Source organism: Patella vulgata, chromosome 7, assembly GCF_932274485.2.
Source record: "Patella vulgata chromosome 7, xgPatVulg1.2, whole genome shotgun sequence".
NCBI classification, from domain to species: Eukaryota; Metazoa; Mollusca; class Gastropoda; family Patellidae; genus Patella; species Patella vulgata.
Window position 1 is genome coordinate 3,298,565 of NC_065885.2, and position 66,988 is coordinate 3,365,552.

General features: G+C 37.7%; 2 protein-coding genes across 3 annotated transcripts; both read left to right on the top strand.

The window, feature by feature from the left end:
• The first annotated feature begins 265 nt into the window (after positions 1-265).
• On the top strand, positions 266-10,270 carry LOC126827417 (enhancer of split mgamma protein). Of its 2 annotated transcripts, XR_007682688.2 has the most exons (5): positions 266-437; positions 1,918-2,013; positions 6,522-6,609; positions 7,162-8,502; positions 8,533-10,270. XR_007682688.2 is itself a non-coding variant. In XM_050556731.2 (4 exons), exons 1-4 carry the CDS (start codon positions 369-371, stop codon positions 7,812-7,814), a joined length of 906 nt encoding a protein of 301 aa, XP_050412688.1. In that variant the 5' UTR covers positions 266-368; the 3' UTR covers positions 7,815-10,270. The 2 variants fall into 2 exon arrangements, 1 of the variants encoding a protein (XP_050412688.1); XM_050556731.2 differs by having other exon boundaries at positions 7,162-10,270.
• A 53,521-nt stretch (positions 10,271-63,791) lies between these two features.
• LOC126827416 (transcription factor HES-4-A) lies at positions 63,792-65,726 on the top strand. Its single transcript, XM_050556729.1, has 3 exons — positions 63,792-63,943; positions 64,368-64,463; positions 64,812-65,726. The coding sequence occupies exons 1-3, from the start codon at positions 63,896-63,898 to the stop codon at positions 65,583-65,585; spliced, it is 918 nt and encodes a 305-aa protein (XP_050412686.1). The 5' UTR covers positions 63,792-63,895; the 3' UTR covers positions 65,586-65,726.
• Positions 65,727-66,988: the final 1,262 nt, after the last annotated feature.

Below are 66,988 nucleotides of genomic sequence, written 5' to 3' on the forward strand. Positions count from 1 at the left end.
GCTGGCCATCTTCATTACCACGTACAGAAATTACAGGGCGGGAAATTCCCACACACAAAATGTAAAAGAATCGCTAGATTTGTCGCGTGCGAACAGTTTATCTCGCAAATTTCACCTTGATTGACAGTCGCAATCCATCGTTATTGACATAGTAACGCGAATCGACCAATGATGAGTCGTTTAGGTGATAATAATCCGCCTCTTAAGCCTTGATTGACAGGTTGTTTCTGGCTTTCAGCGTGGGAAATATACAACTATGTCCTGTGATATTGAAGCTTAGTATAAAGTGGTTTTACACGTACAACATTCCTATACATTTCCTTGTCTATTTTGCTCCAAGTTTGTCCATCATTTCCAAGGACGCCTGAATGTGTTCATCAGAAATGAGCGACACACAGAAAGAGGAGAAACGTCCGATGTCTTCCTCAAATCGTAGGGTAAGTAATATGTATTACTATGTCCGTGTATTTGTCCTGTGGATGTATAAAATCAAATATCACTTATATATATATATGCATGTCTTAAAAAAAATGATAAATCCTAAAAATAAAACTATGAATGACAATTCATTAAAACATACTAAAAGACGAAGAACGCAAATCGTAAAATATTTAATGTTATATACATGTCTTTGAAAATGGTAGAAAAATCATACTATTAATGGCATGTCCAGGTGTTCTTTGCGATAAAAGTGATCAATGACATGACCTATTTTAAAAAAAATAAACGAAGAAAGATATATTGAAAAAATGATAAACCATTTTAATTCTATCTCACTGACAAAAACGAGAAAAAGGGGATTATCTAGATATAAATGCAAGTTTATTAGTCATAGAGAAACGAAATGTGGTAATACAATTTGACAGAAAATCCGTACAATTAGCACAGTAAACAAATAATATTCTACACATTTGTACATAAAATGAATTTAACAGTTGTTCAAGTTAGGGTCAATGACACCTGTTGCATATGAGATACGGTAAAGAGCGTCGCCTTGACTATTGCCGCTATTAAGTCATGCATAAACCCAATAGCAGCTAATATGTAACAATCAGTTCTATTGTATGTCGGCTCGTAAAAATGTTTCAACTTTTATTTCGGTGTGTATGTATGTATGTATGTTTAATTAAACAAATTATTAAAGAGGCTTAAATTTGTTTAAACTGTTAACGTATTTTTATTCAAGGTGTCTCCAGGGAAAAGTTTTTTTTTCTAATTTAAATATGATGTTATAAATTGAGAAATTAAATATGACATAAATGATATTTCCTATTCAATTGAACAATAATCAAAAAAGTTAGAAATATTTTGATTGTCACATATTTTTATTCGAGGAAAAGTTTGTGATGTTATATATTTTTTATTTATATATGCACATAACCTTGTAAGGTTTTTTTATGCGGTAAAGTTTCCTCTTCTTCTATACATTGAGCAAATATATATATATGACATTAAAATATTGCATATTCAATTAATTATTTATATTACGGAAATGAATGTCTACAATTTTACAATAATTAGATCTTGATGACTGTCATTGAGTACGAAACAAGGAGTAGGATCGCCTGTCCACAGACAGACTCCTACGCACAAGCGAATTCTTGAAATAAAATTCAACGATATGGTAGTCCCGAAATTACCTAGTTTGTGTCGCGTGGACTTTAAACCACATTTCACCCCACATGTTGTTACTTAATCCTGTGCACTTAGGTTTTTTTTTTAAAAAATGATAAATGTAAATATTAACCTACCTTCACGTGAATAAATTACAGTTTGAACCTTTAATTAGTGTACCTGGAATAAATTACAATTTAAACCATTAATTGGTGTACCTTGAATAAATTACAGTTCAAACCAATAATTGGTGTACCTTGAATATTAATTGAGGTCATAAAATAAAAACTATTATATTTGCAGAGTAACAAGCCTTTAATGGAGAAACGCCGTCGTGCTCGTATTAATGAATGTTTAGTAGAATTAAAGGCGTTGGTTTTACAAGCCCTGAAAAAAGATGTAAGTATTATAAAGTATGCACGTCACGACAATATAATTAACATTAATGGCTCATTGCAATTAATGTCAAAATGGTGTTTTTTGTATCTGGTGATTTTTATACCAAATTATTTTTGCGATTAGCATTTTATTGTAATTTTTCGCCCCATTTCAATTCGTAGCGTAATTGAATATAACATGCAACGTTTTATTGCTTATTCAAAAACAGTTTTAAATTTTAAACATTAAACAGGTTTTCATGTTAAAGCACCACAGAAATGAAATCAAATGTAATGGGGTTTAACGTCCTACTGTTCTGCTCCGACTGGGCTAATGAAGACGACGGAAAAGTACCATAGTAGTATTATTAATTTATAGAAAAAAACTTTTAGAGAGAGAGAGAGAGGGGGGGGGGCGTAACGTCCACTCGACACAAACTAGGTCATTTCGGGACTAACATATGGTTCAATTTTATTTCAATAATTCGCTTGCGCATAGGTGTCTTTAGCAGTGGGGGGGGGACAACCCCACAACCCCCCTTCCCAACCTTTACATGGAGTTAAACATATTATGGCCATCTACAATTGTATTATAGCAGCTACAGACTTACAGAATCTTATAAACATCCAGATTTCTTAAATACATCGTTTGAAAACTCTAATTCTAAATTAGCTGGCTACCAAACTAACGTTTGTTTACGGGAAGTGACGTTATAGATTGATAAACAATGGGTGTTATTTAACAATTTTTGCAAGCGCCATTTCGGACTTTAAACTGTCAGCACTCCAAAATTAATATACCTATCTAACAATTATTATCAATAAAAACCGATGACAAATAATTCTGGCTTGTTGTCGCTTTAAACAGTATATAATTCGATAAGATGCTATAAATGTCGATTGTCGTATAAAGAATATGTTCTTGTATCTCAAATTTGTTTTCCCAATGTGTTTTATTATGGGAAACAACATATGGGGTATCAATTTTACAGGAGGATAGGACAATTTATACAAGAGATTGTATAGGCATTACGTGATGATGCCAGTCACACGTCTGACGAACACATGGCACCAGAAAAGTCATCTCTCGGTTGAGAATTCAACACGATAATGGGCGGTATCCTTCTCCAGATTGACATATCGAAGAGGAATAATATTGTTCAAGACAATCAAACACACATACATAAACAATCAGATTTCTCTACAACAACTTATTATGTAAAAATATTAAAGTTTTATACATGCTCATGTGGGTTATTACGTGGTACATGTGCGAATGGTATTTTATACCCACCAATAATAGGAGAACTCGGGAAAAAGTCATGCAAAGCTTTATGTTACTGTTTGTATTGCATCTGAGTTTTATTACCCTCTGTAATTTAACTACATAACATAACTCGAGAATTATCCGCTAGTTTATTTATTGACAACCATATTTCATTCACATGTAAAATTTAACACTCGGGATTACGAAATACCACATGTAACAATTCTGGTCTGAAAGAGAGAGAGAGAGAGAGAGAGAGAGAGAGAGAGAGAGAAGAGCGAGAGAGAGAGATGGGGTTTAACTTCAATCTACACAAACTAGGCCATTTCGGGACTAACATATGATCCAATTTTATTTCAATAATTCGCTTGCGCGTAGAGGTCTTTAGCAGTGGGAGGAAGCCGGAGGACCCGGAGAAAGCCCATGAGGTTGGACAGGCGACCCTACTCCTTGTCACGTACAACCAGGGACTCGAAACCACACCGCTTGACTCAATGACAAACCTTATCATACAACCCCCCAAGATTTTGATAAAGAGCTGGCATTTCTAGCTATACCAGTTAAAAAAATAGACAACCATAATTGAATATATTGACAATTTCAGTCAAATTATTATATTCTGAGCGTAGTTTAATATCACGGTCATCCGTATATACAGTTGATATTATGGGCTTGTCATATGAATATGTACCTAATTAGTAATATACAGAACACTTAAAGTCCCCCAAAAAGAACTTTAACGAATGAATAAAAAAAACCACAGCTAACTGTAAAATATGTTTCAACATGGTTTCCCACGATATATAAGTATGTTGGAACATCTGGACTTATCTAATTGGGTTGTAACTTTTTTGTCTCCACTTGTACTTCTTGATGGGAAATAAGTTAGTGACGTAGGTAACAATCACCTTACTATTTTAATAGTAAAAAGATCGAGCGAGATACATAAGAAGTTTATCCTAATTAATGGGTTTCATTACACAGCGCTCAATTATACCTTTAGCCCATAGAGTGCCTTCCCACGATTTTAAACTAGAAAGTGGCGTAGTCAACAATCGCCTTACAATTAAAAGATCGAGATAGTACTAAAATGTTTTTTTATTGACGAATATGATTAAACATTGTTCCATTATACCTTTCTTCAATAGAATTGCTTCCACCAGAAATTGACAATACTGAAAACATCTTTCTAACCTTTACTGGTCTCTATGCATCTTGTACCATTTCGTTTAGAGGAACACATTTTTAATGTCAGCCAGTACTTGCAATTGTCAAGTAACGAAATCGTTATGCCCGGGAGCGTAGATCTATTTTTTGTTTGTTTCTTCCTTTTAAAAACAAAAACAATTTTTGATGTCTGAAATATGTGTAGGATAAGCGCGATCGATTAATGAAACCGATCGGCGATCAGAAACACCAGATTCTCCGATGAACCTATTGTGTGTCGTTACTTATGCAGTAACAAAATCGAAACGCCTTAATTGAAACCAAATTTTATAAAACAAACCACTTGTTGATCTCCGAATACGTGCAGGTTATGCGCGATTAATACAACTCGTTCGTCTATACATTACAATTCATGGCAATGTTCCACGTATTTCGGTGATTATATCCGCATTAGTAATTTAAGGTGTTGTCAAGGACGAACCTTATTAAAGATTATGCTTGTTAAATAGGAGGCTTTATGCGATTTGAAAAACTCCCACGAAAATAACGCCCTCTGGCGGTATAACGACCGAGAAATCACCTCCCTAAATAATATTTGCTTAATGATAATAATTTAAGACTAAGCCGTTTAGTAAAGCACGACAAGGGGTGAGCACTCTTCATTAATTTATTATAATAAACAAAACAATACGCCATTACATAACACCCTCGTCGTCAGTTAAACTAATTGGCCCTTCCCCAGAAGTGAGTTGAGTTTGTTTATTTTTCCATGCTATTTCCCACGCTGACGGATCACATGATGTTGATAAGAAGGCTATAGCGGCGCGCGCGAGGCACAGTGCCGAAGGCTTTGTCAATAAATTACACCATCATGTAAACTATACCATTTGTTTTCCGTCTCAACGCGGTGATCATCCTTTTTGACTTTTTTCCATTTGTTTATTTTGGGATTGCGAGGGTATTTCGTAAACTTGAACTTATTAAGCGTGTATTATTACAGCGTGGAACAATACGAGCCAGCAGCTTTTCTTTTGTTTGTGGTTTTTAAAGATGCCTGTGAACCACTTGTTGCTTCACACTCAATGATTTGATCATATTTCCTTTATCGGAGGAATGTACTGCCAGCAAGTTATCTCCCTTTGTGTTTGAAACGTATCGATTGTGCAGATGTAGACTGATGTAAGGACGGCCTGGGAACAAAACACCAACAGTAAACAATGAAATACTTTAAAGAGTTCCAACTTTCTTTCAAACCCCAATCTCCGGGTATTTGTATATGGGTGTTGTACTGTGTGTGAATATAGGGCGTTTCGGCCACACACCTGTTTAAAACCTAACTAATTCGTCCGATTAATACCAGTTAGTACCTCTGTGGCCGAAACGTCCGCGCACACTGAGTGTAGTAGTATTGAGCAAATATTGAAACTGAGAGAGAGAGAGAGAGAGAGAGAGAGAGTGAGAGAGAGAGAGATGGGATTTAACATCCACTTGACACAAACTAAGTCATTTCGGGAGTAACATAAGGTTCAATTTTATTTCAATAATTCGCTTGCGAGTAGAGGTCTTTAGCACTGGGAGGAAACCGGAGGACCCACAGAAAACCCACGAGGTTGGACAGGCGACCCTACTCCTTTTCACGTACAACCGGGGAATCGAAATCACGCCAGTTGACTCAATGATACAGCACGCACGCGGTAACCATTCGGTCATCCGCCCCCCCCCCCCCTCCCGGGACTTATGAAGACGGACATACGCCATCCAGTGTCCCATATGAGGGACATTTTGCTCTGACACCAATTGCATTCCAACTGTCAAATGGTTCTTTTACGTGCACGCCAATGTGGACACGGGACGGCGGTTCTTCGTCCAATCCGAACAACTAGACGATGTTCTTGTCAGACTCTCCGTCTAGCATCACTGACAAGGAGGGAACCACGCCGGATTATAAGTCCGAGGAACGTTCACGGCCAACTCGGTATCAATCACGGGACGGCCAGGTTAGCGAGACAGCGCCTTAATCACTGCGCCACCACAGCTCCCTATTGTTGTAACAAATATTTTATCGTGTATGGTATATATATTTTGTATATTTTCAGAGTACCCAATATTCGAAATTAGAGAAAGCGGATATTTTAGAAATGACGGTGAAACATCTCAAGTTACTACAAAGACAACAAATGGCAGGTAAGATATACGTACATTTCATCTCCAGTACGGACACTTTCAGAATATACAAATAAAATGAAATGAATTTAGGTTTAACGACCCTACACCGACTGGGCTAATGAAGACGGGCATACGTCATACAGTGTGCTATGAGAGGGAAATGTTACCAAGACAACGGAGCTACGGTCTACTATTATACCAAATTCCAAAAACCATGGGTTCTTTTACGAGCACACAAATGTGTACACGGGACCTCGGTTTTTCGTCCCATGCGAACGACTAGACAGCTGTCCATGTCAGACCCTCCTTTCCGCATCACTGACAAGGGGAAACCACGTCGGAAATTCCCGATGAACTTTCTCGGCCAATGCAGGGATCGAACACGCGACCTCCTGGCTAGCGAGCCAGCGTCTTACCCACTTAGCCACATATCAATCATAAGTCAAATATATCGATTTTAAGTCAAATATATCGATTATAAGTCATATATATCGATTATAAGTCTGTATTTTAAACTTGACATGATTTCATTATTCATAATTTCACGCAGTTTCCATTTTGTATTTTCAGTTGCCATGACGTCAGATCCGTTTGTGGTTAGCAAGTATCGTGCTGGATTTAATGAATGTGCTGCCGAGGTGGCTAGATATCTTGATGGCGTCCAAGGTGCAAATCACGAGGTCAAAGGTCGTGTTCTTAATCATCTAGCTAATTGTATCAGTCAACTTCCGCCTCCACAAGCGGCACAACTCTTGCCATCGCATATACAGGCCTTGCAAATGCAGTCAGCCAATCAAATGTCGTCGTCTGGGTTAGCCTTGAATTCTATTGGCTCATACAACACTATGTGGAACCTTGTGCAAAACGGATTACCTAGTCAAACCCATATTCCTACACCGGTATATCAGATTCCTCCGACAGCGAAAGTAGAACCCCTACGTCAGTCTGAATCAAAGTCTCCGAAACTAAGAGAACCATTGAAAGATGTTAAAATGGAAAGTAAACAAGAGGTCATGGACATAAAACGAATCATGAACGAAGCACCTTCAAGTTTCCGAATGCCGGAACGAAGTAGTCCCAAACAAGCTACAGAGGCGATCTCCATTTCCATAAAAACAGAGCGAGAACCAACATTTGGTCCACCTGTTCCAAAATTGGACAATAACATGAACATTTTAGAGGCACCGAATTTGGACAATGACAACATGTGGCGTCCATGGTAACGGGTGACTTGTTTTAGATTTTAAAGATGTCTGTGCAGGCTATGACAAACTGTTGTGAAAATGAAGCCAAGTTTTAAATTAAATAGAATGTGTTATGGAGCGGATTCCTTGTTATAAAATTATTTTTGTATTGAATGTTAACTATGCAGTGTTTCGGACTAGGCAGTCCGCTTAGTTCTTGGGGACCAACTTTGGATTATTGTGTTTACTGAGGAATTGACATTGACCTATATATGACGTCACTTATATGACGTCACTAGTGTGATAAGCATTTCATTCTACACATTCCCTACATGTGTAAAAAATCATTTTGTATATTCGATATTTTTTATCATAAAATTCGAATGATTTAACTTTAAGTTTGAAAACAGTTGCAAATTACGTAGTAAACCTTCTATGCATTCATGACTTGCAAATGTATGTGAAAAATGTTCTTCCGTTTTGTATATTCGCATTCTTGTTAAATTCTAACTATATAGAAAGGATAAGATTGTAAGGTTACATGAAAATTACACCTTGACAGGATGCTTTAAAGATACATTGGGGTTTAACGTCCATTCGACAAAAACTAAGTCATTTCGGGACTAACATACGGTTCAATTCTATTTCTATAATTCGCTTGCGCGTAATGGTCTTTAGCAGTGGGAGGAAACCGGAGGATCCGGAGAAAATCCACGAGGTTGGACAGGTGACCCAGCTCCTTGCCACGTACAAGCAGGGAATTAAAACCACGACACTTGACTGTATGACAGACCTTCTGATCCAACGCGCACGCGTTAACCATTCGTCCCACGCCCCGGTTGGTGCAGAAAATTAGGATGGCTTTGATATTAAGTGGATTAGCCTATGCCCGCCATATATACGTTGAACGATGATATGACGGCATCCACTAATATAACAATAACGGTCAGCTCTTTATCTAAATGTAACATAATGCATCTTTAATTGCTCAACCAATGTATCTATACATTTCTTTCTCTTTCTTCGGATGGGACGAAAAATCCGAGACACACGTATGTACTCGTTGGCATGTACGTAAAGAAACTTTGACATTTGTAAGTCGATGAATATTTGACAGAAAAACCCATGCTTGAACCCATGTTTGAACATAATTTCAACTGCATGGATGGTCTGTCTTCTTAGGTCTGTTGGTCCATAAAAGAAGGATGTAAAACTCCATTACATTTCATTTCTGTTTATCATTGATATGATAGTGAAATGATATTAAATTGACATGAACAAACCGGGAATATGTGGTGTGCTATGAGGGGAATTTTGCTCAGGTAGCGCGATAGGTGTCACTCTTATTTCGTATTCCAACTGTCGACCGAGCTCGGTTTTCCACCCCATCCGAAGGACGAAACACAGTTTCTTGCCAGGCTCTCCGTCCTCCACTACTGACAAGGGGAAACCACGCTAGACAATTTCCGAGGTACTTTTTCGTCCAATATATATGATAGTACATACAATATGTTGACTAGAATTGCATGTCGAATGAAGTGCCTTATTATTATTATTATTATTTACAAAATTTAATCATACAGACTATTTATATTTTGATATGAAAAAAGTTTACATCTAACGCATCAGTATATTATATACCACAGAATCCTCAAACGAAAGTTGTGCCGACAGGCCTGGAAATAACGGTTTTAGATGTACCCGACAAAATGGCAGGCGCTAATGAAATAGTACCTGACATTTTTAAATTAGTGCCGGACATGTATTAATAATATCAAAAAAAAGACAAATCAGTGCCGGACAAAATGACAGACACCAGAGGTTTTGTGCCTGACAAAGCCTGAATCTGTGTCTGACATTGTCTGTGACAGGTGCCGTATTTCCAGGCTTGTCTGCCGAATGCTATCACCGAGCTCTTTAAGTCAATTTTCTATCACGATTATTATGTAAGGCCAGACAAATTTGATTTTCTGTTTTTCGATAACACCGAGGAAGAAAAATGTCCTTCTTATTTCTTCAACTAAAAGTACATGATTGTGCTGTTCAAAAGGTTTTAGTTTAGTGAGGGATAAGCCAATGAAACGGTCTGTAACTGCAACTTCTTCATGTGCCATGCACGGAACTGTGGGTAAGCCACTAGAAACGTCAACGCTGATGCCATAGGGTTGAAAGCCGCTTGTACGACCCCTGACACAACCTTCGAGTACAACTTGTCAGATCTGCATGTAGTAGTGTAGTGTAGGCCATCGAAAGTATAAAAAAAAACTAAACGAAATATAGATCTGTATTTTAATCAGATTAGAAAAACAGAAAATCAAATTGGTTTGTCCTTATGAGTATTTTGAATGAAAATCAAACTGTTTTGACCTTATGAATATTTTGAACTGTTTTTAGTGTACATAGTTTATGACATATTCGCCATTGTTAAGTGCTTAAAACGATTAAATTTGTTGACCTTATGAATTATTTGTTGGGAATAAATATTTTGAAATATTTGACTAATTTGTTGCTAATATTTTCGTGATTCACTGGTGACCACAGCTCATGTGTGTATTACGTGCTGCTGTGTGAAAGGTTGCAGGGATTGTGTGGACTTTAGAGCGGATATATTTATATTAACTGTTGGATTAGCCAGGGCGAAAACATTGAAATGAAATGGGGTTTAATGTCCTACTGTTCTGCTCCGACTGGGCTAATGAAGACGGGTATACAGTGTGCCATGAGAAATTTAGCCCGCCAATGTGTACGCGGGACCTCGGTTTTTCGTGCCATCTGAACTACTATACGTTGTGCATTGCCATGCCCTCCGTCTCACATCACTGATAAGGGGTAACCGCGACGGAAAATCCCCAATGAACATTCTCGGCGAACGCAGGGATCAAACACTGACCCACCAGGTTAAGCCTAGCCTTCAACCCGCAAGAAACCGGGAAAAAATAAAACTTCTCAACGGCCAATCTACGATCTTCTACAGTACCCAAAATCGCAAGGGTCGCGTAAATGACACGTAAATCTCACGCCCACCCCCACCCCCTCCCCCGTAGACAGTCCGTAGTAACACGTACAGCTGGTTGTGGGCATTAGCGAGGTAACGTCCCACCCACTGAGCCACCGACAAGGAAAGATATATATGTTATAAATATGTATTCCACATATTGTCGGTCCTTGTCAGGGATTCAGCGCCCAAACTTAAAAGGGGGGTGAGGGGACATATGCCCGGGGGTGACCCTTCTTGGGGGCGGCAAATTATCTGACTGCAGACGAGAAATATTCAAAGTGGGACTCAGCATTTTACTTGACGTTGCTTCCTCTAAACCTGTGTAAACCAGTTCATATTTCAGTAAATAGAGAGGGTATAATTAGGATTTTTCCAAGATATATTATATGGTTTTACGATCAGATGGAGAAGAGTTGATGTGGAAATAAACATACAAATTTTACATATAAGTTAATTTAATAAATAGTTATTTAAATAAAGTGTTAAATGCGGGGGAGGGGAGGGGGCGTCACTGAAACTTTTGTGAGGACCCTGCAGGGATTAGTACGACACCGAGTTTCTAACCTTAGACCGACTTTGATTATTTTACAGTTCGTGTGATGAGGTAGCCCCGACTAGGTTACTAGACGCAACCCTACAATTTAATTATGAGATAGAGAGAGAGAGAGAGAGAGAGAGATAGAGAAAGAGAGAGAGAGAGAGAGAAATGGGGGGCGGTAATGTCCAACTAGGTCATTTCGGGACTAATATTTAGTTCAATTTTATTTCAATAATTCGCTTGTGCGTAGGGATCTTTATTAGCAGTGGGAGGAAACCGGAGGACCCAGAGAAAGCCCACCAGGTTGGACAGGCGACCCTACTCCTTGTCACGTACAACCAGAGGATCAAAACAATGCCAGACCTTACGATTCAACGCGCACGCGCTAACCATTCGGCCATCCCACCTCCTGCTTAACTATGCCACCCAGTTTCAACACAGAGGAATCGGCATGTGTCATTTAGTTCTAAAAACGAAAACGTGAATAACGCAGTTTTAATCTTTTTTCTTTTTTTTAGTCCAGCAGTGTAGAACCTTAAGAAATAGTCAATTTGTTTGGGCGCAAATGATTGTATTTGGTCGTGATGCGCGCGGGCCGGATTTAACCTAGGGGATATAATGAAGAATTGGGAAATCTGTGAAGAAACTCAAATATCAAAATCTAGACTGAATGGCTGACCGCAAGACGAAACGGTTCAATTGTAATTATCGACGCCTTTTGTTGCTCGGCGACTTAATGACGCGTGTCACAGGCCTCGGTCGCGTTTTGCGTGACCAGTCTTTTGTAAGTGGTGATATATGCTAGAAGAAAGTGGGCATTATGAAAGATAATACCCAGTGCACGTGTGGTTATTATACGTCCTCTATACAGGTATTATCTAGGTATATATTTTAATATGATACCTATTATTCTCCTATTCGAGACATATTGTTAAAACATCGTTATTCATTCTTCCATTCATGACATAATATGCAGAGTCAATATCTCCTGGGTTTCTTTTTCTGTAAAATATCAAACATCACGATCTAATGGCGTCTACAGCATTGTTTATCCACGTCATCTTTAATCTTCCTCAATCGATTTTAATACCCATGAGTTTTAGTCTACACTCCCTGATGCATTTTAATGTCAATAGGTCAATTTTATAAATCTGCCATGTCTTGCGTAGGATTAAAGATGGATTATGCACTTAATCTGCCTACTGCAGACCCTTGTTCTTCTTTCAAATATTATATAGATTGTTGTTTAGACATTAATTCACACGATAAGCCTATAATCAACTCTCTAAATCATCCGGTGGTCCAGATTTAAAAGGATTTGAACACAAGACAGATTTTAAAAAATAACGATAAATGGATAATCGAAGCTTCTTAGTATCGGTTGTCCAGTGCCGCTGCTACGATAATAAAAGACGTACGCTACATCGTCAAACAGCCATGCAGAATCAAGTATTTTGAATGAAATTGTCAATGCATTAATTTTTTTAACTATTATAGCACCGGGGGAGGGGGGTATGGCCGATTGGTTAACACGTGCGCGCTGTATCATGAGGTCTGTCATTGAGTCAACTGCCGTGGTTTTAATTCCCGGGTTTTATGTGACAAGGAGTAGGGTCGCCTGTCCAACCTCGAGGGTTTTGCAGGACTGAGGGCCTGACAAGAACAGCTGTCTAGTCGTTCGAATGGGACACAAAACCGAGGTACCGTGTACATATTGGCGTACACGTTAAAGAACCCTTGGCAGTTGGAATTCGATGTAAGAGTAGGCCGTAGCGCCTATGTCTGAGCAAAATGTCCCCCATTGCACATTGTATGGCGTATTACCAGTCGGAGCAGAACAGTAGGACGTTAAATCCCATTTCATTTCATTTATTTAAACCTCTGCTTCGTTTATGGTTAGATGAGGTTATAGGTTATTAGATAGGAGTCAGGGGGTGTGAATATGAGAGAGAGAGAGAAATGGGGTTTAACGTCCACTCGACACAAACTGGGTCATTTCGGGACCAACATATGGTTTAATTTTATTTCAATAATTCGCTTGCGCGTAGGGGTCTTTAGCAGTGGGAGGAAACAGGAGGACCCGGAGAAAACCCACGAGGTTGGACAGGCGACCCTACTCCTTGTCACGTACAACCACGCCAGTTGACTCAATGACAGGCTTTATGATACAGCACGCACGTGCTAACCATTCGGCCACCCAACCCCCCAGGTATGAATATGAAGAGGTTTGGTGACTCATGGGGCCAACCACTTGATATTATAACCCCAAGACTAAAGTGCCGAGAAACTTGTCTGCGACATCACACATGGTGAAAGCGGACATTAGACAAAGTGTTGTGCAATTCAAATTAAAGATACATTAAGGGAGAGTAGATAAAGAGCTGGCAGTTCCTACTATAATACTATAATACTAGATGATGTAAAGGGAAATTTCAGTAAAATTGCTACACTCGGTATCGGGATATTAGCGATTGAATTTTAGACCTAGCCTCGATCATCATTACTAAAGTCGGTACGATAAAAAAAAACTAAAAAAAACATTGTCTCGTTTATCAATTTTTGGATTAAAACATCAATGAGCGTTGAGCAGCAAATCTGATTCAAATCCAGTGAAAATCCGACACATAAGATGGCATCGAGAGTTGGTTATAGCCTTTTCATGTTAATAAATGTCTAATTAATAGTTTAAATAACATTTCCGGCTTAAAGAAATACCTTGCAATAGGCAGATTTAGCTCATGGATAAATGTATGTTTAAAAACAATTAAAGATACATTATGTAAGATTTAGATAAAGAACTAGCCATTCTTGCTATAATAGTTCGAAAGTAGATCATGTAAAATGAATAATTTGAAAATTTCATTCAAATTACTTTATTGCAAGCCAAGATATTAGCCTTTGAAGGTTTGACAGACGTGTGCAATAATTTCAACCACCGTACTGGTTGATCGAAGCTAAGTCTCGGTCCTCCATATTTGATTAAATCAAAGTATCGCTGAACCATTCTAATCTATTTAATATCGGAGAAATCTGATGCCACCGAGAGTTGATTAAGGCCTGGATCAGTTAATTAATGTCTAATAAATACTTTAGAAAACATTTCAGACCTAAAGAAAGACCTGCAATAGGCAGATTTAGCTCTTGCATAATGCATGTTTAAACAAAGTGTTTCGTGCAATTCAGATTAATATTTTTAAAAGTATAAATTGGATATTACATGCCTTAAAGTGTTTTCTAGATGAAAGAGTGCATTGAGGGGAAACAATTATAATGTAGGATAACTCCGTACTCCTCGCAATGTTTCGTTTGTATAGAGCTAATCCCACTAAACACTTCTTTAATGGAAGCAAATTTATGTTCCAAATTATGACTGGCCAATGGTCCGATTAACAACCAATAGCTAACTGCGTAACAATTGGATCATATATGTTTACATAACGTTACATAACGATTTTGTTATGCCCAATTAACCAGTACATAGCAGAATATTGCAGAAAAACTAATTGCGTGACAAACGAGGCTATCAGCACAAATACAATGTTCTACAATACTGTATGGAGACGAATAATACTTTCACCGTTTTTAATACCTTAAATCACTGTCCAAAGTTTTTGGGAAGACCCCAGATTAAACGTAAGGCTGTCATGTTGCTGTACTTGGGATAGATTTGATTGAACGGGAAGAATACACATACTCTCTCAAAAGCTCAAGTATCAGAAGCCAATCCAGCAATGGGCAGAGAGGGATTTCTCGGACCATTGCTTCAGGAATATGGAATAACTCAAGCTTATTAAACCGGATCAATCCACTGTAACCGATAGCATGAAATCATATGGAAATTATTACAATTAAATGACCCATAGTCTGGTCCCCTGGTCCTCAAAATTCAACTGTAAAGTTTATACCAATGTTTCATTTATTATACGTCACTTCCGATTTTACGCACGAGTGGCACGACTCGCCATCACCAACGAACCGCTACATTAAAACCGCCCCTTAGTCTGAAAACGGCCATTTTTAATATTGAATCTACCATGATGAATAGAAATCCACATATTTCCCATTACAATAATAAATGGTCGATTTAAGATCACGGATCATATTCTTTGCTATAACATGACAGTACCACCCCTGGCTTTTCATTTATCATTGTCCCCCAAAAAATAGAAAATAATTTCGAGATCAGTTATTTTGTGATTTTTTATGGCTCATTAGTGGAGACATTTCTGAAGATTATTTGACCTTTGAGATGAAAGGAACCGACGTGTTATCTACCTTGTTTTTCTTTCAATAAAAGTCTAGATTACGGATTAATTTCTTGTATTGGTCAAATTAGTAACACTCATTGTGAATTCCATGACTAACTTCATGTTCACTCAACCAATTTGAGCCGATTTTTTGCTATGTGGGGTGACGGAAAATGGAAACATTGTTACCCGGTCAAGCTTTCCATAACACGTTTTTTAACTAAAGAGCGCATACTGATCAACAGTGGATATTCGCTCGTCCGCTACAATCACATAGGGATGACATCGGTGCGGCTTAATGAGCCCCCAATATTAACGTTTTCCTTCTGCAAATTAAATTCTAGAACATTTCTTTTAAGCATTAGAAAAATAAATAAAGGTGTTCGAGATATATGTAGGTAAAAAATATTTCCTATTTAGTGTAAATGTGTATGTAAAACGAGTAAAAGGCACCATTCTGTCCGACTTTCGTAAGACCTCTGAGAAACAAATTATAAAGAGCGTTGCTCCTGTTAACCACTCGGGATGGGGGGGGGGGCTCAGCCAGTGCAGCTAAATCTATTTGTTAAGGCCAGCTCAATTTTTGTTAAGGTCGCTGAGATCTAAATAAGGTGATTGTTGGCGAGATTGTGGGTTAGGGTTTGGGTAAGCATTAGAGCTAGGTCCAAGGTTAGGGTTAAGGTTGTTTACAATAGGTTTCAATTTCCCGCTTGTCCATCCTCGTGGGTTCTCTCTGAGTCCTTCGGTATACTGCCATAGCTAAACCAACCTACACTCCAATGTAGAATATGTTGCTATAAAAGCATGGACTTAATATCATAAGGTCCGTGATAACATTAAACCATTTGTTAGTCCCGAATCGACCTAGTTTCTGTCTAGGTGGCTCAGTGGGTGAGGGACTAGCTTAATAACAAGGTGGTCCGGGGCTCGATCCCGGTGTTGCCACGTATTTTCCTTTGTCAAGGGTGTGTACACTTTGGCGTGCACGTAAACGAACCCTACACATTTGCAATTTAATTGCTCTTCGGGCACCAACCTCGTGGGTTTTCTCCGGGGCCTCCGGTTTTCTCCCACTGCTAAAGACCCCTACGCGCATGCGAATTATGTAAATAAAATTAAACCATATGTTAGTCCCGAAATGACCTATTTTGTGTCGAGTGGACGTTAAACCCCATTTCTCTCTCTCTCTCTCTCTCTCTCTCTCTCTCGCTCTCCGGGCAAATTGTCCCTAATAACACACTGTATGGCGTAAGCCCATTTTCATTAGCCCAGTTCGGAGCAGAACAGTAGGACGTTAAACCCCATTTCATTTCATTCTTTGTTTGTCTCAATAAATTTTAAACTGATTTACCGCCACTAAATTTTAGAATTCATTAGAAATTTAATACCCTTAGATTAATGTGTCGTCTGTCCAACTTCGTGGATTTTCTCCGGGTCCTCCGGTTTCCTCCCACTGCTAAAGACCCCTACGCGCAAGCGAATTGTTGGAATAAAATTGAACCATATTATGTTAGTCCCGAAATGACACAGTCTACAGCCTCGTGCCCTATTTATATACACCGAGGACAATGTTCTATAGGATTGTAATTATAATAGGTGTTGTAACACATATCACACCTGCCCTTCCATGTTTCTTAAACATGATAAAAGTAAACAAAATGTTTATGACCTATTTACCTGTTTGCACCTGTATGCACACCTGTAGCGTTTTATAAAAAGATCTGATGTGATATAACTAGTTCTAATTTTAACTGTTTTTTGGAAATCCCCAAGCGAAACATTACTCATATCATCTGTGGTATATTTAAACAATAACAAGTTTATAAGTATCAAAATACTTCACACAACGTACAATTTTTTATGGATACACAATTACTGAGTTTAATATTAAGCGACGTTTCGACGAAACGTTGCTTAGTATTAAACTCAGTAATTGTGTATCCATAAAATTGTACCCTGTGTTAATATGTTTAATTACCAAATGCCAATCAAAGAAGCTATTAAAATACTTATAAGTTGTCGAATTCTGTTGCTTCTGGGCTATTGTACTGTTGATTGACTGTACTCCCTACAGTATAATGGAAATAATAGCAAATTAAAGTAACACAATTGTTGTTAATTTATAAAAAAAAAAGAACCACATCCCGTGTTCGTTGGTCACTAGAATTAGACGTTCGTTCATGGCTGCAACTTGATGAAGAACAATGAAAACCACTAGGGTTGTGTCATACGGACACTTGTCCTTCTAAAGACCAACTTGTTAATTTCTTTAATTAATGGAAACATTATATGTAGATTTTTAGAGAAGGGACTAACGGGGGATGCAACGTTTTACATTTCTACACCAACCGGTGAGTATTTCAGTAGGTGAAGATAAAATACAATTTTTTTTTATAATGTTAGATTGTTAGATATAGCTGAGCTACGAAATGGTATTTTATAATGTTGGATATTTAGGCATAGCTAAAGTAAGAAATGTTTGGGGGGGGGGGGTTAATTTTAGATATAGACTTGTTACTTGAACTAAGAAATGTGATCACATAACTCCTGTTTTATATAATTTACACTGGTTACCTGTTAAAAATATCGAATTGATTTTAAGATTTTAATACTTGCTTTTATATGTTTAAATAATTTAGCCCCTGTTTACCTATCAGATCTTTTAGAACTTTATACACCTTGTCGATAAATTACTTTTAAAGTCCCATGCTGTTCAACTAGTCTCTTTTAGTTATCAAGCACCTGTTTTATGGAATAATCTACCATTTAGTTTAAGATGTTGTACATCTCTGTATTCTTTTAAAAGACAACTTAAAACACATTTATTTAACAAACGTTTAACTGACTCTATATTATTCAACTTTCAATGTGTCCACTTTGTACAGTGCCCTTGGACAAATGATGTGAAAAGGTGCACTATAAATATGCTGTAATAATAATAATAATAATACGAAATGGTAGTTTTATTTTAGAAATTATTTTGGTATACTTAAAGTAAGAAAAAGTTTTTTTACTCGAAAAAACAATTCAAAGGATGGCAGCACCAAGTGTTGTAGTTGTTGTTGATGGATTGTTGTTTTAGTATAATTTATACCTTCGATCAATTGTTTACTATTACTTATATATCTACACAATTGACACTACAAGACAAATCTTGTACTTTTTCTGATCTGTTCAGCTTAAGGGTGTTTTATATGAAACTCACGCACGACACGAACAGTCATAGTTATCTCAATAATCAATCAATACCGTGATCGCCGACTTAAGATCCAGAATTACTCCACCGGGTGGGAACGTCACCAGATCGAAAGATCAAAGACATCAATATAGATATGATATACCTATAAACCTTCCAATGCCTCTCCCTCAGGCCACTTTAACCAACCCAATAACATCTTTATTGTCTTTCACTCACGAAGAAATTGACGAAGAAGACCGAAGGTGATGACTCCATTACGGCCTAGGGATGGATGTTCGGGGTTAAACCTTAAGGCTGATATTGGTGACCGTATTTTTTTTGTTTGTCTATTGTTGATTTATGGTAGTAATAAATATATTTGATCTTAATTTGGTGTAAAATAACCTTCTAATCGACGTGATATCTTTATTTTCATACCCGGATCAGTTTCATTAAATTCCTTTGATGGGGTTTTGTATCGTACATTTCCACGCGAAATAATGGTCTTATTGAAACTTGCATATTTTGGATGGATTAGCTATTACAGCTACCCTTCGATTGATATTCGTGTAATTACATTTTTTTAAGCGACTGCGGATTAATCATATACTTCAGTTTGTTTTTAAGTTAGTAATGTGTGTCTATAGTTTGACAGGATATAGACCATGGCATGGGACAACACATAGTCCTTCGGATGGGAAAAAACCCACGAGTTTGGACAGACGATCCTACTCCTTGTTACGTACAACCGGGGAATCGAAACCCCACCAGTTGACTCAATGACAGACCTACCTTATGCGCAAGCGAGTTATTGAAATAAAATTGAACCACCACCACCCCCGACTTTTTGTTAAGATCTATAAGTTCAACCTTTAGCGAACCCACAAACATACACACGTTTTTGTTTTTGTTATTTTTTTTTGGGGGGGGGGGGTATCTACTTTTACTGTATCTACTTTAATCTATATCTTGTTTTAACCGTTTTCCTCGCACAAGAATGTGAAAAGCAACAAGATTAAAAATCACGAAAAATCAGCTCGAATATAATTTGTAAACATGATCAGATTTAAATTTTATTTCTTCCTCGTAATAACCAGCATGTATACCAGGTTTTTATAACATCATCGGCGGAAAACAATACTTTTGTAGTTGTTTTTTTATATTTTAACGTCCGCTTCCACCTGGAGTGATACTTATATACCCTGCTTATAATAGCGGGAAAAAAACGCCAGTCATTGCGGCTTACTGTGGAAATCCGGATAAAATCATCATCATAAAACGAAGTATTTAACTGAACTGTGTATAAAAACAGTAGTAAAAGGACGGATATTCTGGAGTTTTTAAGTACAGACAGGGTGGTTTGTGTGTAAACGTGTCGAGAGAATTTATCTTTATTAAATAACACCCATTGTTAAATGTCTACGTTTCTAAAATACTTGATTAATACTCGAATTGAATGGCGTCATTAACTAATTCGTAGCTCTAAGGCTGAAACATTTTTGTAATTCTAATTTTATTTATTATTAGGCTATGGCGTGGTCTTAATTAGTACATTCTATAACTATGTACAGCTCCCCTACCGATACGAGATTATCTTCAAATCCCCGCTCTTTAAAAATAGAAATAAAATGATATGGGGTTTAACGTCCTACTTTTCTTCACCAACTTGTCTAATGACGATGAGCGCATTTTGCCCTGGCAGCGGCGTTTCTGTCGATTTCCATATGCCAAAGGTTCTCTTAAGTGTACGCCATACTATTCTGCCATTCAACCCCTCCCCCCACTTTAGGTCATGACGTTTTGGACACCGGCTGGAAATCATGTCCATCATCATCTGTTTGATTGGAAATAAACAAAATATTAGTAGACAATACTGCCAATCTAGTGCAGTGCTGAAAAATATCCAGATAAATATTTTATATTCGCAAAAGTAACCTGGAAGATTGAAATATTTTTAGGATTAAGGGGAGAGCTGACTGAGCGGTATAGCCAGGGGGAACAATATCAAAGAGTGTGTGTGTGTGTGTGTGGTTTCCCTTTGTCAGTGGTGCAGGACGGAGGGCCTGGCAATGACAGCTGTCTAGTTGTTCGGATGAAACGAAAAATCGAGATCCATGTACACATTGGCGTGCACATGAAAAATCCCTTGGCAGTTGGAATTCGATATAAGAATCCCTTGTCCGTGCCAAATTTCCCTCATAGCACATTGTATGACGTATGCCCGTCTAGCTTCGTTATATAGTTTGTTTATATTTTAAGCATATAATTTTATAACTTTATGATATTATTTATTATGTTGTATATGTTTGTATCAAATAAGTCGACTGGCGTGGTTTCGAATCCCCGGTTGTACGTGACAAGGAGTAGGGTCGCCTGACCAACCTCGTGGGTTTTCTCCGGGTCCTCCGGTTTCCTCCCACTGCTAAAGACCCCTACGCGCAAGAGAATTATGTAAATAAAATCAAACCATATGTTAGTCCCGAAATGACCTAGTTTGTGTCGAGTGGACGTTAAACCCCATCTCTCTCTCTCTCTCTCTCTCTCTCTCTCTCTCTCTCTCTTTGTATCAAATAAATCTATCCATCTATCCATACTGACATATAAAATGCATGTGAATTTTATGGACCCTTTTCACTGATACAAGGGTCCCAGTGACATTTTCAGCCAGTCATCACATGCAATCTTGATCCGGTCCTGATAATGACGTATACATAAGTAATATGATCCATATTTTATTCAACATTAGATTGCTTGTCACGATTTACTTAGCTGTAATTGTAGATGGACTAATTTTATAGAAGTTCTCAAAGACAACGTAACAAACTCTTCAACAAATGTATTGTTCAGCAATTTATTTTAAGGGCAATTGTGATACCCGATACATTTCTTCACTATATACATAATAAAGGCCGACCCAAGTCGATTTGTATGGTCATCCCTTTGCGAAACTGGATATGAAATTCAATTTTGTTGACTAAAAGTCTCTTACATAATATGGCCGCGGCTTGTATGGAAATCCCGAACTTTTTACACGGTAAGATACAACTGTATCGCCTTGCAAGTTTGTTGCTTCGCGGATTAACTGTAAGCTCTGATACTGATAGCAACAGGTGCCCTTAGTGACGTCATAATCTCTAATGTCGATAACGTACGGCGTTACGTCACTATGGTGGTCCTAACGATCGTGTGCCATAGTGTGCGTTACGACAATCCACGTAACGCCATGATGAAAACCAACACACGGTTAAATTGAACAGGAATTAAAGTTATTAAAAGGACCTCCCACTAATAACCCCCATCAAAGATTTACCTATCAACACGGATGGGAAACGCATATCCAACCTTTGATAAGCTTCTATCTCTTCAACATTCGACAATCCCTCGTACGCAACAAATCGACAAGTTTTATCAGTGAAGGGGTTTGGGAACAACACTTAGAGCAATATGATGTCAATGAGATCAAAATGTGTCTCTGCGTGGGTTCTAGAATTCTCGCTGTGGGTGGAGGTGCAGTTTTATCAGAGGGGTTGAAGTTTTAGCTTCAAGCTAACTGGGATCCGTACGTCAAAGATGGGCCTATTTTACAGTTTAAGGATTGTGTCGTCCATCTGGTGGTCGAATGGTCTAACGTTTGCGCTTTAGATTATAAGGTCTGGTATTACATCAAGTAGTGTAGTTTCGTTTCCCAGCTTGTACCGGACAATGAGTTGGGTCGCCTGTATAACCCCGTGGGTTGCTCCAGGTGCTCATGTCCCTCCCCCAACACACTGCTAAAGACCCCTACGCGAAAAAAAAATTTGGAATAAAATTGAACCATAGATTAAACATGCATTAAGCAAGAGCTAAATCTGCCTATTGCAGGTCTTTCTTTAGACTTGAAATGTTATCTAAATGATTAATTTGACAATAATTAACTTATCCAGACCATAATCAACTCTCGATGTCATAGCTAGCCTGCAATATATACTGGATTAGGATCCGATTTGCTAAATTCTCGATTCAGAGTGGATCAATTTTACTGAAATTTTACGCAAATTCTTTTTACATTATCTACTTTTTAACTATTATAGTGAGAACTGCTAGCTCTTTATCTAATCTCCCATAATGTATCTTTAATATCGAAATAACATAGTTTGTGTCAAGTGGATGTTAAATCCTCCCCCCCTCCCTCCCTCCCTCCCACTCTCTCTCTCTCTCTCTCTATTATAAGGTCTGTCATTGAGTCAAATGGCGTGGTTTCGATTCCTCGGTTGTACGTGACAAGGAGTACTCTCTCTCTCTCTCTCTCTCTCTCTCTAATGATCTGTGTATTTTCAGCGCTGTTGTATGGATCGTTCGAGATAGTATTGAATGTTAGGTTTGAAACCCCATCTTGCCAACAGAAATATGAACTATATGTCGTAGAATGAGTTTTTGTCATGTCCTACAAATATTGAAATAGACGTAATCATATTATCTTAAGACATTACAAGGGGTCAAAGAGGCCGAACATTACGTCACTCATATTAGATTTCCCACTGGTGTTATTATAAAACTGACCAGTATTATGGCGTAAATACTGGGTGTGATCAGAATGTTTATATAATGTTTCAACAAGCATGCGCAACAATTCATACTGTAGCAAGTTCCGTCTTATTAAATCCACTCATCTCAACTATGTGTCTTTGAACCGCCCACAATGATTGATGAACACGTGCACCAATAAAACACCCATTTTGTATTTTTTTATATTTTTATTCCCTTCAATTTGGCTTGCGTATAAAGCTATATTTTATTATAAAGTTCCCAAAAAGAAAAACATGCATCGCCATTAATACGGGTTGAACCACTATGTCAATAGTTCTGTATCACAATTAATATGGGTGGATTGCTCAACCCTGGGGAACACCTTTGTCAAACATTCTGAAATGAAATAATTCACAGTGGCATGAAGTTTACATCGCAAAGGAAACCCTTTGTCAATAATTCTAAAATATAGTAGTTTACGATAAAATTCTCAGTAACATTAAAGATACATTATGTAAGATTTAGATAAGGAGCTAGCCATTCTTGTTATAATATTTTGACAATAGATCATGTAAAATGAATAATTTGAAAATTTCATTCAAATTACTATATTACGAGCGACGATATTAGCCTTTGAAGGCTTGACAAGACCTGTGCAATAATTTCAACCACCGTACTGGTTGTTCGAAGCTAAGTCTCGATCCTCCATTTTGAAATTAAATCAAATATGGCTGAACCGTTCTAATCTATTTAATATCGGAGAAATCCGATGCCATCGACACTTGAATATGGCCTGGATCATTTAATGAATGTCTAATTAATAATTTAGATTGTCTGCGGTATCACTTCGGTGGAAGCGGACGTTAAATAAAGCTATTTCACACACACAATAATTTAGAAAACATTTCGGGCCTAAAGAAAGACCTGCAATAGGCAGATTTAGCTCTCGCATAATGTAGGATGACCCGTGCACTTTACAGAAAGTTGGTCTCGACACGGCTAAATGTGCACGCTTCAGTTGCGTGTCTCGAACTGATTTCTGACTACCCCGCACTCGCTTTGAGTCGATAAATAGCCATGGCACGTGCAATTCTCTACAAATATATCAACTATTACAGCCGTAAAAAATCTATTGTTGACGATTTTGAATAGCAGTAAAATTTAGCTTCTTGGTTATTACAGCAGCTATAGTAATTACGTTTGTTTTATTTTTTAAATTGCTTTATCATTAACTGTACCGTTAAGAGCGGCATCTTTTGGTTTAGTACAAATACTATCTCTGAATCACTTTCTTTAGCAGGAACATGATACTAGCAGTAGTTTCATTTTACTTTTACAAGTTTCTTAAAACAATTGTTGAGTTGTCTAAAGTGCTTATTTCTAAATTCAATTTCTTGTTCTAGCTTTCTGTTATGTTTCGTAAAAAAAAATAGTCTTGATTATCCCGACCTGTCAATCAGACGTAGAATGGTCGATAGACTGGTTAAGCGAGACTAATTTCAAAACAAGGGCACGTAACCTATATTTTACTCAAAAGTGTCTGGGTGTTATGGACGCAACTTGGAACCAGTTTTCAGTCTATTATGTATAGATGATTAATGGTCATAGCTTATTAAGTACAACATGATCGTTTATTTAGTGACTATAATTGTGTGAAACTGATTTGAGGCTTGGCATATATATAAATATTGTGGCGTAATTGTCGAGATATTTGGAGATATTTATTTATGGTGGGTCACCCTATATAATGCATGTTTAATATACATTGTACATTTAATAAGTAGGGATTGTTTAATCCGGGGGAAGCCCTACCTTAAAGATTATAATGTAATATGAGAATATACATGCAGGATTATCTAGGGGACGGCAACAAAACATAAATGGCGGTGCGAGTGGGCGGTAGTAGAGCCGAATGGACACTGGAGTTCCCGGCGAGAACTAAAAAAGTCTCAGAATTTGTAAAAACCGTTTTGAACTTGTCAGAGGTCGCGCTTGTGGGGCTTACAAGTTAGTGTGGTGTGTAAAACCAAGGACCATCGGTGTCCATATTGACGCGCACGTTAAAGAACCCTTGACAGTTGGCGTACACGTTAAAAAACCCTTGACAGTTGACGTGCACGTTAAAGAAACCTTGACAGTTGACGTGCACGTTAAAGAAACCTTGACAGTTGGCGTGAACGTTAAAGAACCCTTGGCAGTCAAGATTCTATGAATAATCGGCTGAAAACCGTGGTTCGTCCGTTTACATATTGGCGTGCACGTACAAAATCAGCCGTGACAGTTTGGATTCGATGAAGCGCCCCTGCAGAGGCAAAATGCCCCTACCTAGTATTGGACACACGTGAAGATATAAATAAAAATAACGATATGTTAGTCTCAAAATGTTCAAAGTATTATGTTGAAAGGACGTTAAACCCCATTCCTGTCCGATAAAATATAAAGACCATAAGAACGATGTGACGTAGGAGCTAGGTTTGACGTATATTAGAACAGGTTATCCTGTCTACATTATAGGCTGGCACACTGATCAACACTGAATTTTCCCTAGGCCGCTACAATCACTGATAAGGATGACATCGATGCGACTTAATGAGTCCCAAATATTAACTTTTTTCTTCCGTCAAATTAAATTCTAAAACATTTTTTTTATTTATTAGAAAAATAAATAAAGACTTTTGAGTTATTTTTAGGTAAAAATCATTTCCTATTTAGTGTAAATGGGTATTAAAATAAGTAAAATTCACCATTTAGCCCGAATCAGTAACGTCTTATGTAAACAATGCACGCGCTTTTGAGCCAATGATTGACGCCGCGTGATGTGACGTCACGTGTCGAAACAGTCATCTGTTAGAGAGATATTAGAAGATCTCTGTGAAACAGATTGATAGGCCGGTTGGGGAGGTTCGGGAATGTCCGGAGTCAACAATGGCCGCTTTATATAAAGGAGTATTTTGGAGAATACTAACCCTAACCCTTTTTTTCGAAAACTGGTCTTGGATCCAATTTACCTTTTACCCCTCTTAAAAGGGTTAGGGTTAGTACTCCCTAAAATACTCATTTATATAAAGCGGAAGTTCCTGAACCTCTCCAGCCGACCTACAATTAGCATCTCCCAAACCCGGAGGCAGACAAATCCGGTTAAATAAGAAAAAAATATTTAACACGTGCTGGCAACGCACCTTACTTCCGACATCGATTAGTTGAAATATTTCAAAGGATTTACTCAGTACATAAAAATATATACGACAGAAAATAACAAATATAGGGCTGGTGATTTATACATTAATACAATAGGCTAGTTTATATTCAAACATATCACGTATAGGGTAACATGCTTACACTGTGTAAAGATTACGTGAGGACTTGCTTCAGTTGGAGATTAACTGATACTGGCGTTAACTTGAGAAATCAGTATAGACGACCTTTCCTCTTTAATACGGGTTTAATTGGAGGGATATTGTTGCATTGCGAGTCATATTCGTCTTGTTATGACCCTATACAGACCCCATGTGACGTGATATATCTATTGTTTGAAGCACGATTATCTGTACGTGGTAAATTGATTTGCACTGTACACATGGAATGGATGATATAATATTTTCAAGTGGGCTTCCAGAATTTTTTACTCGTGTAACCTTTATCACTGATGTCTTAAATGTATTTGATTTTTTAATGAAATAACAAAAGACAAGCATCTTAAGAATGTTATGTTGTTACCTTTTTAAACAATAGAGACACATCTGTAAATTCCCGGTGCTTTTCCGCCATGATATACCTTTGTCAGTGTTGCAGGACGGAGGGCCTGGCAAGGACAGCTGTCTAGTAGTTCGGATTGTACGAAAAACCGAGGTCCCGTGAACACATTGGCGTGCGCGTAAAAGATAGTTTGGCAGTTGGAATTCGATATAAGAGTAGGCTATGACGTATGCCCGTCCTTCATTATCCCAGTCGGAGCAGAACAGTAGGACGTTAAACTCCATTTCATTTCAAATTACCTGTCCGCCATTTTAAGCAATATGAATCCCTTGTAAACTACAATATTGTGAAAGATGAATCTCTAAATGGAATACCAGTCAAATATAATTCAATTCCGTTCAGTATTTACAAAGATCGAAACTTCATCGATCTATATTACTCGCTATGCATTAAGCCCGAAGCCATTTTGCTATCCACGAAGCTTTAATAATAGGGCTGTTTTAAATGCAGTTGAATCCAAGCCGGAAAATTATTTAGAGTTGGTATTTTGATTTTGTTTTTAATAAATGTTAAACATTAGATAATTTCAAAACCCATCAAAAAAAGGCGACTATGTTTCACGATTCTTGGGAAATGGGTCTTTATTATTTTTTTCTAACAAATGTAAAAAAAAAAATATTTTCTTTTGTCACCAAATCGCCGGGCTGTTGCCCTCACCATGATCCGTCACTGCTCATCCCCAGGAAAATTTTGAGAATTGGACGGACGCAAACGCGTTTTCCAGCCCAGATTATCGTTCTCTAGCAAACTCTGAACAACGAACATAGTGACAAGACAGGGATCCCACGATAGTGGGCTATTGGGCAAGTCAGAACAAAACATATGTCAGATAGATGTCAGAACATAACCAATAATATGAGACTAGGTGCAAGGTGCCACGTCCCCAAATCAATACTCTACATGATGATCCCTGACTGTTGTTATCTATTACAAACAGTAGGTTCTTTTAGAACTATGGTCCGCAATTTATTTTCGGCGGGGGGGGGGGGGGGGTGGCTACGGGGCTGGTGCAAATGGGTACCTTGGCGAAACCTTAAAGGTCTCGTCTTCACGTTGGCGTGCACTTGGCAGTTGGAATTCGAAGTTACCTTCATAACACACTGCATGGCGAATACACGACTTCGTACAGTCCATTTCTGTATGTAATCGGTCTTGTGTGAAGACGTACGTTAATCGCAGAGACAGAAATGAACTGAAATGGAATACATTGGGATTTAACGTCCTTGTTCTCCGCTGACTGGGGGTGGGGGGCTGGGCGCCGAATGGTTAGTGCGTGCGTGCTGCATCATAAGGTCTGTCATTGAGTCAACTGGCGTGGTTTCGATTCCCCGGTTTTACGTGACAAGGACTAGGGTCGACTGTCCAACCTCGTGGGTGTCTCCGATTTCCTCCCACTGCTAAAGATCTCTACGCCAAGCGAATTATTGAAATAAAATTGAACCGTGTGTTAGTCACTAAATGACCTTGTTTGTGACGAATGGACGTTAAACTCTCTCTCTTTCCGCACTCACTGGGCTAATGAATACGGATCTTAGAGGCAGTCCTGAAAACTAACAGAAACGCGAAATACGACATTTAAGATTATCTTGGTGTATCTAGGTGTACTTCTATAAAACTTTCTTCTGATTAGATTTATTCTGATTTATATCATTATAATTGTTAAAATGAACAATCATCTCTTTCACGTCGCTTTCTGTCGACAAATAATCTCATGTCGGACCGGAGTCTGTCAAATATTATGACGTCGTATATTGTGATAAGGCAGTAGAAACGTAAAAGTAGTGCGACGTGTTGTTGATAAAAGGGTAATAAAGGGAGACTAGTCAGACGGCAGAATGTTAATACCTATACATCAACAACGCCTTATCTTAGAACAATACCAAATTTAACGACGGGGTGAAATGCTTAAAATTGTTTCTCATTTTGGCGTAGATATACGAGGTGATAAGCTTCGCACTAATTACACTCTAAGACAATAACATTAACTCAAAGAAAATTCTTTCTGCACCTAAATATGTTCCGGTCAGGTCGTGGCGACAAGTGTAAGTCTCCCGTGAAGTGCAATTAGCCGAAACAATATTTATCATCGCCATGTGTACCAACACACTTTGACTTTGGCGCGAAAAAAATTCCAACATTCGCGTGTAACCACGCGCCGAGAATACATTACGTCATTTAAAGCCGGGAGGGACGGGGATGTTTTGTCACGTGATATCCCGACGGGGCGTTTCCTTTGAAGATGGCGATTCTGGTGGTAACCGAAGCAAACATCAAAGAATATGGAATTGTAGTCAGGTTGTTTCCTCTGTTGATCCTGGTGAGAGATAACTGGAATAAATATTGTAGATTTCACCAACCCCCTGAGGAAAATTAACAAATACCTAAATGGTTTCTGGTGGTTTCAACAAATAAAAGAATGGGTTTGAGAACACGAAGCGGTCGTTGCCTCTCAGTGGACGGACTCAATCGCTTATTGCATAACATCTATTACCATCAAAAGAATTTAAATTCTCTAATTGGACGTGATTAGATCATTGAAAAGACAGATGATGGTTTAATAGCGACACGGTCCTTATAATAAAAGTAGCCTGTGATATCACCAAAGGCAGAAGCCGATAGAAAAAAAACTCACTTAGTTACGCGCCGTGAAAAAAAAAACTTTTATAACGAGACTATGGTAATGGCTACCAAAACATAACTGTTGAAGGTTTAATGAAATTTGTTGAACATAATCTTTAAGTGGCATTTAGCGATCGGTAAACACAATAACAGAACACAGTTTTTATGGGATAAAATCACTAGTTTTATTCTAAAAGCACAACGTTTCGACAAGTATCCTCATATACTTATGGTTTCACTATGAATTTTGTTTATATTGACCTCAAGTTTACTAAATGTCATTGTGCTTGATAACGATAAGAGGATACTTGTCGAAACGTCGTGCTTTTAGAATAAAACCAGTGATTTTATCCCATAAAAACTGTGCTCTGTTAATAACTGTTGAAAGGTTTAATGAAATTATTAGGTAAATGATTCCGCCCCGTCTATTTGTAAACAAAAGAACCGGGTTACCACTTGTCGGGGTTGATATCTGCTAGTTCGACAAGGAAACTGTATTTAAAAAACACAAACACAACTTTATGGATAACAATCATTAGCAACTTTAATACCGCAACGTTTCAACAAGTCGTTGCACTATTAAAGTTGCTAATGATTGTTATCCATAAAGTTGTGTTTGTGTTTTTTCAATTTTAATCCTTCACTAAATGCCTTATAAACAATAAATTGTATTTAGTTGTTCGGAAGAGACGATAAAACTGAGACCTGGTGTACAAAATGGTCGATGTAATGCTAGGTTCCCACTATCACGATTCGCGCTATGATTAAAATCATGGTTTTAATCGTGGAGTAATCGTGGTGATCCTGTCGTGTCTTATCATAATGATGTGGTCAGTCGTAGCAATCGTGTTGATCACACCGAAACGTATCTAAATGTATCTGCACGTACAGGATCGTGGACTCAATAGGGACAACCCTACCATAACGCATCGCACGACAGAGGGGAGAGAGAGAGAGAGAGAGAGAGAGAGAGAGAGAGAAATGGGGTTTAACGTCCACTCAACACAAACTAGGTCATTTCGGGACTAACACATGGTTCAATTTTATTTCAATAGTTCGCTTGCGCGTAGGGGTCTTTAGCAGTGGGAGGAAACCGGAGGACCCGGTGAAAACCCACGAGTTTGGACAGGCGACCCTACTCATTGTCACGTACAACCGGGGATTCGAAACCACGCCAGTTGACTCAATGACAGACCTTATGATACACAAAGCACGAGGCTAATCATTCGGCCATCCAACCCCCACCCCACCCCACCCCACGACAGAGGGAATAGAATTCGAAGAAGGGTAAGCGAAAATCACTGTCCGGGCAAACGATCTGCCAGAGCTAATTGTCGTTTTCGATACCGGGCTTGTATACGCGTCATAGAATATAGTCGACTCCTTAAAATCGTATGCTTTCTGGCGGGGGAAGGCGTAGGGGTCCCTCTTTCTTTGTAATCAACAATAAATCTCTCTTTCTCCCAAAAAAATGAATAAATTGTTACATTGTCCCGAAAGTGTCTTTAACATCCTAAACCAATGAATAAAACCATTGTCCATTGTGATCAGTCATATGTTTAACACTGGGATGAGACCACCACAATACGACCAGATATATCCAATTATAATAAATATATCTTAAATAGGATCAAGAGATACAATATCATAGATTTACAAGTAGGTCTGATTTTTAATAAATCTTTTTATGATATGGGTATAAGTCTCCCTTTAATACGAGAGTGAATGTAACCAATCGTGCATGTTCTATGCATACAAAATGCATTGTCAAGTTTTCGATTGTTTTGTATTGTTCAAAAGAGATAATACTAGTCGGTGACATGTCAGCCATTGTTTATCTGCACATTCGTTATATTTAAATATATATTGCATTATTTGAGCTTTTTCAATGTTGCTCTATTCTCTGCGAATAACGGATCAATTGAATTCTGAAGACATCAAGTGACCATGGTCCCACACATCCGTATAAAGCAACCACAAACAATACATTTCAATGAATCTTTAGTTAATCAGTAACAACCGGCTATGTCCATGGTAAAAACTGAATGTTCGGGGGGATTAAGGACACTCCTGCTGAGACTAAACTGTAGCTTCAACATCATAAAGTGGTTTCGAGCAAACTTTCCCATCACTCGTTTAAATGGTTTACACACTAGCCCACGTTGGTCAGTTTTTGATCAACAATAAGTTGCTAGATGAACTTTGATCTTTTTTAGCCCGGACCATCGATGACCATCTGTGATATTGTTTCTAGAGTCCAATTTGTCTCGAGTCTGTTTTCTTAATTTGCCACCATGCTGTTATTAATGTATACCTCTTCTCACTCGGGCTGCAACGTGAGTTTTCATCTTATGCCCACATGGTTAACCGTTTGATTATATCGTTTAATTATTTACGACTCTTTTTTATATTTTGATGACCTTTGAGATCAAGGAGGAGGTGGTAGCCCGGATGATAAACAGATCAACAAACAAAAGATTAAAACATTTTTAAATAAAATTCTAGATGGGTGTTAAGTTATATTATTTTATCAAAGGCTTTCATTACTTTGGGTTTTTGTTTTCTATCTATTATTACGTAATAAAATGATCGCCATTACAAACGACTGCTATTGTCGTACATATAAAAAACATCAAAATACCATAGCCATAAAATCCGCGAAGCCAATACAATTGTCTACTTGTCTGCGATATCACTTAGGTGAAAGCGGATGTTAAATAAAGCTATTTCACACATAAAAAAAACTCTGAAATGTGGTTTAACGTCCTTCTGCACCAACAGGGACCAATAAATATGAACATGGAACATACACCATGAAGTTTGTTCTTTTCTCTGCATCACGGTGGCTGCCAGAAACGATAAAGAAAACAGCCATAAAATGGACGAAGGCAAATAATTGACTCTCGGTATTCTGTTAATTTATGCACAGACTCCCTTTAGGAAAAAGTTTGGGCTAATGACTTTTAGTAATTGAACTGGAATATACAGGTGACAATTCTTTGGAATACAGTTATTGTTTATTACTGAGACACAGAATACAATTCTATGAAAAACAATTATTGTTTATTAGGCATACGGATTTTAATTAATCATCCCTGTGATAATTATATACATTAATTCCTTTTATTCAACTTTTATATATATTATTCACTTTTTATTTTTTAATCCTATATTTGTTTTGTCAAATTTTTTTAATGTCATATAATGTTTATTGTGAAGCGTCATTGAGCACTTTTGTGAAAATGACGCTATACTATACTGATTCATGTTTTAACTAGGCTCAGAAACTTAATCAAAATTTACAAATGCACAAGATATTAAACAAACTAACAGACGAGGTTGAAGAAATGAAATGAAGTGGGGTTTAACGTCCTACTGTTCTGCTCCAAACTGGGTTAATGAAGACGGACATACGCCATACAGTGTGCTATGAGGGAAATTTTGCCCGGACAGCGGCACTACGGCCTACTCTTATATCGAATTCCAACTGTCAAGGGATCTTTTACGTGCACGCCAATGTAGACACGGGACCTCGGTTTTTCGTCCCATCCGAACGACTAGACAGCTGTCCTTGTCAGGCCCTCCGTCCTGCATCACTGACAAGGGGGAGCCACGCCGGAAAATCTGGATGAACTTTCTCGGCCAATGCAGGGATCGAACACCTGACCTCCAGGCTAGCGAGCCAGCGTCTTACCCACTTAGCCACGTGATCCCCAAAGAGGTTGCAGAAACATAAATACACGTAGTCATTTGAATAGTTCTGCATGTCTGTTCAATGTCAATATTTGAGAGAGAGGGCAAAATTGGGATTAACTCGACACAAATTAGATCATTTTGGGACTAACATATGGTTCAATTTTATTTCAATACTTCGCTTGCACGTAGGGTTTTTAGCAGTGGGAGGAAACCGGGGCAGGGGGGGGGGGGGTCCAGAGAAAACCCACGAGGTTGGACAGGCAACCCTACTCCTTGTCACGTAAAACCGGGGAATCGAAACCATGCCAGTTGACTAGATGAGAGACCTTATGATGCAGCGCGCACACGCTAACCATTCGCCCCCCCCCCCCCTGACTTTTCGTCATCTTCACCTCGTCTCTGATCTTATATGTAAATAAAATGTTACAGATCGTGTATGTAACATCCTGCAAAAAAACTCGCAGAAAAAAGAAACGGGACTTTTTAGACTAATTTTATGTCAAGAACCAATGAATTAAACGATTCTCAAATACTGGTACAGAGTGTAAATTGTAGAAATATTTAATTGTTTAGACGATTCTGTGTACCAATCATTCGTGTTATTGTAATTATGGCTTTCTGTATCGTCGTGTGTAAAACCCCGTGGGTTTCCTCTGGGTCCTCTGGTTTCTTTTCTCAACTAAAGATCCCTACGCACAAACGAATTATTAGAATAAAATGAAACCATTGGACGTTAAGCTCTCTCTCTCTCTCTCTATAGTTTGTGTCGAGTGGACGTTAAACCCTCCCTCTCTCTCTCTCTCTCTCTCTCTCTCTCTGTAATCGTGTTTGTTATCCGTCCAGGTATATTATTCAAGTATCCAAATAACCTTGTAAGGTGTTTTATGCAATAAATTTGCATATTCATCCTCCCTAATAGATAGCTATATGATATCACAATTGACAACATGGTACAAAACTGACCTCCCGTGTAGATCAAAATTGAGCTTGGACAGTATCACTTACTATTTAGTTATGTATATATAAAAGCATTTTAGGGTACTAAAGTTATTCATTTGTGATAGATCTATATAATAGGTATCGCAACATGACCCTTGAACCTTACCCACCACACTTATCATTGACAAACAACTATTTAATTAGTTCTAGAATTTAAAACGTCTTGTGATAGATTCCCCAGTAATAGAACACGACACCAAAAGGAATCCATATCAATGAGATCTTTCTGTGTTTTTGTATAAACACTTCACTGTTGAATGAAGACAGAGAATTCGCCGCTGCCATTAAACTCGTGTCCATTTTCATTAAACAGATGAATCTGATACCCCTTAAGTTTAAATTTAAAAATTACAATCGCCGCACTTTGGGTCTTGTTTTAATAGACCGATAGGGAATAGTAGCCCATTGATTTGAGCGGTGAAACATGTAGAAGTAATGTTTCCATATGGCTGTAGCTGTGATGAAACGGGGCTGATTATTTCCGCATTTGTCTTATCTAAACACGATACCAACAACAACCTGTCTTCCGTAATACAAAACTCCTTTTCAAAGGCGTCTTTGAGCCTTCCGATTACCATTGTCATTCGTCACGTGGCTAGAGTCGAGTCTGCATGCCGCGAGGCACGCACGTGTGGGGTGGCTAGAGCTCACGTCTTCCCTGATCTTGTGCCTTTGTCGTACATCAGTGACGTAATAGCCAGGTTGTGAAAGGCTTCGTGTGCCTATCGACGGGGTGTGGGGTAAGTTCGGCAAGTTTTCTTTGATGGAGTTCAAGACCTTACTATTCTTTCCACGTGATTTCATTCTGTATTAAATAACAAATGTGAATTACAGGGCAGTGAGATATAGTAGATCTTCACGTGCAATACGAAACGAAAAAAAACCCCAGAAACTGAGTTAATAGACCGTTGGTAAGCCTTTTAGAAAACGAACAAAAAAGGGTCCTTTCACGAACATTACATAAAATTAACGAAATACAAGTCATGAGTTTAAAAGAGTTCAAATCGTATCTAATTCGACTAACAATGGCGAAAAGAAGTAACTAATAATCATGGACTTGGTCCACGAGTAATTTGAAGAAGCTGGTTCTAGGATTACAAACAAAGTCAGTGCTTATATACACCGAGGGTGGTGCAGAAATCGTCAGATGTCCTGTTATAGCCAAGACATCATCTCTAGCACCGTTTTAAGGTTATCGTGGTCATCAGCATTAATCGTTCAGAGAAAAAAAAACGATCTATGAAGAACAGAGGCAGTGTCTTGATCTACGCGATACATCATTTCCAGCACCGCTTTAAGGTTATCATGGTCATCAGCATTAATCGTTCAGAATAAAAACTATAAATGAAGAAAGAGACAATTAAAATATATAACACTTTATAGATAAGCCAATAATGATAGGTGAGTTGATGGGCACCTATAACAAGATAGACCAATTATTATGTCGTTATGGACCACTCTATACCTAAGCGATACATAGACGGGTTACAATGGTCGTTGGTGTAAAGTTTCTTTTAAAGTTAGCTCATGGTCGAACACGATACAATGGACTTGAGATGTTTATTGTACAACAATCTACAGTGAAAGAAGGGAAAAGGAAAATAATTATTCAACGTGTTAGCAAACACAAAGACTGCTCAAGTTGCTGATTGCTTTCTAAATACCGAATTATTCCACAAGTTACAGGGGACAATTAATCATTTCCTGTGATTCACTTTTTTTGTGGATGGAACAGCTTGAAACCCAAGATGAATTTAGTTAGCCTCTTTTAGAACAAGTATAATGTTGATGGGAAGTAATTAAGGGTTTTTTGTGGATGGGGCAGCCTGAAACCCAAGATGAATTTAGTTAGCCCCCTTTTAGAACAAGTATAAAGTTGATGGCGAGTAATTAAGGTTTTTTTTGTGGATGGGGCAGCCTGAAACCCAAAATGAATTTAGCTAGCCCCTTTTAGAAAAAGCTTAAATGACTGTGTTTAATTGGAATTCACACATTTTAAAATGATACTGATGAGGAACCACCATCAGGAAGAAAACTATTAAAATTGTTAATGGCGAGTAATTAAAGTTTCTGTGGATGGGGCAGTCTGAAAGCCAAAATGAATTTAGTTTATCTCTTTTAGAAAAAGTATAAATGTATTTAATTGAAATTCCCACATTTTAAAGTGATACTGATTAGGAACCACCACCGGGAAGAAAACTATTAAAATTGCTGATGGCAAGTAATTAAGGTTTTTTGTTGTTCGATGGGGGGGGGGGCAGTCTGAACCCCAAAACGAATTTAGTTTGGCCCTTTTAGAAAAGGTATAAATGTATTTAATTATAATTCCCACAAAGTGATACAACTGATGAGCAACCACAAACGGGAAGAAAACTATTAAACTTGTTAATGGGGAACCAGCCCGAAAACAAAGACGAATTTAATATTAGGGCAGTCGTTGCTTGAAAGTAGGACGTTAAACCCTATTTCATTTGATTAAATCTCGAGACTTCCACATTTCAACAGTGCCCCTTTTTAATTTTGGAATTCCCGCATATTACCGTGACGCTGATGATAAACTATAACAATGATGGGGAGCCCGAGACCAAAGACGAATTTCATATTACAGTAGTTGTTGTGAAAAGTAGGACGTTAAACCCTATTGCATTTGATTAAATCTTGGAATTCCTACATATTAGAGTGATGCTGATGATAAACTATAGAAATTTAATCATGGTATTATTCACTTAACATATTATCAGTGACATTATGTCTTGTTACATTTTGGAGGGTCGCCTGTCTAACCCCGTGGGTTTTCTCCGGGTAAGACCCCTACGCGCAAGCGAATTATTGAAATAAAATGACCTAGTCTGTGTCGAGTGGACGTTAAACCCCATTTCGCTCTCTCTGTTACATTTTGGAGACGCAATAATGTTATCAATTCTTATAACTCAAATCATTCTGTTCATTGTGTTGTGTAAAAATATTTAGGGTTTATTGTATCCGTAGACTACTAATATTGAAAACTCAACTTCTTTAATTAGTTGGCCATCAAACTAGCGTTTGCCCGTCTTCATTAAACTGGTTGATTTAAACGAAATAGGACGTTAAACTGTTCTGTACCAACCCGAATAATGAAATGAAATAAATTGAAATGAAATGGGGTTTAAACTTTAACGTCCTACTGTTCTGCTCCGAACTGGGCTAATGAAGACGGGCATACACCATACAGTGTGCAATGAGGGAAATTTCGCCCGAACAGCGGCACTACGGCCTACTCTTGTACCGAATTCTAACTGTCAAGGGATCTTTTACGTGCACGCCAATGTGTACACGGGACCTCGTTTTTCGTCCCATCCGAACGACTAGACAGCTGTCATTATCAGGCCCTCCCTCCTGCATCACTGACAAGGGGTAACCACGCCGGAAAATCTGGATGAACTTTCTCGGCCAATGCGGGGATCGAACACCCGACCTCCAATCTAGCGAGCCAGCGTCTTACCCACTTAGCCACAGTGATCACCTCCCGGGTAATGAAGATAGGCATACGTTATGCAGTGTACGGGCTGGTATATTCACATGACACGAGAAAACCACGCTGAGAAATTATGAAGACCTGGCCCCAAGTTCACAAAGCATTCTCTGACTTAAGTTTAAGAATTTACTCGAAATTGTTCGTCTTATTTTAATTACAATATAGCCCTTTATAACACTTTTGTTGTTTTAAGGTATCAAATACTTCAGTAAGAAACTATATGCGAAGTTTTATGTTTCTGGATCAAAGATAATTCTCATAAACAGTGATTGAAAGTTGAGTAAATTCTTAACTAAAGTCTGAGAATGCTTTGTGAACTCGGGCCAGCACTGGTTCAGAAGCTTACTCGTTGAGCTCTGAGAATATATTAAAAAGCAGCAAAAAAAAATGACAAGAACTTTTATTATTAATGTTGGGATGATCATAATTTATTTTATCAATGTTGGAAATTACGTGGACCTAAGCTGAGTTAAATCTCCCGACATCTAGCCCAAATAAATCATTCTTTAGCCTGTATTTGTTAAGCAATAAAAAAAAATTTAATTTTGATGCACGCTGGTCAGATTGTTCATAAACTTTATTCACCTGAATCCTATGAATGGTCGAGATTATTACCAGTTTAATCCTGGGGATATTAGATATAATAACTCTATATATAAAATCCTTTCAGCTGAAGGTGGGCGTTATGAAAGTTGTCATATAAATATCCGACCACGTCGTTTTATCTAAATTTACGACAATGAGCGACACTTTAACATCTTTTAAATTTCTGATTTCTTCACTAAGGGGGTGCTGTTTTTTTCTAGGGGTTGTAAATCAGTGGGGGTTGAATGGATTTGCCGTACCAGTGATAAAGACATTGCATTGTTCGTCCCTTACACCCGGTTTCTCTATTAAGGCTAATTATAAGCTATGAACCGCTAACGACCCGAACAAGCAACCACCCCTGCAGAACTAACGACCACGTTTTACAATGCACAGAATATCTCTTGCCCACCATAACTCTTAATTTACGATTCATGACTGGTCCGGGGTATATCATCACCACCGCTCTTTGCCTGCACGAGTAATAAAAGGTAGCGCATATAAAACAGAAATAAAAGATGATCGTTTATTTGACCTCGACGACCACAAGGGCCATTGTTTTCTTTGAGGCTGGACATTGTTCTCTAGTTTATGTTCATCTAATCTGTAGATCTGGTCAAGCAAGCGACTGACCACAGTGCTCAAGTAGAAACGTTTCGTTGACCAGTCATCATAAAGGGACGTAATTTGACCAAGTTCAATAACGTTCTGGATTCTTTTATAGACGAACATTACAATAAAACGAATGGTAATTTTTACTGTTTAATTACGTCACACCAATATGTTGTATTACGTCACACCAGTCTGCTATGCACTGGAATTACTCAGGGTACTAATTTTTATTAACTTCTGTAAAACTGGCAAGATATTTACGACTCCCACCTGCACCCAGTTTTAAACTTTCTTCCCCATTTTCCCACACTAATATACATCCATTGTTTGGCCAAGCTAACCCTGGCAGTCATCGAATACTAAGACCAAGAGATATGAAACGAAAGTAGAAAATCATCATTCTGAGGCTTTACCAGTTGAAGACAATAAGATTGTTGATATTGTCAAAATGTTGGAAATGTGGAATTCTGTCATAAGAGGGCATGCCAGACAGAAACCAAAAACCTGTTCGTTACCAAATTTTGTGTTGGCCACCAAGGAGAAACGTTCCGTCAAGTGTACGATATGCCAATTCGTCTCACCTGTCCACAAATTACGCTCAGAAGTCCATACCGGCAAAAGGGGCCCCACGTCGGCGTCTGCCAATCTTACTCATGGATACGCCAATAAGTAACAGCAGGGCAAGACCACTTGTGCCCGTTTAGGTATTCCTCTAACTAGGAATTCCATGCAAACACTCACTAGTTATGTTCACACCAAAACCACACGGTTAAAAACATTATATGTGAGGGAAAAGATTACTGAAGTAAAATCAGTTAGTGCAAGATGAGAAGCTGCTATAGACTCGAATGTTATAAATGTTGGGTACAACTGTATTACCATTGTTCATTCCAAGAAGCCGGGACATGGTGCATCACAAGCAATTGCACAGGTCTGCAAAACTAATACCGAGCATAAATATATTCTTGCCGCTGCCATGCGGAATAAACCGTGATGAAACCGTTTTCTAATGGGGCCTGGATGAACGGAAAGGCAATGCACGTGGCATGCTATGGGGACATGGAGACTGTACTGCTAATTTAGTGAATTTAGTGACAGAAGCCGTTGGAACAGAGTATGCAAATTAAAATGTTTTAATCAAATTTGCCACAACGGATGGAGGCAACACTTACCTAAAATAGTTCAAGCAGCAATTGAATGAAAGAAAGGACGACCAGTCCTTTTTCAATGCATCTTTAAAACATTTCATTTCTTTCCTTCTTGTTCATCCAGATTTTCCGGCGTGGTTCCCCCTTGTCAGTGATGCAGGACGGAGGGCCTGACAAGGACAGCTGTCTAGTCCTTCGGATGAGACGAAAAACCGAGGTCCCGTGTATACATTGGAATGCACGTAAAAGATCCCTTGGGAGTTGGAATTCGATATAAGAGTAGGCGATAGTGCAGCTGCCCGGGCAAAATTTCCCTCATAGCACACTGTATGGCGTATGCCCGTCCTCATTAGCCCAGTATAGGAGCAGAACAGTAGGACGTTAAACTCCATTTCATTTCATTTCTTTCCTTCTTCTGTAAACGACACAGGTGCCCCCCCCCCCCCCGAACCCTAAACTTTTTTCCATCAAGAAAATTAAAAGTTAATGTTTGAGATCATGGGGGGTTGTTTTTTAATTTCTAAAACTACTTTATACAAATTAAAATTGTATTTAAGCTTAAAATACGACATAGTCGGCGAGATATGGTTTCGTATTGATATGGGATACACTGGCATTTATCATCTTATACAGGCGCGGATACGTAGCGGGTTCATGGGGGCGCACCCCCCCCCCCCCGCCTCCTTTCTTTAGGTATGTCTTCACTAGATACGTTCGGATTTTATATATATATATATATATATTCGATGACGTCCACAACTGGTGTAGTAGGACAGACAAGTAAAACCAAATTTTGAACCACGACAAACGAAACGAAATAGAATCTTTGTTTAAATCAGATTGTCTTCATTAGCCAGTCGGTACAGAAAAGTAGGTCGTTAAAACCCATTTCATTGTATTCCCCACCCCTTTTTAAAAAATCATCTGTCCGCCCCTTGGTATAATTAATTTAACAATTAAGACGTCATATATATTTTAAGTACTGTATATAGACACGTGGTTTAATCATAATGATATATTAAACATATACCACGTGATAGGAGCAGCAATATAACTGCAACATAATTCACTATTGAATGGGGAAATCATAACAATATTTGCCCTTTCCCACGCGCTTAACGATTGGGATAATTCAACACGTGCTATAAAAACGTCTTTTATCGTTGAATTACGACATTCCAACCTTTTTACGGCCGGCTATTATTTATATAGAGGCCTACTCGAAGATTAAAGATACTGCGTTTTAACTTTTCAGCGCTGAATAGGGGCTATAGAAAACATGGACAATAAAACCTTATAATAGTGAAAGATACAGGGAGCGACCCCCTCCCATGAATTCGTCAAGGCGTCTAGATTTTTTATTACCTTACTCGAGCAGAATATCTGTTTGATCTTGTTGAAGAATGCTTATGTAATATTGAGACTCGAAAGATTGGGTTTAACGTCCACTCGACACGTACTAGGTCATTTGGAGACTAACTGTCCAAAGAAGAAGCACACAGGGGCGGATCCCCAGGATTCTTGCAGGAGGGGGTTCGCCAGGTTCCTGTTAAGGAAATTTTATAGTTGACAATGCATGATGCCATCATAATCTCCAAATTAGGTAGGCATACATACACACTGTCTATATCATTATCTCGCCCATCCCATCCCACCATCTGATGATAAAGGATAAAGCACACGACCGTGAACTTTTCTCATAGAAAGTGTTGTTTTACAATTTTTTATGTAGCTGAGCAGAGGGAGTTAGGCATGTCCAGTTATCTGTCGGTCGTAATCGATCTGTTTCAAAAATAAAATATTGAGTTGACAATCGTCAACAACAGAGATAGACAATATCCGTGTTATGGGTAATAAAAAAAACAACATATGGTTCAATTTTATTTCAATAATTCGCCTGCGCGTAGGGCTCTTTAGCAGTGCGGGGAGACCAGGGTACCCGCAGAAAACCCACGAGGCTCCACAGGCGATCCTAATTCTTGTCACTTACAAGCGGAATCGAAACCACTTCACATGACTCACTTGTTAGACTATTTGTCCTAGACTAGTTAAAGATGCATTTTGTCAAATTCCGTTACTCTACATCTAGCCTTGGCTGTATGAAGGCAATTGATATCAACCCACGCCTATACAATTGCGATTGCGATGCGGCACCTCTTTACTTATTAGGAACACTTGTCGCTTTTAAAAAGAAGTTATCAAAATTTCGTCGTTGAAACGTGTAGAATTTTCAATGCAAAGTTATCCTTGTTTGAAGAAAATCGGATAAACTTGAAGAAAAATAGCTTCAGACATTCTTCAAAGGCGTCGTCATGGGCAACGCCGTTGGTAATCCGGGAACTTGAAAGTAGTTCCAATGGCGAACTTCGTCATACAGCCGAGGCTAGATGTAGGGTACTGGAATCTTCTGAGGTTTGCCGAGTGGCATTGTAAGTGAGCAAGAGACTCGTTAGTATGGTGGTCTATTTCGACCACTTCCGGCGTCGCTCGTCACCTTTGAAAAACGCGACGCGTGACGTAAAATTTACGTGGCGCGTCGTGCGTCGCTTTTTTGGAATGTTAAGCTTCAGAGAAAAAAAAGCGACGTCGACATGTTAACACGATGTCGCCCTTCAAAAAGCGACGCGTTGCCCTTCGCGTCGCGCGTAGATTTTTCTAAACGGTTATAGTTTTGATGATGAAATGCGCATGTACCAGGAGAATTCATTTGCCGTTTAGTTCTTTTCCTTCAATGCAGTAATTACTGGACACCGTGAAGGTGTATGCATTCCATCATTTCTTGGCGTTTGTAAATTGTGAATACTATTGGATTTACAGCTAAATTAAACATACATTATACAAGATCTAAATCTGCCTATTGCGGGTCTTTCTTTAAGCCTGAAATCTTATCTAAATTATTAATTAGACATTAATAAACTTATCCAAACCATAATTAACTCTCGATGCCATTGCTAGCCAGCGATGTTTACTGGATAAGGTTCTGATTTGCTGTTCGTAATTTATAATTTAATCATGAAATGGATAGTCGAGTCTATGTTTTTATCGTACCGACTTTAGTAATGATGATCGAGGCTAGGCCGAAACTTCAATCGCTAATATCTCGATTTTCAGCATATTTCCTTTCCATTATCTAGTTTTTAACTATTATAGTGAGAACTGCCATCTCTTTATCTAATCTCCTATAGTGTACCTTTAAGAACTCAGTGTATTAGTCATGAAGAATAGTGTAATCTCCCTAGAGGAAGTCAATATATAAATAAAATATACTTTTTAAAACGCGACGTCGTGTTAAAAAGGGCGACGTCGTGTTAAAAAGTTGACTTCGCCTTTTTTCTCTATAGCTTAACACTGAAAATAAGTGCCGCGAATTATGCGTCGCGCGTCGCTTGTTTTTCAAAGGCGACACGTGAAGTGGCTGGAAGAGAACACCATAGATTAGTGATACATGTTATATCTATTTCCTGCACGTACGCGATGATGACTTCATAACGGATATACCAGATCAAGTATGTGTCATCAGTAGCTGTGAAGTCATTGTGCGACCAACAACCAGACATATTTAAACACCCAATGGTAATTTCCCCAGGAAACAGAAGATCTTCAGATCCTTAAGCACATACAAACACTTATCTGTGTCCTTGAATAGTCGCACAGGAGAACCGCCCTACACGCAAAATGAACAACAAATATCAAATCAAAGATCACTTCGGGGTCTTGAACGCCCTTTTTAACAGAAATGTCTTTAACCTTGGACTAAGACAATAAATGAATATCACATTATACTATATGGCTTAATACATAAGCCACCTCGGGTCGTGGTCAGGGCCAGAGCGATGTCTTCATTAGCCCAGTCGTTGCAGAAAAGTGGGACGTTAAATATACATCCCATTTAATTTTATTTCATCTGTCCGTGGTAGTCTATTGGCCAGGGCGGTGGACTCTAGACTGATATTTTACCGGCATGAATCCCTGTGTAGGCCGCGAGAACTGTTTGCAATTTTCTACAAGGTTCGATTCCAATGTTGGCAGAAGAGGTTCATCGTGATTTCCGGGCTTGGTTTTCACCGTTTCTGTGGTACAGACAGTCCGACTATCATTAGTGTGCAAGCTAAGGAACCATTGAGAGTTAGAATTCGAAGTTTGAATTATAGCACCACCGTATCACGTTAAACCCTCTTTTATTTCATTCCTCTCAGTCTGATTAAAAACACAGATCTTATTTCGTTTCGTTTCTTATAGTTCAAAATTTCGTTTTACTTGTCTTCACTACTGTAGGTCATTGAATATATAAAAAAAACTAAACGAAATATAAATCTGTATTTTAACTAGATTGCATATATCTGCGAACCTGCATTGCGGAAATCTATATATAAATATATATTGCTAATATTCTGGAAGCCATTATTAATGTTCTGTTTCTTCCCCGATTTATTGATCTTCACGGCTGGAGTTAAAATTGAACCTGTCACTTCCATTCACCATTTTATTATAATTTTACATCTGAAAACTGGAAGGAGTACTCGGAAAATTGACCCCTCCAGTCATACAGTTAATGGTCTTCTTTTTTTAGATGAAAGATAACTTGCTCGAAGATGCATCGTCGTGTAGCATCATTTTGATGAAACGTTGGAGGGAGCACTCGGACAATTGACCCCTCCAGTCATACAGTTAATTTTCTTCTTTTTTTTTTAGATGAAAGAAAAGTTGCTCGAAGGTGCATCGTCGTCTAGCGTCATTTGACGAAACTTAATACCACCATTTTTGTCTGATTGAAATTAGCAATTATCAATTCTAAGGCGCCCCCTACAAGGTGCATAAACATCCCTGAGTACCGCCCTATAACACGTGCGTGCTTCAATCGAGGAATGTGCATCGTTTCTATTGTTCGTCAATAATAATATACATAAAAAAAACTTATTTCATGGCGGGAGGGAGATTATCTGATTTTACTCCGATAAAGACATTTTTGTTTTTAAGCCTCCAGCTCCTATCGCTAGATATTCTCCTAGGGGTGTTTATAATATCTCATTTTTATTCTCTTGTGTATATTCAGGGATTTAGTAATTTTCTAAATATTTTAAAACTATGGTTATTTTAAATTGTTTCCATGTCGTGTAAGAACCAACTTTCAATAAATTGAAGATTCACAACAATTACAAATACTGATGCAGAATAAAAATTGTAGAAATATTTTTAAAGCAAAATGTTTAGGAGCCTTTGTATTTATGTCATTGCAGGCGTATATCTTTGTGTGCCTATAATTATGTGTGTGTTTGTTTCGTATTAAATTGTTTTGATGTCATTCAATGAATAGAAGATTTGCAACAATTACAAATACTGATGCAGAATAAAAATGTAGAAATATTTTTAAAAATGTTTAGGAGCTTTTGTGCATCAATTGGTATTTTAAGTTTTGTGTGTCTATAATTATGTGTGTGTTTCGCGTTAAATTGTTCCATGTCATTAAGAACCATCTTTCAATAAATTGAAAATTCGTAACCATTACAAATACTGAATAAAAAAGTGGAAATATTAAAATGTTTAGGAGCTTTTGTATACCAAACATTTATTTTATTATAAGTTTATATCTTTGTGTACCTATATTTATGTATGTTTGTTTCGTGTGACGTGTGTATAGTTTTTTTAGACATAATATATGCTCATTATAATCTTCATAAAGTTTCTTTCTTTATTTACTGAGTGAACTAGAATAACAATATTAGTTTTACATGTATACTTTATCATATATTGATAACGACTGGTCAAAACAGCGTGTTACTCATTTATTTATCTTATTAATTTACATTGTTAAATTGAACTTTCGTCGTCAAGAAACCAGTACATTATCATATTCTTGAAATATCAAAAGTAACTAACATAAACATATATGAAGCAAATTTATATAAACTTTTAGCTTGTTTTTTGTATCATATCTTTAAAACTGTAATGCATTATATGATATTGTGTGAATAAAATATTGTTTAAACCGATTAGAGAAACCCAATCCAAATGTCACTCAATAATAAGCAGTAATTGTATTGCATTAATATTATAATAGTTGAAACGTCTCCCAGTTATAAACAGTAACTGTATTCCGTAGAATTGTGAATTTTGTAAATACTTATATTTAAGTCCCGGCTCCCAATCGTGCATTTCTGACCAATATCTAATTTTTCACGACTTAATTAACGCTAAAATTGACCTTTTTTTCTTACATTTAATTAATAAAAAAAATCAACAGATTAAAAATAGGGTCATCAAAAGATTTTATTCAACTCTTATGGATGCAACGTAACAATCAAAATGAAAATTATCTTAGCCTAATCTCAAAATGACCAAAGTATATTGTAGTTAATTATCTCAGAAAAAAATACATCGACTTAAAAATTCAAATATACTCATAATGACAGCAAATGGATTGAACGAATCCCCTTGTCGAATACCATTTACTGGATCTACCATGAATTTATCAAAATTATTGTATATCGCTGTTTATAATATCTTTGAAGAAAAAATTTCATATATCCTCATACATAATGAAAACAAATGGATTAAACGAATCCCCTTGTCGAATATCATTTAATGGATCTACCATGAACTTATCAAACTTCTGTATATCGCTGTTAAATATCTTTGAAGAAAAAATTCAAATATATTCATAATGACAGCAAATGGATTAAACGAATCCCCTTGTCGAATATCATTTAATGGATCTACCATGAACTTATCAAAACTTTTGTATATCGCAGTTTATTATGCCTTTGAAGAAAAAAATTCAATTCTACTCTTAATGAAAACAAATGGATTAAACGAATCCCCTTGTCGAATATCATTTACTGGGTCTATTATAAACTCATGAAAATTATTAATATATCGCTGTTTATAATATCTTTGAAGAAAAAATTCAAATATATAATGAAAACAATTGGATTAAACGAATCCCTTGTCGAATATCATTTACCGAATTTGCCATAAACTTATAAATCTTTGAATCTTTTAGTGACTGGATAGAACAATACACAATATATATATATTGATCTCATAATTCTTGTATTACTGTATTAGCTTGATAACGTTGAGAGAATACTTTTCGAAACATCGCCCAAATAAATAAGTATCTGGGTTTTTTCCATAAGTATGTGTTTTTGTGTATTATAAATGTTTGTATATTACTGTTTAGTACCTTGGAAGAAAATATTCCCTTTACTGGATTTGTGATCAAATTATTGCATACTGCTCTTTATATTATCTTAGAAGAAATCTTTGACTTTGTTTATAATGAAAGCAATTGGATTAAGTGTACCCCCTTGTCGAATATCATGCAATTTATTGAATTCTCTGTAAATGTATGAAGCAATATTACATATCGCTGTTTATTATCTAAAAGCTAAATATCAACAATAACCTATTGAAATTGACAATACTTTGTCTTATCAACAGGAAATTCACGGTTAAAACTCTTTAATCCGTGATTTATTGTTCAATGCGCTACCGGATGTCATACCAGGTGGGACATATCTCAAGCTCGCGCTCGCTCATGACACAATACCAAGTGCCACGCGAACCATTTCCGGTCAGAGCCGGAAACTTTCAAGTGTCTTTTGGTCAAATTTAATGTTCATTTCATGATGGATCCGATGATAGATGAACCATGGGTTATGTAATATAACACTCCATTCGTGTTTCTTCACAAATTTATCATTCATTGACAATGGTTAGGTGTATAGAGCTTTATGTTAAGAGATTACCGCCGTCTTCTGTTGTATTATATGTGGCTTAAACGACATTAGAAGTGGAGTGATTTATTAATTTCAGATAATTTATGACATCATATATCATTATACTTATAACCCAGCATATAATCAGAACGTCTGATGTGCTTGAACCTCTAGAAACTTATTTCCATGTTCATTGCGCAATGGTACACTAAACCTTAAAGATGTCCGAATGGTTAGCACGTGCGCGCTGTATCATAAGGCCTGTTATTGAGTCAGCTGGCGTGGTTTCGAATCCCCGGTTGTACGTGACAAGGGGTAGGGTCGCCTGTCCAACCTCGTGGGTTTTCTCCGGGTCCTCCGGTTTCCTTCCACTGCTAAAGACCCCTACGCGCGGGCGAATTATTGAAATAAATTAAGCCATATGTTAGTCCCGAAATCACCTAGTCAGTGTCGAGTGGACGTCAAACCCCATTTCTCTCTCTCTAAACCTTAAATATGAAATGGGGTTTAACGTCCTACTGTTCTGCACCGACTTGGCTAATGAAGACGGGCATGTCATACGGTATGGTATCGAGGGACATTTTGGCCGGACAGCAGTTGCATTCCAATTGTCAATGGTTTTTATACGTGCATGTCAAGGTGTTCAAGGGACCTCGGGTTTTCGTCCTATCCGAACGACAGGACATTTTGCCTCGGTCGGCCCTGCAACACAGATGAGGGAATAATTCTGCGGAACTTTATCGGGATAACCTTAAATTTAAAGAGCAATGTTTCGGTGATGGTACTCTCATATTTTTCAAGCAAACGTTGCAGGTGTATAAATTGTTATTCCAGGCTCACTAGCCTGTCCAACTTCGTGGGTTTTCTCCGGGTCCTCCAGTTTCCTCCTACTGCTAAAGACCCCTACGCGCAAGCGAATTATTGAAATAAAATTAAACCATATGTTAGCCCCGAAATGACCTAGTTTGTGTCGAGTGGACGTTAAACCCCACTTCTCTCTCTCTCTCACTAGCCTGGAGGTCGCGTGTTCGATCCCTGCATTGGTGTGCACATCAAAGATCCCTTGGTGGCTGGAATTCGATATAAAAGTAGGCCATAGTGCCACTGCCCCTCATTGCCCACTGTATGACGTATCCCAGTCTTCATTAGCCCAGTCGGAGCAGAACAGTAGGACGTTAAACACCATTTCATTTCATTTCTATTACTAAAAGTCACCCGAAGACGATTGTACCACCGTATTAATTATTGATTTATTAAAAGTCACTCGGAGAGAAGTGTTTCATTAGTCACTTCCATCAACTATCAAAGAGTTTATTTACACATAATTCATATTACACGAACATAATAAAAAAAAAAAGGGGGAAAAAACTTTTAAGCGCAAAAACAAAAATATACATTTATATCAATGCAGGAAATGAAACGAAGTATAATTGAGTTTAACTTCTTAGTTTTCTACACTTATGAAGCCGGCTATATATCATGCAGTGTGCTGGAGGGGGGTGCCCTGATAGCGGCGTTTCTTCGTACTTTTCTTAGTATTTCAACAGCCAGTGTTTCTTTTATGCACGGGGGTCACGGTGGCTAAGTGGGTAAGACGCTGGCTCGCTAGCCTGGAGGTCGGGTGTTCGATCCCTGCATTGGCCGAGAAAGTTTATTCAGATTTTCCGGCGGGGTTCCCCCTTGTCAGTGATGCAGGACGGAGGGCCTGACAAGGACAGCTGTCTAGTCATTCGGATGAGACGAAAAACCGAGGTCCCGTGTATACATTGGCGTGCACGTAAAAGATCCCTTGGCAGTTGGAATTTGATAGACCGTAGCGCCGCTGTCCGGGCAAAATTTCCCTCATAGCACACTGTATGGCGTATGCCCGTCTCGTATGCCCGTCTTCATTAGCCCAGTTCGGAGCAAAACAGTAGGACGTTAAACCCCATTTCATTTCATTTCATTTCATTTCTTTTATGCACACAAGATGTACACCGGACCTTAGTTTAGACGCCTTCCATTTCATGCGCCCCCACTTGAGGTTGATGTTACTATATATAGGCCTAGTATATTAGTATTTTGTGAGTAATGGTGTTTTCTTGTCTGTTGTCATAGATAATCACATATTTATGGATGGGGATATTGCTTAATCGGTCGAGTGCTGGATTGTCCTAATCTGCGTATTTTGTTGGGATCAGTGAAGCGTCCACATAAATCGGAGGGCAATCGCGAAATATTCCTTTATATAGATCCTCATTCTCTATATGTATATATACGAGTTTAATTTAATTAAATATAAAATATATAAAGAAAGGCGATTTATAGAATATATAAATCTGACTAAAGATTACCATTACATATGCGCATGTAGTTTCTAAATTATGTCTTTATATAATTACTTATGAAATGAAATGAAATGAAATGGGGTTTAACGTCCTACTGTTCTGCTCCGACTGGGCTAATGTAGACCTGCATACGTCATACAGTGTGCTATGAGTGATGTTTTGCCCAGACAGCGGCACTACGGCCTACTCTTAATTACTTATGAACTTCCGCGCAATATTTATTTAATTAGAAACAGATATTATGACATTTCTATCTACAACTTTACATGTACTAATATTATAGAATGCATTAATGTAACAATTGTTTGTGCCTAGTTCTTTTTCAAACACACTGCATTTATACACAAAATGCATAACCTATTCTGGTTCTACACTGTCAGAAGCTACGCGGTCAGTCAGGGGTTCAAATTATTTGGAGGGCAAGCTTCCAAAATAAATACCCCCCCCCCCTCTCTCTCTCTCTCTCTCTCTCTCTCTCTCTCTCTTTCGCACACGCACACAAACACACTCCCTCTCTTTCTCTCTCTCTCTCTCTCTCTCTCTTTCGCACACGCACACAAACACACTCCCTCTCTTTCTCTCTCTCTCTCTCTCTCTCTTTCGCACACGCACACAAACACACTCCCTCTCTCTCTCTCTCTCTCTTTGTGAACTGGACTGGGTTTATTAGTAGGGTAGGATAGGATATTCTCATTGTATACTCTGTATACTAGTTTATCTAGATCTTTATCACTGGTTTTAAATACTGATAACATTCCTTATCCCTGGATTAGAGTTGATCAGGCCTAGCCGTATTGAGAATATAATCGTTAAGCCATAACATTTATCATCTAACCCCATGTAGCGATATCAAATTTTAATATACTCTATCTAGTGAAAAGCACGTGAGAAACTAATGACACCTACACAATGGACGTATCCAATTTCCATGTCTAATGGTCGATTATTAGATATAATTTACAACAAAAAAAGAAAATTTCCTGATCGCGTTGTAAACAAAATGTTACTTTTCAGTGTCATATAAAAGTTGTAATGGCTGCCTCGTGGTCTATTATTAAACTCACGTGTATACAAAAGGTATATCTTCTTTTATACCCCCACTTCGCCATAACTTTCTTTGTGTTTTAACAGTTTAAAAGTAACACGGGGTTGACCTCCACAAATCAGACCAATATAACAATATATAAGACTCCTCTATTGTGATTTAATAGCATGGTATCCATGTTAAGTTAATAGATAATGACTCCTTCATGCCCCTTGTGTGACGGCAATCGGAGACGAATGGGGCGGTCAAACAAAAAAGTGGAAACGACAATATTTCACGTCAAACAATTTAAGGAAACGAAAGATGAATTACTTGAAATTGTTTCCAGTGGTCAGGGTTGCCCTTTGTAAAAAAAATACCTTTCAAATTGAACACGTGGCTGAGATGTAAAACGGTGTCAGATTTCAAAGGAGTTTTTAAACTGAACGTCTTCTTAAGGTTCAGAGATTTTAATCTTTGAGTTGCCTTAAGGCCCAATAACTAACTATACGTTAACTCGAGACAGTTAAACTTTTATTTCGATTTAGGTGATTTGCCTTCAAGTCAACTTTAGTGTTGAATGAATTTATGCAAGTATATTTTGAATTCTTGAAATCATAGGGATTGTAGCGAAATTTTAAATTATTGTATATGGAGAGAGAGAGAGAGAGAGAGAGAGAGAGAGAGAGAGAGAGAGAGAGATTAACGTCCACGCGACACAAACTAGGTCATTTCGGTTTAATTTTATTTCAATAATTCGCTTGCGCGTAGGGGTATTTTTCAGTGGGTGGAAACCGCAGGACAGGGAGAAAACCCACGAGGTTGGACAGGCTACCCGATTCCGTCTTACGTATAAGCGGGGAATCGAAACCACACCACTTGATTCAATGACCTCCCCCCCCCGCCCTCTCTCTCCCTCTCCCTCTCTCTCTCCGTCTCTCTCTCTCTCTCTCTCTGTGACCCAGGCTGAGTTAACTAGTAGGATATGAGTCATGTGATATTTATTAAAGATGAGTAATAACAAATCAATGTGATTGATCTGAAACTCATCGATCAATCGATATATTTACAACAATGAAATACATGACATCGATACGTCATCTTCAACTTTATATTCAGCTAGTTCATTTAGTAAACTTCGAGGTCCAGAATCTTCAGTTGTATGTCTTCAAATTATGGTGGCTGAAAGTGTCCATTTAGTAAACTTCGAAGACCAGAATCTTCAGTTCTATATCTTCAGATGTTTTTTAATCTACATCGAACAGCATTCCACGCATAATTACAAACTCATATAGGCACGGACCGTGGTTTTTCGTCCCATCCGAACAACTAGAGACCGTCTTCGTCAGTCTCTCTACCCTGCATCACTGACAGGAATAATTAAATACATCCATTACAACCCGCCATTTAAAAGCTAAATCTGCCTATTGCAGGTATCGTTTCTGGCTTCAGATCTTATATAAATTATCATTTAGACATTTCTTTACATGACAAGTCAATAATCAATTCTCTAGATCATTGGATGACCGATATATTTAATTGGTTAAAACAGATACGCCATTTCAAGGACAGCTGTCTAGTCCTTCGGATGGGAAAAAAACCCGAGGTCTCGTGTACACATTGGCCTCCATGTAAAAGTTCCCTTGTCCGTTAGAATTCGATACAAGAGTAGGCTGTAGTGCCGCTGTCCGAGCAAAGTTTTCCTCATAGCAAACTGTATGGCGTATGCCCGAATTCATTAGCCCAGTTGGAGCAGAACAGTAGGACGTTAAACTCCATTTCATGTCCAATTCAATTACTAAATATCATTGGACGAAACGTTTTCCTAAAGGGGATTTGTACAAATTAACAGAATACTGACAGCCAGGCATTTGCCTTCGTTGATTTTATGGCTGTTCCTTTATCGTTTCTGGGAGCCATTTAATGATTTTATGTTAAAATGGATAATCGGGACTTTATTTATTATGGTAGCAATGTTACCTGACCATGGAGAGTTTTTAATCTATATCTTGTTCAACACATTGCATGGTAGATGCCCGTCATCATTAGCCCGGTCGGCACATAAAAGTTAAACCTCGTTTTTGTTTAATTGAACCTTTCGGGGCCGAAATTTTTGATATTGACAAATTTATATAAAAATAAAAAATATAATGGCTTGTCAGTTGATTGCGTTAAATAAATGATCCCTCGGGGCCAGGCCACAAGATATGTATATCAAATACCTCAAACAATGTGTACTTATTTCGTAAAATATATCTATATATCGCTGCTTTACTTATATATACGTATACATACTACAAGCCAACGCGTGTCGAGCACGAGACGGTGTTTATGACAGGTACTTGTCACTCATTCTGATCAATGTTCATCACCCATCATACAACCTGTCAACTAACAAATCATGTACACCGACAATATATTATTTCATAACATATATATATACTAGTTCCTATTAAACATACATTAGTTAAGAGTTTAATAAAGAGTTGGTCATTCTTACTATAATAATTCAAAAATAGATGATAAAAAAAGAAAATATTGAAAATTTCATTCAAATTACTTCATTCTGAGCCAAGTTATCACTGTTTGTAGTTTTGACAAACTGTGTACACTTTCCCATTTTTAAATTAAATTTTTAAATGGCGAACCGTTCTAATCTAGTTAAAATCTCGAGTATCCGATGCCATCGAGAGTTGATTATGGTCTGGATAAGTTAATAAATGTCTAATTAATAGTTTATATAACATTTCCGGCCTAAAGAAAGACCTGCAATAGGAAGATTCACCTCTTGCATAATGTATGTTTAATATATCTATGTACTTACTATATGTAAGCTACAAGAGTATATCAACACGATATTCCCCACTATATCAATCATAGTTTGTCCTACATTATACTCAAAGGAGCTATATCGCTAATATTTGGGGCCTAAAACGCATTATGGTACACGATTCGTAAACCAATGGTTAAATGTTTATTTTGTCTTAAATGTTGGATATCAGAAGCCGATCTTTTCCCGGTAAGATCATAACACCAATGTCGAATTAAATTGACAAATAATTCGTGTTTTCAATGTCGGAAGACTTTGGATGATATTGAGTTAAAGACTTGGTTGGCTACTTTAAAGATGAATTGGTTTTAAAATATAAAAAATGAAATGGGGTTTAACTAGGTCCGTTATATATTTTGCACCCCCACCCCACCCCCGCACCCCCAACCCCACCTTCCTAGCATGGAGATGCCGTCAGCGAAAAAAAATATATATTATACTCATTCAAAGGTGAATTATTGGTTTGAAAATATAAAAAAACTAAGCCTTCCTAGCATAGATATGCCGACAGCGAAAACAAAATATCAGGATTTGATAGCATATTGTGAAAACTTTTTTAAATAATTTTTAATATCTATTATCGATAGTTTTTACGTGTTCAACATTATATGTTTAACGTTCTACTGTTCTAATGAAGACGGACATACGCCATACAGTATGCTAAGAGGGAAATTTTGTCTGGGCAGCGGCACTATGGCCCACTCTTATATCGAATTCTAACGGACAAGGGAACTTTTACGTGAACGCCAATGTGTACACGAGACCTCGGTTTTTCTTCCCTTCGACCTACTCTTGTCTCGAATTCTGTCAAGGGTTCTTTTACGTGCACGCCAATGTGTACGCGGTCCCCCAGGTTGTCCTTGCCTATCCCTTCATTGTATTGTTTACGATACATTATACACTAAGGTGAATCAGTTTAAACAAAAACATTTCTAGGATGTATGAGTACTTAAATTTGTTTCCTCAGAAAGAAAATAACAATAAACAATTTAATTAATATCTAAATTAGGATTTATAAACAAATATATACATTTCCGTGTTATATAATTATATCGTGATTTTTTTATATATATATTTTAGGATATTACTTTTTGAATGCACTTTTATTTAATGAAAAAAGTCCTAAAAATTTCATTTAAAATAAAAAGATTTTTCTAAGACATAAGAGAGAGAGAGAGAGAGAGAGAGAGAGAGGGAGAGAGAGAGACACAGAGAGAGAGAGGGAGAGAGAGAGACAGAGACACAGAGAGAGAGAGGGAGAGAGAGAGACAGAGAGAGAGAGAGAGACAGAGAGAGAGAGAGGGAGAGAGAGAGACAGAGACAGAGAGAGAGAGACAGAGAGAGAGAGAGAGGGAGAGAGAGAGACAGAGAGAGAGAGGGAGAGACAGAGAGACAGAGAGAGAGGGAGAGAGAGAAAGAGAGAGAGATAGAGAGAGAGAGATGGGGTGTTCAGTTTTATTTCAATAATCGCATGCGCGTAGGGATCTTTAGCAGTGGGAGGAAACAGGGGACCCGGAGAAAACCCACGAGGTTGGATAGGCGATCCTACTCCTTGTCATGTACAACCAGGCAATCGAAACCATGCCAATTGACTCAATGACAGGTGTTATGATATCACGCGCTAACCATTCGCCCCCCCCCCCCCCACCCAGTTTGTTGGACATAATCTATGTTATGTTCTCTTCATCTTAAACTTTATTTAAAGATACATTATGTAAGAGCTAAATCTACAGGTCTTTATTTTGGCTTCAAATTTTATATAAACCATTATTTAGACATTTATTAACATCCATTCTTTATATGCCATCTAGAGGCAGGGTCAACTATTCATAACAAAACACAACACAGTATATATATGAATTTAACTACTTATCCATATATACCTTGTATTGTGTTTTGTTATAATGAATTTATTAACATGACAAGACCATAATCAACTCTCTAGATCATCGGATGGCAGATTTAAATGGATTAGGGACTCCCACGAGATAATCGAGGCATAGTATCGTTTGTCAAGTACCGTTGTTACGATAATAGACAATCTACGCTGAATCTTCAAACATTCGTAACTTTGCTCAGAATAAAGTAATTTGAATGAAATTTTCAATATATTCATTTTTTATCATCAATTTTTAAACTATTATAGTAAAAATGGCCAGCTCTTTATCTAAATCTTACATAATGCATCTTTTGAAAAATGTGCATATATCGTTTCAGATTAGGCCTACGTCGTGGTGCGTGACATGACCGACCTAGACCGTTACTTTAATCAGTACCAATCACTGGCCTGAATATCCGTCCGAGTATTTATCAAGAACATCTCATCTAAAATATGGCCGACGGGTACACAAGTTCATAGTTCATATAACCCGGTCGTCTTGCCACGGATTTTAACGAGATTAAACTTTCTATTACAAAACATCTAATTAAACGTAAGACGCATGACACCAAGTGGCTAGGGGATAGGGGGCGTTACTAATCTTGTCTGTCCATGGTTACAACAATGGCCGCCAAATGAGCGACTGAAACATTTTGAATGGAACCTGAATTGTGTCATATTGTCAAGCGCCTTGTTCTGTGTTATTAGTCAGTCAAAAAGTTAAATATGTTTTGGAGAAAAAGAAAGCTGTTGTCATTTTATTATATATTCGGTGCCTGACGCATATTATTACAATGTCGGGGGAGTTTTTGACATGCGTGTACTACTGTCCCAGTGTCCTGTCTGAACAATGGCGCCCTTAACAAGAAACACACCCAAGTCTATTGTTATCATATTAAAATATTCACAATCTCAACAATATGTAACAGCTATTGTCACAGAGAGAGACGGTGCGGAGAGAGAGGGAAGGAGAGAGAGAGAGAGAGAGAGAGAGAGAGTAACGTCCACTCGACACAAGCTATTTCATTTCGGGACTAACGTAGGCCAATGGTTCAATTCAACAATTCGCTTATAGCGTAGGGGTCCTTAGCTGTGGGAGGGAAACGGAGGACCCAAAGAAAATGATTGTCGCGTAGAAGCGAGGAATCGAAACCACGCCACTTGACTCAATGAAAGATCTCATGGGCATTAGACCACTCGACCATCCAACGATAGATTGTCATAGACGCCAAGTCCTCCAAATAAATCAATCTTGAAATCCTCGTAAAGGAACAATATAATTATAAGAAGGTCTTCAACCGGCAGCATGGTGATGAAAGGACCCAACTAATCACAGTCCCGTAATTATCCCTATAGTTTCTGAGCCAATTATTGTGAGGATTAAATACGATTAGCCCTTCTCTTACAATATTTACATTTCATATACAAAATACATTTAGCAATATGTTCGTAGATTTCATAGTTTGTGTCACATTAAATGCATTGCCATTTCATATTACCTTTTGTTCGTATCATATTTGGAGGAAGTCAGATGCATCGGTACCCGTGAAAGTATGTTTGTATATGATATGTGTTGTATTGTTTTATTGCCGTAAACATAAAGTTCATGAGCATTGACAATATGTATATATAAATAGATCGAATAAGGTGATGGAGGATGGACATATAGTATTTAATTCATTATTTATAAGATAATAATAATAATTACCTTTAAACATTAATGGTCATAATTACATTAACTTGTTTTTCATTTGGGGGGATGGGTGCCCGAATGGTTAATACGTGCGTGCTGTATCATAAAGTCTGCCATTGAGTCAACTGGCGTGGTTTCGATTCCCCGGTTGTACGAGACAAGGAGTAGGGTCGCCTGCCCGACCTCGTGGGTTTTCTCCGGGTCCTCCGGTTTCCTCCCACCGGTCAGTGATGCAGGACGAAGGGCCTAACAAGGACAGTGTCTTGTCGTTCGGACGAGACGAAAAACCAAGGTCGCGTGTATACATTGGCGTACACGTAAAAGATCCCTTGGCAGTTGGAATTCGATATAAGAGTAGACCACAGAGCCGCTGCCCGGGCTAAAATCATTTCCTTCATAGCACACTGTATGGCGTATGCCCGTCTTCATTGGCCCAGTATAGGAGCAGAACAGTAGGACGTTAAACCCCATTTCATTTCATTTCATTTCTTTTACAGGGGGGTTGGATGGCTGAATGGTTAGCGTGTGCGCGCTGTATCATACAGTCTTTCATTGAGTCGACTGGCGTGGTTTCGAATCCCCGGTTGTACGTGGCAAGGAGTAGGGTCGCCTGTCCAACCTCGTGGGTTTTCCCCGGGTCCTCCGGTTTCCTCCCACTGCTAAAGACCCCTACGCGCAAGCGAATTATGTAAATAAAATTAAACCATATGTTAGTCCCGAAATGACCTAGTTTGTGTCGAGTGGACGTTAAACCCCATTTCTCTCTCTCTCTCTCTCATTTCTTTTACAAACATATCCAGGGAAATAAAAGGACCCCAGTTAAAAGAATTTGATAGATTCTATTCTCTATCCAGATTTATTTTACAAGGGAAACAAATTTGGGAAAATTCTGGGGGACTGTCTGAGCGAAAACTGTTTGAAAATAACAAACATCAACACGGACATGGTGAAAGGAGAAGCAATTTGTAAAATCAGAAAGATACATTCGATTTTCTTAGTTTATTTATTTTAAATATCGATCTCTTTATCACAAACATAAACAAATTTTCCGTTCGTTGGATGGGAAAAACTTGAAATCTGGAGAAGTATTAACACTGAGATCAGACAGTCTGTCTACATGTTACGAAGGAAATAGTCATCTAAGGAACTTTGATCCAATTAATCGCGGGATTACCTATAAATCAAATTGGTGTTGAAAGAAGGCATATCAGGCTTGAACAAAAGTTCACTTGAGTATTAGTCAATATTTTGTTTATAGACAACGGACGCAAGGAATGTAATAAAACTTAATGTTGATTTGACTCACTTAAATTATATAATTAGCGAACTTAATATAGATGGAAGATTTGTCAACAATGTAGATTGTCAATGAATGGACTAATTTACGAAACAGACTCGATGTCTGAATCAAAAATAATATTTTCATTGGTCTAATTAAAAAGGTCATTGTGGCTATGTTGATTTTAAAATGACACGTTACATACCGTGGGAATATAGGTATAAATGTCTATGTATATTTCGGTATTGAGTTTTGTTGTTTATTAAAACTTAACCTATGATGAAAATAATAACACGTGACCGCCATCATTATGACGTGTATTATGATATTTACATAATATTTTTTGCACTAAGAGTAGGACGTAATAAACCCATTCCATTTTATTCACGCGACCGCCATAATATTAATATATATTATAATATTTACATAGCTGGTGCAGAAAAGTAGGACGTTAAACCCTATTTCATTTCATACACACCATATCAATAAAGAGGGGGGGTTGGATGGCCGATTGGTTAGCGCGTGCGCACTGTATCATAAGGTCTGTTACTGAGTCACCTGGCGTGGCTTCGATTCCCCGGCTGTACGTAATAGGAGTAGAGTCGCCTGTCCAATCTCGTGGGTTTTCTCCGGGTCCTCCGGTTTCCTCCCACTGCTAAAGACCCCTACGCGCAAGCGAATTATTGAAATAAAATTGAACCATATGAAAGTCCCGAAATTACCTCTCTCTCTCTCGCCATCGCAATATAATATTTAAATTTCCGGTGCAGAAAATAGGACGTTAAACCCTATTCCATTTCTTCTATTGGTGATGCTCATAAAATAGTGGCTGCACAATCAGTCCCTTGAAGTAACAATATTAATCATTATAAACAAAGCATCTGAATCTATGTATTAAGTTAGAAATACTAAATTGGTCACCTACAGAATTACTGAATCTTACAAACCTGAAAATATTTTATTTTTAAATTAATTGGCTACGAAAATAACGTTTACATAAAAAATGGCCATTATTCAAGAATATTAAAGGAACCGTGACTTAAACTCTTAGAATATATAAATATAACAAATTATTGTGGGGTGCAGAGATGAACTTATGAAAAACGCTTGAATAAACGACAAGAAGGTAGAAATGTATGTCCAATTAAAAATCAGTGACTTTCTTCCATGGAACATCAGTAAATAAAAGGCAAAGTATTTTTATTAAACGGCAACGAAATCGAATAGACCTCCTACTACTATATGACTTCTCTGGCAAGTTTCTAAGGAAACATTTGTCTGCGATATCACCCACGGTGAATGCAGACGTATAGCCTTAAGCAACAATTACAAGAAAATACCTTTTTAGATTAATCTTATATCAACAACCAACTCTCCATGAATTGAACGATTCCTAACAAATCAAAAAACTGACACAGAATAAAAATGTAGTAATATTAAAATGGTTTCTAAGGGCTGTATTCCTGTTTGTTTTCAAATTTGAGTGAAATCTGTGTCACTACAGGCCCGGGACTGTACAGCACAGTAGACGCTTACGGCTAGCCCCCGGATCCATTCACTTTTTTTTAATTGTTTGGGTTTTTTTTTTGTGGTTTCTGAGTATGATGTCTTGTCAAAGTCAATGCATTTGTGTAAATCATGTGTGGTGCAGTTCCCCTGCACTTACTATAAGTAGATTTTGTACACCATTATAAGTTTATATTTCTGTGTACCTATATGTGTATTATCTTCGTTATTCCATGTTTAGTTATTGTTTATATATACACATAACCTTATAATGGTTTTATGGTTTAAACAATATATAATCCTAAAATATCATGTTGTATTACATTACAATTTTTAAAGATATGATACAAAAACAACTTAAATTTGCTTCATATATGACTATGGTTCTAACTTGTGATATTTCGAGAATATGATAATATACTTGTTTCATGACGACAAAAGTTCAATTCAATTATGTAAATAAATAAAGATAAATAAATGAGTAATAGGACGTTCTAAAGTTTAATTTATGCAATAAAGTTTCTTCTTCGCCTGCGTTAAATACATCGAACTAAACCATCTTGGTTAGAATACGGTAGTAGATAATAAAAAGAGTTATAAAAATTAAAATATCACAGGATTGTCATGGCTGATAAGAACATTTTTTTACAACTTAATGACCAACAGTTGGTATGACGTGTGTATCGGGGTTCATCGTTTCTTTGAAGTAGAGTTATCCAGGAGCCCCGTCAAGTCACAAGTCGTTTATGTAACAATATTTGGAAATCACAGATTCCTAGATCGGTAGCAATTAACTAATTAACAAGCTCTTAATTATTTTATCAGTCCAGACGCTTGTCTGATAGTTATAAAAACAACCAACTGTGGCCGATAATTAAACAACAGTGAACAATAATCAACATATAGTTTAATAACGGTGAATTGTATTTCTGTAATCGTCCAAGGCGTCGAGTTTCTGATTGCGTTCAATTAAAAATGTCTGATAAACGTGTAAAAGGTCGTTTTTTTTGGAGTAGTCTGATTATTTGCACCGTTATTCTAAAAACAAATATTTCAGTGATTTTTTCGACAAATATATAAACAATAACATAAGTGTCAAATGTTTTGATATATTTTTATTTTTTTCTAACATTTAGATATGCATAAAGATAATGTTTTTTGTTCGCGTTTACACAAAATTCTCTATGCGTTTTACAGAATATATTTCACTTTTTTATAATAAATAATGCATATCGGTTTTTTTTTTTTTGTTTCGGTTTTTTTTTGTGCATAATAATTCTTATTAACCCAACCATGAAAATATATATCATATTCATTTTGTCACAGTGGTTTTTTGATCTATTGTGCATTTAATGACGGTCCCTGCTTCAACCTCTGCATACATGCATATTAATAACAATTTTGTTTTTATCAAAATGCGAATATTTTAATCGCATTCAAGAGGGTAATAAAGGCATTAAATACATTTATAATTCAGTTATTAACACCACAGCGAGTTGTAAATTATCCTTTAAATAATATAAACAATAGCATTATCACATCATAAAATAGGTATTTGCTTTGAGGAGACCGCCATTTTATGCACCTTATGAAAATCATAAGGAGTATATAAAATTTGATAAAAGAGACCGTCAAGTGTATCACGTGTTTCACGTATATTTAAATACCTGTATTATTTATGTTAATACCTGAATACCTTTCTATTTGATGTTATGCCGACAAGGTATATATCATAAGCATACATATACTAAAATAAACATGTTTCACGGCCAGCGATAAATGCCTCTGTTATCTTTATTAACCGCTCTATGAAAATTCATATTTATGCTAATAAGCGAAGCACTCCTGTAGAAAAGTCCACAAACACGACGGATACACATAAATTATTTTGATAATAGGACAAAGAATTTTTATCTATTAAAAGGAAATAGTTTGCCATACTAAGTATATACAGTTACTTACTGGTTCACAGATCACGTGACGGGATTCAAACGAAATGAAATGGGGTTTAACGTCCTACTGTTCTGATCCTAAACTGGGCTAATGAAGACGGGCATACGCCATACAGTGTGCTATGAGGGAAATTTTGCCAGGACAGCAGAGCTACGGCCTACTCTTATATTGAATTCCAACGGCCAAGGAATCTTTTACGTGCACGCCAATGTGTACACGGGACCTTTCCAGACCCACCGTTCTACACCACTGACCATTGTCAAGAGGAGGAGGAGAAGTGGGGGTGGGGGTTGGGGGGGGGGGGTGCATGGCTGAAAATCCCGATGAAAAACCCTCGGTTAATTGTAGGCGGAACCACCAACTCCGAGCACGACAACTTTCCTTCATAACACACTGCATGTCATTCTTTATTAGTTCGGTTGAACGTTTAACCCTATTTCAAACAAATTTTGAAATTTAACGGTTAAAATCGATACAGGTCAATATATCGCCACTTTAAAGTAGTGTACCTCAGCTGGCTAAAGTAATGCCTGAAGGAAGGAAGTGAAATCGATGTAATAAATCTAAGGGAACAAGAACCCTATTGTTCTTTATAATGCACTTTCTAATCATTCTGGCATGATAAAAGGAAAAACTTTTCTCTTTAAGCCAATGGCGATAGCAATATGGGCTTAAATCTTTGAACTTGTGTGTAAAATATGTATCCATATGGACTAGTTTGAATGTAATGCAGCTTGAAGTAAGTCCATCTATAAGTTTTAAGTATTTATAATTGACATGAAATATAGGCTTTTGTTTAGAGTGCATAATAAGAAGTGATTTAGTCGCCTCAACTCCTTTCCTTACATCGTTAAAACAAGGTCGTGCGGAAACAGATGTTTGTCTGTCGCTTCAACAAGTTGTGACGAAATACCGATACAACCACGACTCGTGCCAACCCGTTTTCTCTCCACTATAGGCATTTTCCCACGACTCAACACAAAGAGACCCACATTCCAACGGCCACAAGCCAAGACGACTGATAGACGAGGCGCGGGCCAACTACAGATCTCTTTGTATACAAGTATTTCTTATCGCTTCTCCTGTTTACATAACAATTCGACCATTAAGAAGACTAGTCAAGGGGCGGAGTTTTCCCACACGGCTCCCAAACCACAGAACAATTCTTTTGGCACGTGCACCTATTTATTCGGCAGTCGACAAATGCTTTGATTGACATTCCAATATCCTCGAGCTTTTCCGCGCCACAAGAACACCTGGCAATCAGCCAATCAGCGCGGGGCTGGCACAAGACCTGCGGCTCGACTAAAACCTACCTCGATGGTGATTGGTTAAGTGTATCGGTACGCGAGCGTGGGAACATTGCCTCAACAGACTTCACACAGACGAACGGCATGTGTCATCGAGTATAAAAAGGGTGATTTTGCGTTGGACGATATCATTCCGTTATTGACATTCTAGGATAACTATTGCGCACACGTTTGTGTTTTAAACTTTCAAACTAATACATTCACAATGGCGGATACTATGCAACCAACACGAAAGGATCCCTCTATTAGAAAGGTAAGCGAGTGTCAACATTTTATAATTTTGTAAAAACATTTTTAATTTCTTAGATCCCTAATACTGATTAATTTTTCTTTAAAAAAAAAAAGATTTGACAAACAGTTTATAAAAAAAGATTCAAGATTTATATGATATGTGATATAGTCTATCGATTTTATTTAAATGTCAACACGATTTCAGTTTTAATAATTAATTTGAAGAAGTTAACGTTAACCCTGTGTCTCTTTTAAAAATTTTGATGACCAAAAATAAAAATGACAGACACCTGTGGCTGTATGGGAATTTGAAAAAAAAGCTAACCGCATTTGCTGAACCGTGACGCTACCGCCGTCATCGCTTTAAATAGAGTGTATTGCGTTGTTGTTACATGACGAGATTTTAGAGAGATTATTTCATTTTTTGCATCTTTTTATCTTTTCAGAATAATAAACCTTTAATGGAAAAAAGACGACGAGCCCGAATAAACAGCTGTTTGGGTCAACTTAAATCTCTGGTTTTACAAGCAATGAAAAAAGATGTAAGTATTGAATATTGTGATTTGATCTTATAAAATACGTTTTTATGTTTTAATCTTTACACGGATTGTTTTTTTTAATATAAGATAATAGCCATCCATTATATAAAAAATATATTCTATTGTTTAAATGAAATGAAATTGGGTTGTGGCCCGACTGGGCTTAAGAAGATGGATGTACTTTTTACATTGTGCTAAGTGAGGGGCATTTTGCCTGGACAGCGGCACCACAGCCTGCTCTTAATAGAATTCAAACTAGCAAGGGCTCTTTTACGGGAACGCCTAAACGTCATTAATTGGCCAAAACTACTAAAACTTATATTTATGTTCTTCTCCTTTTGTATTTTTCAGAGTTCTCAATTCTCTAAATTAGAAAAAGCCGATATCTTAGAGCTGACATTGAAACACCTTCGTGCCTTACAGAGACAACAAATGACATCAGCAGCATCTAGCGACCCCAACGTCATGACTAAATACAGAGCTGGATTTAACGAATGTGCTAATGAAGTTATTCGATATATGGGAGCTGCTTCAAGCGTTTCTGAAGACATCCGTGGCCGTCTTGTTGGACATTTAGCTAACTGTATGCAAACTGTGAATGGTGTCCCCCAGAATGAAAACATTCCACAAAGACATATGCAACCTCTCCAAGTACAGATTCCTTCCACAGCCCCCTACCATAAACCACACACAGTGCCTTCATCTACGCCTGTTTCCTCATTATGTCACACACCAATTACGTCATCATCCAGTAACCAATCCACAGTTACCTCCCCTAGTTTGACCCCACGCATGGTTTCTCCCAACGAGAACCATCCGAGACTTTCCGGTTCCTTTCAGTTGGTGCCCGGTAATATGTGTAACGGAAACTCTGTTGCTGTGTACGTGCCCTCACAGAATAACGGTTCGGTGCCAGTCTATTCTCTCCAAGTTCCTTCCATGAACAATGGTCTCACGGCCTTCGTGCCTTCACCTACCGATTTGAAGCAACATTCTCCAATCCAATACGATCAAACCTACTTCAAGATGGATTCCGAGAAACATCACTATTCTTATGGTATTAGCCCCGTGTGTTCTCCGTCCCATGCTGCACTTAAAGAAGAAAAAGTATGGCGACCGTGGTAAAAAAAATAGACAAAACCGACCACCTGTGAATACCGTACATTGCCGTCAAGTATGGCAACCGTGGTAGAATGACATTACGGGACAACCTGTGAATACCGGACAGTGCCTTAAAGTATGGCAACCGTGGTAGAATAATGACAATACGGGACAACCCGTGAATACCGGACACTGCCATAAAATTATTTTTATATTTAAGAGAAGACATTAAACACAAGTTGTTTTAAAACAGGGCTATAATTAAATGGTGCACTAATTAATTCTATATCAGACTTATATATAAATATCTATTGTTATATTGTTATTATGCAAATACGAGAAGATTATATTATTATTATGATTGCATTGTTATGTTATTAAATTTCCAAACATTTTATATATAATATACGTCTTTGTTATTAATTACATAAACGCACTTAGTTAAAGAGACTCTTGCACGAGCAGCGGCAATTACAGAGAGAGAAATGGGGTGTAGCATCCACTCGACACAAACTAGGTCATTTCGTGACTAACATATGGTTTAATTTTATTTCAACAATTCGCTTGCGCATAAGGGTCTTTAGCAGTGGGAGGAAACAGGAGGACCCGGAGAGGTTGGACAGGCGACCCTACTCCTTGTCACGTACAACTGGGGATTCGAAACCACGCCAGTCGACTCAATGACAGACTTTATGATAGAGCACGCTAACAATTCAGCCATCCAACCCCTCCGCGACAATTACAAGGCAGTGGATTATCAATGATTGATATGGGGTTCTGTTATTCAAAACGTTTGAACCGGTTTATTAATTTGATCGCTGCTAGAAGAGAATCTTACCAGAGCAGCGACAATAATATGAATGCACTTATTGGGAATATTAATGAATGATATTGGGTTCTATTCTTCTGACACTTGATTATTGATTTTTATCACTACTTGGGAGAGAGACAGAGAAATGGGGTTTAACGTCACAAATTCGGTCATTTCGGGACTAACACATGGTTCAATTTTATTTCAATAATTCATAGGGGTCTTTAGCAGTGGTAGGAAACCGGAGGACCCGAAGAAAACCCACGAGGTTAGACAGGCGATCCTACTCCTAGTAACTTTCAACCAGGGAATAGACTCGACGCCAGTCGACTCAATGACGAGAACATACAAGAGAAGCGACAATATTATTTGACACGTACTCTTTCCATTTTATCTTAATTAAGCACACCGGATTTAGCTGAAAAGCGACCTTTGGCTATTCCACTTATGAGACCACTCCTACACACCACCCCACCAACCCTCACGGCTAGAAGAAGATAAAAAAAAGTGGGTTAAACACCGGTGAGAAAAACCGAGGATGATGGTGGATATTTATAAAAAAGGCTTGACAAATATATATATATATACATCTTGGCCGCGGGCTCCTACATCTTGA

Bases quoted from the DNA above. Each gene is read 5' to 3' on its own strand.
- LOC126827417 (XM_050556731.2), top strand. From the start codon at position 369: ATGTGTTCATCAGAAATGAGCGACACACAGAAAGAGGAGAAACGTCCG. The intron at 2,014-6,521 runs GTAAGTATTATA...GTATATTTTCAG, and splicing joins TACAAGCCCTGAAAAAAGAT to AGTACCCAATATTCGAAATT. The intron at 6,610-7,161 runs GTAAGATATACG...TTGTATTTTCAG, and splicing joins ACAAAGACAACAAATGGCAG to TTGCCATGACGTCAGATCCG.
- LOC126827416 (XM_050556729.1), top strand. From the start codon at position 63,896: ATGGCGGATACTATGCAACCAACACGAAAGGATCCCTCTATTAGAAAG. The intron at 63,944-64,367 runs GTAAGCGAGTGT...TTATCTTTTCAG, and splicing joins AGGATCCCTCTATTAGAAAG to AATAATAAACCTTTAATGGA. The intron at 64,464-64,811 runs GTAAGTATTGAA...TGTATTTTTCAG, and splicing joins TACAAGCAATGAAAAAAGAT to AGTTCTCAATTCTCTAAATT.